Below are 53,649 nucleotides of genomic sequence, written 5' to 3'. Positions count from 1 at the left end.
ATAGTGAAAGTCTTAAAATGGCATTTTCTTTCTTGGTCAAAAGAAAAATGCCTGCTGTTTGTGTCAGTTGAGTAAAACCGAGAAGGTCCCAAGATCAGTCTCCAGTCAAAAGAATCAGGTAGCAGGCGGTGGTAGGAAAGAGCCCTATTAGAAATTCTGGAGGGCTGCTAACAAGTGGTATAGACCAGTGGTTCTCAAACTTAGGGAGAGTTTTCCTCCCTAAGTAATGACCCAATACTATCCAATTTTCCAGCACTGATGCAATTGTGGTAATGGGGCGTGCGCTGCATCCTGTGGTGTGGGGTCAGTCATGGAGGTGTTGTACCCCTGCCCAGAAGGGCAGAGCCAGTTGGTCTGACAGGGGTGGATTCTGTCCAGTGCCGTTGAGACCGAATAAGCAAGACACTATAAGGTGGAAGGCTAGGAAGGTGTTTATTGGTTAGCAAGGCATGCCTGCGGCCCCTGAGAGCTGCCCGCTCAAATTCAGAAAGGCGGCCTCTAGTGGGGTGTGACACCTTTTTATACATTTCAGTTGTCATTCAAACAAAGTGTCCCCCAAAAGGGGGAAGTTCCCTTTGTGTAACTTTCCCAAATGTCTTTCTTACGCTCCCGCCCTCTTCACTCTTTCTTTTGCACTTGCCCCCACCCTCTCAAAGGGAAGTCTTGTTTTTGACCATTTCGCGATGCTTGCTGTTCTATTTCCATCTAGTGTGTCTGATGATATGTCTGCGGTTAGTAAGGCACTTTATTAGCCTGACAGCAAAAAGGTTCTGTTAGTGATAAGATTTGGCCAAACTGTAAGTTTTCTTCCTCAAAATTCATGCCTTTTCCTGTCTCTGTTCCCCTCCCTCTCTGTGTTGCTCTGTGTTGATGGCTGTCACAAGTTTTTGCTCTGGTGGAGGGGGGGGGGGGGTTTGAGATAGATTTGCAGGTGACAGAGGCTTCCTCAAGGTAAGGGAAAATTTGTTCCCTTACCTCAGGGCTGCATTGCGGCTGCATAAGTGCTGGAAAGTTGGATAGGATTGGGCCCTAAGTCTTCGAGGGAGAGGGGCTAGGGCAGCAGCACAATCTTGGGGGTGAAAGAGATAACAGGGGCTATTTTTACTTATGAAGGCTGCTGGCAGCTTCAGGAGTTGCAGGGAGCCCTCCACAGGGCTCCTCACTGCTTACAATGTTGACTTAGAATGTTGAGAAAAACTGGTTGCCAAGCAAAGTGCTTAAAGGGACGGGGGAAGCTTTACACAAGCTGTTGGGCCGCGACCCACCAGTTTGAGAACCACTGGTATAGACAATTCTAGCCTTGGTTCTATGAGGTGGGATAAAACCCCTTCTTATGTTCATCAGGAGCATCCGTAGCTTGGTGACAGAGCATGTTTTTTGCACCGAAGTTCCTTACAGCTAAATAATGCAGTATGATTAATGGGAGTCTGAGTGACATCCCAGAAAGCAGAGAGAATGTATTATTCAGAAATATGTAAAATCTTCAAAGGCAGAATTGCAATAATTCAAAATAACAAGCAGAGAAACAAATATACACAAATGGAGAAATTTCCCCACCAAAACTACACCATGGCAGTAGCTGCCCCCCCCCCAAAACTGCACCAACAGCAGTAGGCTGTTTTTCCCCCGCCAAAACCGCACCACGGCAGTAGGTTTCTTTCCCGCCAAAAGTGTACCATGGCAGTAGGCTGCCCCCCCCCCACAAAACAGCACCATGGCAGTAGGCTTTTTTCCCCCGCCAAAACTGCACCACGGCAGTAGGCTGGTTTTTTCCTGCCTAAACCGCACCACGGCAGTAGGTTTCTTTCCTGCCATAACTATAACTGCACCACGGCAGTAGGCCGTTTCCCCCCCCCCCCCACACACACACACAAAACTGCACCACGGCAGTAGGCCGTTTCCCCCCCCCCCACAAAACTGCACCACGGCAATAGGCCGTTCCCCCCCCCCCCACAAAACTGCACCACTGCAGTAGGCTGGTTTTTTTCCTGCCTAAACCGCACCACAGCAGTAGGTTTTCTTTCCTGCCATAACTATAACTGCACCACGGCAGTAGGCCGTTTCCCCCCCCCACACACACACACACAAAACTGCACCACGGCAGTAGGCCGTTTCCCCCCCCCACAAAACTGCACCACGGCAATAGGCCGTTCCCCCCCCCCCACAAAACTGCACCACGGCAGTAGGCTGGTTTTTTTCCTGCCTAAACCGCACCACAGCAGTAGGTTTCTTTCCTGCCATAACTATAACTGCACCACGGCAGTAGGCCGTTTCCCCCCCCCCACACACACACACAAAACTGCATGCACCACGGCAGTAGGTTGTTCCCCCCCCCACACACACACAAAACTGCACCATGGCAGTAGGCTGTTTTTTTCCCGCCAAATCTGTACCACGGCAGTAGGCTGTTTCCCCCACCACCACCAAAACTGCACCATGGCAGTAGCTGTTCCCCCCCCCCCCCAAAAAAAAACTGCACCACAGCAGCAGGCTGGATTTTTCCTGCCTAAACCGCACCACGGCCGTAGGTTTCTTTCCGGCCAAAACTGCACCACAGCAACAGCTTCCCAGAAGCTGTGTAGAGAAGGCAGATCTACTCTCCTGATTCCCGCTCAAACAGCGGTGCTGACAAGACAAGCCTGTTTCCCGCCCGAAACACCACACAGCAGAGATCGCCTGCCCCAAGGTGGCCCAATCGCTGGCCCAAGGTGCAAAAGAGAGCGACTAAGATGATTACGGGGCTGGGGCACCTTCCTTATGAGGAAAGGCTACGGCGTTTGGCCTCTTCAGCCTAGAAAAGAGACGCTTGAGGGGGACATGATTGAGACATACAAAATTATGCAGGGAATGGACAGAGTGGATAGGGAGATGCTCTTTACACTCTCACATAATACCAGAACCAGGGGACATCCACTAAAATTGAGTGTTGGGCGGGTTAGGACAGACAAAAGAAAATATTTCTTTACTCAGCGTGTGGTCGGTCTGTGGAACTCCTTGCCACAGGATGTGGTGCTGGCGTCTAGCCTAGACGCCTTTAAAAGGGGATTGGACAAGTTTCTGGAGGAAAAATCCATTACGGGGTACAAGCCATGATGTGTATGTGCAACCTCCTGATTTTAGAAATGGGCTATGTCAGAAGGCAGATGCAAGGGAGGGCACCAGGATGAGGTCTCTTGTTATCTGGTGTGCTCCCTGGGCATTTGGTGGGCCGCTGTGAGATACAGGAAGCTGGACTAGATGGGCCTATGGCCTGATCCAGTGGGGCTGTTCTTATGTTCTTAACATGTTTTCAATCCCTTCTATCCACATCAGGGCCAGCCTGAGCTGTTGAGCTTTTGCCCCCCCCAAAGTACTAATTCCCTCCATGGTGGGGGGGGGGATTTTTTTACCTAAGAATTTTTACCTCAGAAGCTGCTAGTGCAGTTAGAGGTTTGTTAAACTCATGTTGTCCTCAGCATCTCAGCTGAGGGGGGTTCAGCCTGTTCCATCAGGCATAGAGGCTGCACTCCTACAAAATCACGAGGCTGCCAACTGCAGCATCGCTGATGAGGCACCACGTCCTGCTGGAACTGTGCTATCCTTCACATCTCAAGCAGCGAGGCGGTGGGTTCAGGAGCTCATGCTGACCCATGGTCTACGCTGTGGCACGCTGAGGGTCAGGCAGGCTTAAAAGAAATGTGGTGCCCATGCCCCGAGCCTCGCCTTTCCTCCACAGCGCTTGCTGAGGGTGCCTTGAGGTGGTGGCATAGCTGGAGGGGGGCAGAGCACTCAGGCTGGCAGGAAACCTCAGCAGGGCGGGCAAGTAGCCCCTCCTTTCAGAGCCATTCCCGGCAGGGGAAGCAAAATGGAGCCGTACAGGAGGACGGGACTTTTAAGTCCTATAGGTTCAAGCACCAGTGTTCACCTTCTGCCCCCATCTTCATTGGGTTCTACTTTCTATAACTCTGAGGGGACTTCCTTTGTTTGAAAAAGTGCATTGCAGCCGAATACTTTTGTAAGGCAAATGTCCTTTAGGGCTGTGCCAGCTTTTTCAAAATCCCAAAGAATGGCTGCTGTCAAAGTCACATCCTCTTGTGTGAACTCAGAAACAGCATTGAGATTTTTGGCCCTAAACAACAGTTCATCATTGACACAGCATAAAAAAATTTGGATCGATGGCTGAAAGTCGAGGGCCTGTTTTACCATAGAAGCCAGTCACTCAAAGATTATCTGTTTTGCTTTAAAAACATCTATGGCTACGCCACACAGGGTGCAATCCTAACCCCTTATGTCAGTGCTTTCCAGCACTGACTTAAGGGCAATGCAGCTCTGAGGTAAGGGAACAAACATTCCCTTGCTTTGAGGAGGCCTCCGTGAGTGCCACCCAGCTGATGCAGCACACGTTCCATTGGCACCGCTATGCCAGTGCTGGAATGCACTGACATAAGGGGTTAGGATTACACCCACAGTGTTACAAGATTTTTTGAAGCATCGTAGGTCATCTTTAGATAGGGAAATAACAAACAGGTATTCCAGCGTTCTTTAATAGAGTAAAAATTGTCTGGCAAGTGCAGAGATCTCGAGCTACATTTCTTTGTTCTACTGCAAAATCATACAAAATATTAGCTATCAAATTTTAAACAGTCTGCTACTTATTCAATTTTCAATTCAATGAACCTTTATTGGCATAGTACAGCAATCGTATGATAAACACATAAACATTTAAAAAAAAATCAAACCCAGGAGTCTACCATATTCATTCCTCTCCGCCTAGCCATCAATTTCAGGAAACTTGCAACCCTCCCAAGAGTCTTATCATCCACCACCATAAGGATACACCTAATCTTATCCTGATCAGACCGCCCACTTACCTTTGCCAAAATTGGATCCAAATATATTAAACGTAAATCATGATACAATGGACAATATAGGATCATATGCACTAATGTTTCAATCCCCCCCAGTTGACATTCAATCCCCCCCCCCAGTTGACGTTTTTCAGGTTAAGGAGTCCCATTAAATCTGCCAAAAATTGCTGACAGCATCACACCTGGCTAGTGAGAGTGCTCTACGGTTCTGAGGGCAAGTTAAAAGATGCAAGTATGGGGCCGTCTGTCCATATTTTAAGAAAATGGAGAAGTATAATGGAGAATATGTCTTATTTGCAGCACCCCACTGCTCCTGCTGCTCAATATCAAAAAACCTACACAATCACCTGATAAGCTACAGCTTGGGTTAATGATCCAATAAGATCTACTTCTATGCCCATTGACCTCATCTTCTTAACAAAGTCTGCCAGACCAATCAGAGGTTCTGCCTCTGTAGCAGTGCAAGATGCTGCTCTGGGGAGCACCCAAGGCTTTTGAGGGCCTTGGTGCTTGGTGGGAGACACACAAGACTATATCTTGTGGCCTGATGGAGAGTTTTAAAAGCAGAAGCACTCTGAGGGTTTGAAAGTTAGATCTTGAGGCAGCAAAGAGTTAGAGCAATGAATACAACTGACAAGTATAGTAGCTAGATGCAGAAGGAAGGCTTGATGCAGAAGAAGAAGTTCTGAGATTCAGCCTTTTCTGCCTTTCATTCCTTCTTCAAACATTACACAACAGGCTGGGGTTTTCCATTCTCTCATCTTGTTTACAATACTAACCCATGAGTCAATTGTCTGCGTAATAGGGACTTTTCTAAGAAGATGTTAAGACTCACACTGGCTGTAACCAGTAGTCCTTCTAGCTAAACCACAATCACATTCCTAGATATGATTCTTTATAACATCGCCTTGTTGACAGGCTACAAAGCTTCAGACTCAGTATGTCGCCAAGGCCGCGCAAGTTTGCTCTGTGCATGTGCAAAGTGGGCTTTGCTTCATTGCCAACATACAAGGCTAAGGCTAGCACCTGTGTAGATAACCACTACATGCCTCCTATAGAAGATAGGGAAGAAGGCACTCATCACCATTTTTATATCATATTCTCAGCCAAAATTTAGCCACTCTCAGCCATACTAAAGTTTCCAAATGAATGAAGACCAGTTTCTAAGCATAATAAAGCATATGGAACACATCGGGGTAGCCCTAAAATTTTGCGAAGAAAAGTGGCTTGATTCTGTTCAAGCAAACAATCCCAAGAACTTATCCATAAAGGAACACCATACAACATTTGTGCTATAATTTTTTTTAAAACAAATGCTTCAATCTTTCATCTCCCATCCGTCCTCCAGCACGATGCTTGTTTTACTTCCTGTGAATAAAAATTATGGTAGTAAATAATCATCAAAAAATACAGAGTGACCAAACTTGCTCTCAGTGCAGTTTGGTCCTGAGTTTCTCCAGGACGCCTGGTGCTCGGCAAACCTGTGCATCTCGGAATCATATGGGTGGCACATCCCATCCAGGACTGGCGTAGAATCAGTCTGGCAAGACGTCCAGAAGACCCACGCCGGTAAACTGATAGGCAAGGGATATGGAAACTAAGTCTTGGATCAACCATAAATGAGACCAGGCGGTGGACATCACTTTGGAAGTTTTTCCTCTGCACTATCCTCAAAAGCAATCTGCACCCTCTTGGCATGGTTATGGGCTGGCAAGACTGGCGAGGTGGCTGGCACAAGATGAGGTCAGGGCAAGGGAGACAGTAGAGTTGTAAGTGTGATCTGCTGGCTTCCCAGAGTGGAAATAAACAAATTCTCCTGCAAGCCAGCATTATTATTATAAGAGAATCAGAATCCAGCACGGGGGTTTATATTAGGGGAGGCAAGATTAGAAATTTTGGTTGCTGTCTCTGTCCACGATTCGAGGTCATCCAGGTGAAGTTGTTTAGATGCTTTATTTGGTGAGCCGCAGCCAAAAGGAGCCCTCAATCTCTTCTTCTTCCTTCCCATTGTTCAGATCAGAATTACCACCAGTAACCCAGTCAGTGAACTTCTCTTGTTTGTGGTCTATAAATGCAGTTATCTGTTCATCATCATCATCACCATCAACACTGAACTGGTGTGCCAGGAATGCCCCATTTTTGTGAATTGTGATGTCCAGTTTCCAGACCTCTTGTGGGACTGGTCAGCCTCAGAGCCTTATCCTGAGGAGACAAATTGTCAGGATCTGCTTTCAGGCAGGGGTGAAATCCCAGCTGAAGACAGGTCCTGCAAACCATTTGGGGGTGGGGGATGTAACTTGTGCATACTCATAGTATGTTTTTGTTGCCAACCTTCAGTCTCGAAAGACTATGGTATCGTGCTCTGAATGGTGGTTCTGGAACAGCGTCTAGTGTGGCTGAAAAGGCCAATTTGGGAGTGTGTGACTTTGGTTGACCAAAAGACTTTGGTTGTGTGTGGGGGGGAAACCACTCTAGCCTCAGCTCCACTTCTAACTTGTCCAATAACAGTGGCCTACTTTGCAGGGCTGCTCCCCCCAGCCACAGCCTCCATCCCTAGCAGTGCAATCCTTGGCATGCCTGGTCAGAAGTAACACTGACCCAACACTGAGCGCAGCCCTGACTTGGTAGACCAGTATCCTCCTCTTGTGCTGCTTTCTCCCTGTGCTGCTTTCTCCTGGGCACCCACACATTTACAGTGGCAGTGAGTTCTGCAGGATCTACATAGCCTTAGAGCTTAGTTCAGTGGGACTACTTACTCCCAAGAAAATGTGGATGGGATTGCTGTCTACGGTGTTGGGAAAATAGGCTGTGACACCTGCACCCCTTACCTGGGAGTAAGTCCAATATAACACAATGAGACTTACTGCTGAGGAGACCTGCATTTGCAGTGGTACTGAAAGAACATTTTCAAAAAGTGAAAACAAAACTCCAAAGCACCCCACGCACTTTCCACAGGAAATACAGTAATCCTCATAAAGATGTCAGTGTGACTCTAGTCTTTTCCTAGCTCTGTGGGCGAAAGGCATGAATGGAACCTCAACAGCTGAGAGCAATTCGCAAAAAATGCGTCTTTCCCGCCTCAAATGAAGCAGCCAATGGATGCTCAGGCCACGCCTACTCCATCTCTGCGATCAGCCAATCAGAGCTCCGCCTTCTCAACCTCAGGCCCATCCCATGCCCTGTGCTTACTCCCCCCTCATTCTCCTCATCGAACGCATCCCTCTCAGCCAATCAGCGAAAGACTAGAGGGGGAGAGCCCGCCTCCCGTCAGCTATTCCTCCGTTGTCAATCACGGCCCCAGTCAGCCAATCACCGAAGAGCTCCGCTCTCTTGCCGGGAGCTGCGCCTTTCCTCCTCTTGACAACCTCTCCCGGCCATGGGCGGAGCCAAGAGACGCCTCGCGCCCTCCTCTTGCTCCGCCCTCCCCAAACTTGGGTATAAAAAGGGAGGTGCGCGGGTGTGGTGGTGGCATTGAGGCGATGGGGTCTGAGGTTAGAGTGTCAGGCGGCCGGTGGCTGCTTCTCGGGTTGTACCTCGTCGGGGTTGTCAGCTGTGTCTCCGGCTTCTTGGGGCGTCCTCAGCTCCGGTTGGCCTCCCGCCCGGACCCTGCCCCCGTTCTGATCCCCCGCGCTTACAGCACCTACTACCTGCCTCAGAAGGTAAGACGGGGGGGGGGCTTTGCCTCAGGCCCCCAGTTGACCCTGCACTGAGCACACTGGCTGGCAGGCAGACCTCCTCCTCCTCCTGTATGAGCCTGGGTCTCCTTCTCCTGGCCACTCAGGCATCTAGTGGCAGTGAGTTCTGCAGGCTCATAGACTAAGGATGTGTCTGACCTGCAGAACTCACTGTCACTGTGAGGCTTAGGGCTTTGCTGCTGCCATTGGAGGTGCTGGTGGCTGTTCCCCTTTCCAAAGAAGGTTGTAAGTTAGGGTGGCTTCTGACTTGGCATTCATATTGTAGTAGCATTACAGTGGCAGTGAGTTCTGCAGGCTCATAGGCAAAGGATTTGTCTAGCCTGTGGAACTCACTGTAAGGCTTAGGTGCTGGTGTCTGCGACCCTTTTTAAATGAGGCTTCTAATCCTAATTCAGGTCAGGGTGGCTTCTGATTTGGTTTTGTATTGTAATGTTACAGTGGCAGTGAGTTCTGCAGGACTGACACATCCTTAAGGATATGCTGGTCCTGTGGAACTCACTGTCACTGTAAGGCTTAGAGCAGCCATTTTCAACCACTGTGCCGTGGCATATTGGTGTGCTACAAGAGGTCCACTGGTGTGCCATAGGGATTTGGGGAGAAAGCCCAATGGGCTAATGGGGGATATGAGCCCCCCACTGGCAGCATGGTGTGTCTTGTCAATGATCCAAAAACCCGATGGTGTGCCTTGACAATTTTAGTGCATTGTCAGTGTGCCATGAGATGAAAAAGGTTGAAAATGGTTGGCTTAGAGCCTCGCTGCTGCTGGAGTGGCTGGTTGCTACGACCCTTTCTATGGAGGTTTCTAATCTCAAAGCAAGTTAGCATGTCCTCCAGTGTAGCTTTTATATTGTAGTAATGTTCTGTCTTAAGGTATTGGTTGACCAGAGATCAAGACATTTGCCTCCTGTTGCAATATCTGGGGGCTAGATGTTGTGTGGTTCACTGGTCCCCAAACTTTGGATCAGGAACCACCAGTGGGGTCACAACATGATTTTTAAGGTGGATCACAAAACTGAAAGGCTGATAGTTGACAAGCAAAAAAGTATTGAACCCTGTGGAAAATGAAACTGGGTTACACAGGTGGATCTACTCATGAGTAGGCAAATGTGCCTCTGCTCTTACTGAAGGCCAGGCAAAGGGGAGCATAAAGCCACCATACTCATCCTGATCCAGATGAATGTGGAGCTCAACAAATACTCCAGAAGGCAATTCTTTTCCTCGCATAGTAAAAGATAAAAACAGAGGCTTCAGTTAGTAGTAAAGAGAAACTTTATTTAATCTCATAAAATGAGAGAGGTCCAAATGGCATGTCATTTTAAAAAGTGGGTCCTGGTATTGGAAAGTTTGGGAACCACTGCTGTGGATAATTCTTTTGGCTTAGCCAGTGAAATGTGTTTAGGAAAGTCCACGAACAGAGTGAGAGCAACAGTGGTTTTTTTACAAGTAGTTTCCAGAGAAATTAACTCAAGTATGGAGTTCGTTTAAAAAATATTTAATTGTTTTGCTCCTGATTGTCCCTATCATAGACTACTTTGGAAGGGTTTTCTTTATTCCCTAAAGAAGCCTAATGTCCCTTTGGTCACCTGCAGTTCTTGTTATCCTTGTTACACTCATCTCCATTAGCTGTTTGCTTGTACATTTCTTGACAGAGTTTCTGCTTGTCAATAAAGCAGAAAGCTAAAAAGCAGGTGACCTGTTGGCTAAAACTTCCTTTTGCTTATGACAGCACTAAGTAGAATTGTAATAGTGGATTGCTGTGAGAACGCCAGTGAACAGTTCCTCAGAGTGTAGACTGCTGCCTGCTACTGATTTTTAAACAGACCCTCTGTGTTTGGGGATGGTGTGCAATGGGTTGCAAACTTTATTGCTGATTGGACCTGATGGCACTGGCAAGTAGTTGTAGTTGACACTGGGATCCAACCCTGGTTCCAGGAGGTGCTAGCTTGTATTGTTCAAATGCTCACATGTTGAATCACTCCTGTGGACACAGTGAGTGTGTTTTGATGCCTGTGTAACAAGTTATAGAACTTGAAGTTTGCCTAGGAAAATCCCTATGAAATTAGGCGATCTAATCCAGCATTAAATTTCCACCAGAGGCAGCTGATGGGCCACTGAAGTCCCCAAGAAAGGCAAGGCTGTCCCCTGCAGCTTCAGTTCAGAGGCTTTCTGTCACTAAAGTTGGAGGTAGTGCATAACCATCATGGCTAGTAATCATCGAGTGCCCTGTCCTCTATGACTTTGTCCAATTCCATTTTGTGGCCATCTCCCCATCTTGTGGCAATGAGTTCTTCAGACTAATTATGCACTATGTCAAGAAATGTCTCCTTTTGGCTGTCCTAAATCTCCTGTTAACCACTTTTATTGGATGACTTGTGGATCATTTTAAGATATGTTAAATACGCTCTTGATCTTCATCTCTTACGCTTTTCTGTTTGATTTGTTACTTAAAACTCCCTTGCTGAGAAGGTTGCTTCAGGCACAGGTATCTGCCCTAGGTCTTCTGGAGTGAAGGCACGTGCAAAGAATTCATTCAGCTTCTCTGCAATCTCAATATCCTCTCAAAGCTTTCTTATTCCCTTTAACTCTTCAGCTGCCTCTCTTGTAATTCAGCTCTGAAATGTGCAACATTTTCTATCCCCCTTTTAAAAATGAAAATACTGCAAACTATTCTGTCTGGTAATAACTTGCCCTTTTGTTCTGGAGAAAAAGCCTGAGTTTTGCTTCCTGGAGCAGCAGTGAAACGGAAAATAAGCAACACTGAAAAATAAACCGAATCAAATTCCATTGTGTGAGAAGGGGTTTGGTGGCTTACCACACTCTAAAGAAGCATCAGTTTGATTAATCTGCCTTTCTCTGACTCAAGCTGGTGAACAACCATTGTTCACCATTGTTATAGTTTAGTATTGTAATGGTTTTAATGAGAAGCAGGTGTCCAATTATGGACCCTGGTAAAGAACTAACTTAATACTAGGAGTATACATTCTATAAAATGGGTGCATTTATGCATAAAAGTAAACCATAAGTTGGACTGCATCCTTGGTTCAGAATGTATGGCATACCAATGAGGCATTTGTGTTGAAATCAGTTGTTTGGACTTCTCTTGGTGGCTTTCAGTTGTCTTGATTTGAATTCATTCACTGTGCCTACCAGCAGAGGGGGTAGTTGGTATCATCCTAATTCCTTTTGCTTTGCAGTTTAAAATGGTTGTGAGTCTTTGTTCCCTACCCCTCAAATTGCAATCTATATTTAGTGTTTGGGTGGGTGACTGGCACATATTGGGACTGGTTGAACATGTGTATATACTTAATCATGTTTGGGATTTTTGCTGATGGTGTTCAGCTATGCTGTGTTTTGGTTTTTAAAAATTAGAGTGCTACTGGTGTGCATGGCACACTACAATAGCAGATGGGTTCCTAATCTGAGGGGCTCATGCTCTCTAAAAGACACAAGGAACAGGTATAGTGCCAAGGTAATAGGTCTTAATGAGATTTGATTTAATATACTTGCGCCAAGGGTTTCTCCACCTTGTTCTTAGATCCTATGCATACTTCCCTAGGATTAAGTCCTGCTGAACTCAGTGGTGCTTACATATAAGTAAACATGCTTAGGATTGCACTGCGGGGGAAGCAGAATGTTGAGAATTGGGCCTTCAATCAAGTTGGTAATTCTTAAGGTAGCGGATCTGTGAATATGGGATCAATGGGTATTTTAAAGGATTTCTATACTGCCTTTCTAAAACCCAATAAGACATAAGCACTTTGGTAAAAACATCAGGATAACAATAAAAAATCATTATAAAAGAGCAAAGTAGTGTATAAATGTAAAACAGCATAAAAATTCAGGAGCCCCTAGGGAGTATATCCCTCCCCAAAGGCCAGGTGAAACAGATAGGGCCATAATTGGTACTCTGTTCACAGCATATTGCCTTCTCACTTCCTGGCATCTCCAGGTAGGACTGGAAGAGAGCCAGTATCGGTTTACCCACCCAGACCACTACTGTCTGTTCTGACTATCTGGCTTGATATAAGGCTGACGCCTACATAAATGTATATTCAGTCTTCTGCATGTGGAAAGCTTTCATGTCCTTTGAAGTGCTCCAATGCATATGTGCAAGAGCATGGCTTGGGACTGTGCTAAGGACTTCTTGACAGTCAAGACTGGGTGTTTGATACAGTCCATCTGCCTTAGGGTGATATTCCAACTGCTGCATTAAAGGAATCAGGATAGCCTCCTCTTCCCACAGCTGCTAATTACAATATGTGTGCAGTATCTATTAGGAAGTGTTGAAATTGGAATGACAGTGATTGAGGATTGAAACAAACAAAGGATAAAGGCTACTTGGCAAACTCACTTTGTACTTCTTACATGTGTAATTATGGGATTGCCCTACCACAGTAATTTTAATTAAAAAGGAAGGGGGAGAATTCATTGCTAAGGCAAGACTATCCTCCATCAGCCATAATGCCTAATGGAGCCTCAGAGTCTGTATTCAGAGTCTGTATTCAGAGTTACTGAATATCAGTTGCTAGAGAGCAACAGTGGAGAAGCGATTATGTTTATTCACTACTTGTTGGCTTTCTAGAGGTGTCCAGTTGATCTGTGAAATATTGACCTACATGAACCTTTGCCCTGTCTGTGGAAGGCTCTTGGGGATAAGCTTGAGTTGGCTGTGTAAAGCAAATGCCTTTCAGGCTTGATTTGGCAAAGCTCTTAAGAACATAAGAACAGCCCCACTGGATCAGGCCATAGGCCCATCTAGTCCAAATTCCTGTATCTCACACCGGCCCACCAAATGCCCCAGGGAGCACACCAGATAACAAGAGACCTCATCCTGGTGCCCTCCCTTGCATCTGGCCTTCTGACATAGCCCATTTCTAAAATCAGGAGGTTGCGCATACACATCATGGCTTGTACCCCATAATGGATTTTTCCTCCAGAAACTTGTCCAATCCCCTTTTAAAGGCGTCTAGGCTAGACGCCAGCACCACATCCTGTGGCAAGGAGTTCCACAGACCAACCACATGCTGAGTAAAGAAATATTTTCTTTTGTCTGTCCTAACCCGCCCAACACTCAATTTTAGTGGATGTCCCCTGGTTCTGGTATTATGTGAGAGTGTAAAGAGCATCTCCCTATCCACTCTGTCCATTCCCTGCATAATTTTGTATGTCTCAATCATGTCCCCCCTCAAGCGTCTCTTTTCTAGGCTGAAGAGGCCCAAACGCTGTAGCCTTTCCTCATAAGGAAGGTGCCCCAGCCCCGTAATCATCTTAGCCGCTCTCTTTTGCACCTTTTCCATTTCCACTATGTCTTTTTTGAGATGCGGCGACCAGAACTGGACACAATACTCCAGGTGTGGCCTTACCATAGATTTGTACAATGGCATTATAATACTAACCGTTTTGTTCTCAATACCCTTCCTAATGATCCCAAGCATAGAATTGGCCTTCTTCACTGCTACCGCACATTGGGTCGACACTTTCATCGACCTGTCCACCACCACCCCAAGATCTCTCTCCTGATCTGTCACAGACAGCTCAGAACCCATCAGCCTATATCTAAAGTTTTGATTTTTTGCCCCAATGTGCATGACTTTACACTTACTGACATTGAAGCGCATCTGCCATTTTGCTGCCCATTCTGCCAGTCTGGAGAGATCCTTCTGGAGCTCCTCACAATCACTTCTGGTCTTTACCACTTGGAAAAGTTTGGTGTCATCTGCAAACTTAGCCACTTCACTGCTCAACCCTGTCTCCAGGTCATTTATGAAGAGGTTGAAAAGCACTGGTCCCAGGACAGATCCTTGGGGCACACCGCTTTTCACCTCTCTCCATTGTGAAAATTGCCCATTGACACCCACTCTCTGCCTCCTGGCCTCCAACCAGTTCTCAATCCATGAGAGGACCTGTCCTCTAATTCCCTTTCTCTTGGCTCAGTCTTCCCCAGCTGCAATATGGGGTTAATAATATTTACTTGTAATAACCGCTTCTCTGGTGGGTTTCCTGCTTCTAACATATTTGAAGAAGCTTTTATTATTCCCCTTAATGTTGCTGGCCATGCGTTACTCATAGTCTCGCTTGGCCTCCAGTATCACCTTCTTACATTTCTTTTGTCACAGTTTATGTTCCTCTTTGTTCTCCTCATTAGGGCAAGACTTCCATTTACAGAAGGAAGCTTCCTTGTCCTTCACAGCCTCTCTAACTTGGCTGGTTAGCCATGCGGGCACCCTCCTGGATTTAGTGGAACCCTTCTTTCTTTGCGGTATACACCTCTGCTGGGCCTCTATTACTGTTTTAAGCAGCCTCCATGCACTCTGGAGAGATTGGACTCTTTTTACCCTCCCTTTCAACCTCCTTCTAACCAGCCTCCTCATTTGAGGGAAGTCTGCCCGTCGGAAGTCAAGGGTTTTTGTTAGAGATTTGCCTGGTATTCTTCCCCCAACGTGCACGTCAAAACGGATGGCAGCATGATCACTGTTCCCCAATGGCTCAGTAACGTTTACATCTCTAACCAGGTCCTGCGTACCGCACAATACTAAATCCAGAGTCACCTGTCCTCTGGTGGGCTCCGTGACTAGCTGCTCTAAGCCACAGTCATTTAGTATGTCAAGAAATCCTGTTTCCTTATCGTGACCAGAACACAAATTGACCCAGTCAATATGAGGATAATTGAAGTCCCCCATGATTACAACCCTGTCCCTCCTTGTCACCTCCCTGATCTGTTTCCTCATTTCAAGGTCCCCATCAGATTTCTGGTCTGGAGGACGATAGCACGCCCCAGTATTACATCGCTGCACAAGCCTGGTAATTTAACCCACAGAGATTCTACAGTGGAGTCGGACCCACCTTCAATCTCTACTTTGCTGGATTCTATCCCTTCCTTAACATAAAGGGCCACCCCACCTCCAACACGCCCCTGCCTGTCCCTCCTATAGAGTTTATAGCCCGGGATTGCGGTATCCCACTGATTCTCCGCATTCCACCAGGTTTCCGTTATGCCCACTATGTCAATATTTTCCGTGTCACCAGACATTCCAGTTCTCCCACCTTTGATCATAGACTTCAGGCATTCGCATAAAAGCATTTGTACACGAAATGCCCCAGGATGGGCTGCTTATTCACTCCTTTGTCCCCGCATCCTCTCATTGTGCCAAACCGTCTATCACATCCCATCACCCTACCTTTCCCAATTTCTTCTCCTACCCTGCCTTTGTCTTGTTCTAACCTCCCCATCCTCATCCCATAGGGATGAGGAGTCCCGAACCGGATGCCCCTCGGCTCCTGTCGGCCTTCCCCCAGGGATCAGTTTAAAAGCTGCTCTGCCACCTTTTTAATGTTATGCGCCAGCAGTCTGGTTCCATTCTGGTTCAAGTGGAGCCCATCCCTCTTGTACAGGCCCCGCTTGTCCCAAAAAGTTTCCCAGTGCCTAACTAATCTAAACCCCTCCTCCCTACACCACCGTCTCATCCACGCATTGAGACCCCGATCTCCGCCTGCCTAGCTGGCCCTGCGCGTGGAACAGGTAGCACTTCAGAGAACGCTACCTTTGAGGTCCTGGCTTTCAGCTTCCTGCCTAAAAGCCTAAATTTGGCCTCCAGGACCTCCCAGCTATACTTGCCTACGTCGTTGGTGCCGACATGCACCACAGTCGCTACCTCTCCCCCAGCACTGTCTACTAGCCTGTCTAGACGAGAAGTGATGTCTGCAACCTTCGCACCACGCAGGCAAGTCACCATGCGGTCCTCACATCCGTCGCAAACCCCCCTCTCTATGTTTCTAATAATCGAATCACCCACTACAAGAAGCCCCCGACCCCCCTCCCGCCGAGGAGTATCCCGAGTGCGCTCGGATACGGGCCCATCCCCTGGAGAAGGGGTCCCCCCTAGGGAATTGTTTCCCTCCTCTCCAGGATGACGTCCTCCAGTCCCGAGACTTCCCACCCGGGCAGCCGAGGAGCTGCACGCCTGAGGTTGGGACGAAGCCTGATCGTCCCCGGAAGTCTCCCCACGGTCCTCCTCTGCCTGCCTGCGCTTCTCCAGGTCGGCCACCAAGGCTTCAAGGGAGCGGACGCGTTCCCTGAGAGCCTGGAGCTCCTTGCACCGAGGACACACCCATGACTTATGCCCCAGAGGCATATAGTCATACATGTGGCACTCGATGCAGAACACTGGATAGCCCCCACCCTGCTGCTGGCTGTCTGACTGCATAGCTTTTTTGTTGTTGTTGTTGTTGTTGTTGTTTTGTTTAGGGGTCCTTTTATAAACCCTACACTGGATAGCAGCCCTCTTCTCAAGGGAAGAGGAAGGGCAGTGTATGGGGCCCTGGACTCCTCGCCCAGATGCTAAACTCTCGTGCCTTACCTGGCACTTAGTTCCCGAGGCACTGGGTTCCCAGAGGCCACACGCGTCTGGAGAGGGCCACACGCGATGGCCGGCCTAGCTTTATACTCCTGGCTGGCTCCTCCGCCCTCCTTCCTTCCTGATTGAAAGGGGGCTGGCCTTTCCAGGTGAGTTTACAAAAGCTCAGGAAAGAGTTTACAAAAGCTCTTGTGACTGCACTATCTATTCCAGCATCCTGTTTTGTGCAGTGGCCAGCCACTGCTGTCAGGCATTCTTCCCAGCAGGACAGCAAAACCAATAGACCTCCATTTCTCTGACCCATCTGCCACCACTTGTGCCATACTGCCTCTATACCTTGAGGTTCCAGTGTCTAGCAGCTGTTGATGGTCGTATACTGAATCTATCTAATCCTGCTTTCTTAGGCCCTCTAAGCTTGTGCCATTACCAAACCCTGTGGCAGCAAATTACATAATTCAATTACATATATTAATGTACATTTGTTTTGAATCATTGTCCATAAGTTTTGCTGAGTTCTCTTAGAGGGAAAGGGATAAATTTTTCTCCACAATTGATAGCTTTGTTTGTTCATTTCCCCCCTCTTTGCCCCAAACCTGGCTGCTTTCCCATTTCCTTGTAGGGCAGCTACTCCAATTTCTTGATTATCTTTGCCACCTCTGCAATATCCTGGGTGGGGTGACCTAATAATTATATAGTAGTTGCATGGTTGCCTATTTAGAGGGGGTGGCTGAAAATCATTCTCTTATAATGATGCAGGAAGGGAGATGCTTAGCTTCCCACCATAATCAGTTTTCCATGATGAGGCATCTCAATGACATTTGCATTTGTGTGGAGTCAATTTGCATAGGCATCTTCTTGTGTGCCTTGGTAATGCTTTGAGACTGGTTTTAGTTGTTCTTTACCTTGGCTACATCATTTTGCTTGCTTCTGTCTGAAAAGAATAAAAATACCTGGAACAGGATGTCAGACTAAATCCTAGGTCTTTCTGGGACCTAGAAGAAATCCATGCCTATGCAACAGGCAAGCTTCCCTGGGAAGAACATTCTACTGATAAGGTACCACAGCTGAAAAGCTCTATCACTAGTTACTGCCTTCCTTGCCTTTTCTGGCAGCATTACCTGCAGAAGGACATTGGAGGACGATAGTCTGGGAAGGATTCTAGGAGAGCAGGTGATTCTTGAGGTATTCTGATCCCAAGCGCACAGGGCTTTGATTTTACCTTTAAACACAGGTTGGTACAAAACCGGTTTGGAGCCAGTTAAAACTGGCAAGCTGTTCCATAGGTGCCATGCCAGTTTGTAGACTCGCTGCTTATTTTGTAGTATTTAAAGCACTTGAACTGCCTGAATACTATAATGTATTCCACTAGTCCAAGCAGTGCACTATCAGAGCGTGGATGACTACAATGGCCAGTTGTCAACTTCTAACAAGTCCCTTACTGGCCTTAAGCAATTGCTATGCCAAATAAGACCAATGTTTGTAAGTAAATATTAAAGGTCTTGTATATCCATGGACAAATAATTGAATCTTCAAGTTACAATTACTGGGGCTAATAAAGTAGAGCAGCTGAATTTCCTGACCTTCATTCATAGATAAGTGGTTCCAAGGTATAAGGCTGTGGCTTGCCTTAGAAAGGGGTTTCCGAACCCTGACCTGGAGGCCAAACCCAGCTCTCGGGAAGATTTTATCTGCCCCCGAGGTTCTTTGACCCCTCAGAGCTAAAAATAACTGGAAAGATGCACGTTCAGCCAATAGAGGCGTTGAATATAGTGCAATGTAATGGAAAGAAATTATTCTATTACATTGCATTTAGCCACTAGAGGTGCTGCATGCAGATTTGTACTGATGCTTGGAGACCTGGAATATAAATATAATAACAGAGCAGAAATGGAGACAAAGTTCAAGATTTGCATTGTATGTTGCCAGGTACTTTTTCAAAATCCTTCCCTTCCCTTTTCCTTTGCAAATCATTTTTGCCCTCTGCTCCCCTCATCCTTCCATCCTCATCCACTTAATTGTATTCAATCAAATTCTCAGCACATTGGTCGTCCATGTATTAATTTTCTGGTCTTCCATGTATGTATTAATTTTCTGGCCCTCAACACTGTGTCAGATAAATGATGCAGCCCTCATGCAGAAAAGTTTGGAGACCCCTGTTCTAGAAGAGCACAGCTAATGTGATCACATAGATGAGGGTAGACTTAATAGACAAATGTAATGAAACCTATTAAATGAATTACAGTGATTAGATTGTAATAGCAATTCAGCTGTAAGATATTAAAAATGCCTGAAGCAGCCTTATCAATTACGCAGTCAAGAATAGAATCTAGCTTAAAACTAAAGCAATTGGGAGATAATTTGTTTTTCTTTCCTGCTTAACTTTAAAAAGTTTTTACCTGATGCCAAAAATCACCAAGTCAGTGCTAGAGCATTCCATAACCAGGACACCACCATGAGGGACGCCCTGTCTAGTTTGTGCAAATAAGGATTAAGGCAGATCTTTTTATGCTGTGTGAATAGCTGCACTCAACAACCTTCATCTCTTGTACAGTGCTTCCAGAAGCCCTGATCTTATCCTCTGACCACCTGCGAGAAAAATAGAAGCATATAACATTTAAAACCAGTCCCATGTTTTGACTTGGGCTAGCAAAGGAGCATTCTGCACCTGGAAAGCTGAATGTTATTGGGCTGAAAGGAAGTGTCTGCTTGAAGTTCATGGCCTTCATCTTCTCCTAGGCTGTCCATGACAGTGAGCTTCACCTGCTTCTCCTTTTGTTGTAACATCTGTCCTTGTGCAGTGTGATAAAAATAACTCTGGGGTGCATGGTCTGATACTACAAGCAGGATTACGTCCTAATAGATGCTGCTTGATGGGGAAGGGTGGAGAAGCGTGTGCAGTATCGCTTGCTGGGAGTTTTGAATGATTTGTAATAGGTCCTTTTCTGGCTTTATATGCAAAAGTAATTATGTGGAGTTGCAAAAGCAATCTTGGCTAGCAGCTGGTGGAACCTCTGGCTCAAACACTGGAGAGCTCAACAATGGAGTATGACAGCCTCCACACTATTCTTGGCAGTGACACAGTCTTCATCATTCCTCAAGTGTATCAGTTGTGGCACACAAACATCCCTCAAGCAACATTACCAGCTCCTTCTAAGATAGGTTGCTGCAGGAGAACTAGATCTGGCCTATGCAAATGCCTTGACTCAAAAGGACAATTTTAGCAGTTCCTGGGCATCTAGTAGGCCTTGGGGGGGGGGGGGCTCCTCACAACCTATTTGAAAACATACATGGGTAACCTGCCTCCTAATACTTGAGGTAGCTTTTGATAAACTTAAACAATACAAAAATAAAACCAGTTTGACTGTAAAACAATAAGAACCCCAAAACAGAAAGCAAAATCTTAGTCCCTGATAAACATTCTAGATTGTTTCTCCAAAGTGTGGCCTGCAAACACATGGCCTGGACCACCCTGCCTGCAGCAACGCTTTGGCCTGCAAGAGGCTGTAGCCCAAACATGCAAGTGCAAGCCACGGAGCCCAACCTAGCCAAGGCTTCCAGAGCTCTCGCGTGACATGCAGAGTGAGATTGCAGCCCCTACCTTGCTGGCACAGGTGCCCGCCAGGAAGCCCAACCTTGTAAGAGCCAAGGCTTCCAGAGCTCACATGTGACTGCAGAACTCTTGTGTGACTGGAGAGCTCCAGGGAGCACCACATGGCTTTAAAAGAGGCTTGCTGGGAAGGAGAAGGGGTGGGCTGCAGCGAGGTGGCTGTATTGACCCTATTATTGCTGCTATGGAGCTTTCTACCAAAAGGTATTGCACTTGGTTTTTCTTCCGCACATCTCTATTCTTGCTATATGTGAGGGAGCTGCAGTTCCCTTGTGAAGAGAGCTACAGTATCTTTGCTGCCCCTCAAAGACTTATTTTTATTTATGCTTCCTCATGGGTGTGGGCAGTCATGGACTGTGAGTATAATTCATTTTGCTTGCCATGTTCTGAGTGTGAAAGCTGTTCTTGCCCAGGTTGCTCTGAAGTCTATATAAAGATCTTTTGCAATATGCCTTAAGGACGCCAAGGACATTTCCACTGTCCTGCAGAGCAATTGGACATGATGAGGACTGTCCACAATCCAGAAGGCCCTGTTTTTGCATTGCTATCCAGCGTGCCCCATATTGCAAGGATGCTGAGAGCAAGGCCTTTGAAGAAGGTTTTAACGAGAAAAGTTGATACGAGAGCTGGTGATCCTGGGTACCCTCTTGGTGATGGGATGCCCATTTTTCTTTCAGAAATCTAATACTGATCTATTCATCCTAGACCTAGATAGAGGTCTCCAAACTTTTCAGTATAAGGGTCACATTGTATATTACACATTTTCATGGGCCAAAAATCAGTTTTGTAAATGAAACTTAAATGAATGATTAAATTGTACTTGATTTTTTGTAATCATATAACATGATTCAGAACAAAAGAGAAATGTGATAATTACTAAGAAATAGTGCTGTACTTAAACTAAAAAGTATGAGTGAAAATGTCAAACATGAGCAAGTGCTCTGACAGACAAGTTGCTCTGGGTCCAATAAAATATTGTGGTTGGCCAGATCTGGCCCCCGGGCTGCAGTTTGGAGACCTAGATCAAAGCGAGTCAATGGAGTACTGCTCTTGTTATCTGGTGTGCTCCCTGGGGCATTTGGTGGGCCGCTGTGAGATACAGGAAGCTAGACTAGATGGGCCTATGGCCTGATCCAGCGGGGCTGTTCTTATGTTCTTAAGCTTTATTATATATGATAAAGAAAAATGTACCATAGCTTTGTGTTTGAGTTACTAGGGTTGGAAATGGCAGCAGGAAGCTTAGCTTCTTGTTGGGAGGGAATTGTGTTCCTTTCTCTGGTGCCACTTACGCTTCTATGATGAACTTTGAGGAGTACAGTAGAACCTCTTTAAGTTGACCACCCAAGGGACTGGAGGAAATTGGTCAACATAGGGAGGTGGTCAACATACAGGAAAAAGGCATTTAAATATTATCATGTTTAGCTCCCAGGACAACAAATGCAAGGCCAAGTTATTTAGATTGGATTTAAAAAAAGTTTTATTACAAATATCAATGAGAATTGATCCTTTTGTGATGCTTACTATTTATATCATCTATATCTATATCAAGAGATGGAGACTAAACAGCCCACAATCAGTGTTTTTGCAAACCCCTGAAAATTCATAAGCTTACAATGTTTAAGTTAAAAAAAAAACAACAACTTGGTTTCATAGTAGACAGGCAGACCAATGCTATCCCTTACCAGCCGGTAGCATGTAGCATGTTACATAGCCCCAACAGCTTAAAAAAAAAACACACTTTTTTACTTAGGCTGCTGGCCTCCACTGGGTCTCCTCAGATTCACTAAATGCCAGAATGTGTTTGATACGGTCTCTCACTAAAGGCTGTTGAGAATTCCGCAGTCAGGGAATAAGAGGACAGGTCCTCTCATGGTTTGGAAACTGGTTGAGGACCAGGAAACAGAGTGAGTGTCAGTGGGCAATTGATAAAAAAAGTAGAGAGGTGGAAAGTGGAGTGCCTCAAGGATCTGTCCTGGGACTGGTGCTTTTCAACATCTTCATAAATGACCTGGAAACAGGGATAAGCAGGGAGGTGGACAAGTTTGTCGATGACACTAAACTTTTCTGAGTGGTGAAGACCAGAAGGGATTGTGAAGTGCTCCAGAAGGATCTCTCCAAACCAGGAGAATAGACAGCAAAATAGCAGTTGTTTCAATATAAGTGTAAAGTAATGCACTGGTGAAGGGAACCAAAGTGAAAGGACAGTGGCTTCACTATGCACAAGCAGTATCACGTTCAGTGGGCAACTTTGGAAGGTAAATTAATACTCTGTGCAATGGTTGAAGTAGTCAAGATACAACTTACGGAGGTGGTCAATATAGAGAGGTTGGCCACTTGGTGTCTAAACTAGAACTTCCCTTCCCTTGCAGTTGCTTGCTCTCCTAGAGGGGTCTGGGTGAAGTTATCTCCAGGGTATTATAGTGGTGTCTGGCACAGGCTGCTAACCTGAGTTATTCATTCAAGCCCTGTCTTGACTGCTTCTGTGACATCCTAATCTCACTGAGGATGCAGTGAATGGCAAGAGAAGCTGGAAGTGAAAACAATGGCCTTTGAACAGCTAGGAAAGTGTGGAAGTGCTTGTTTTCTCAGTGAAACTTTATTTTTATGCACTGAACTGCAGGTCACAGTGCAGACTCCACTCTGAAGGATGTGTGGAGATGAAGAGCTTCCTGCCTAATTTGCTGCTGTTTGCTCTCCAAAGCAGTCCTTAATTCAGTGATAAGAGTCCTTGGCTCAAACACTCTTGCCACAGGGATTTTTCATGTCCTTCTCCTCCTTCCCCTGTTAGGACTAAATATGGATTTATTTCTAATTGGCACAATCCTATTAAGAATTACCTCTCCCTCAGATATAGGGTGGGGCAGATGGCGTTACCCTATTTCATTTCTTTGCTAAATTACATTGGTACTGACTTGCCTAAGGCTACCCACTAACATTGGATTGGACACCAGAGCAGGGTCTGTTTAAAATTTGTTTGCACTGTCCAGAATCTAAATGGTGACTAACACTATGAATAAAACCATACAAACACCCAAAATTATACTGCAGAAAGCAGTGCAGAGAAATGCAGCTGATATACCTGAGCAAAACATTGTTTTGGCTATATTGTCTAGAAACAATCCTTTTTCTAACTGTTAAGAGCACTATCAAATTGTTACCTTGGCTCTTTATCCTAGTAAGTGTGATGTTGACTATAGTTAAGTTCAATACACTAACTAATGTCCTGTAACTGGTATTGTCTTTCTGAAACATGATGGAAGATTGCAGCAGACACTCTTGTGTCCTAACCCTTGTAGTTTCAAGAGAAGGTTGTTGAAATACTGACCAAATGAGAGCTTGTAAACAATTAAGTATCATGGTTGCATAACTGTAGCTGTCCAAACCTGTCCTTAAAATGAGAAGGTGTGGCCAAGGCTGTGTAGTCTTGCATATCATCCAGGCTCACCACCACATCCAGGTGTCAAACTCCAGGGACACCATGGATTTGCAACATGGTTAGCAGTGCCCCATGAATAAGGAAACTTCATGGAAAGTGAGGAAAATGCTGTTTCTTCTCCCATCCCCAATATGGCTACTGCTGAAAATAGCAGAAAATAGCTCAAAAAGATTGAGATTGGCTTTTATGCTAAAATGTGCATCCAGTTATCCATATTAAGGTGTACATTGCAGGTTATCAACTTTGTGGTAGCATGCAGAAACTTGCCCAAAGCTTTGGGCATCCATGGTTGATTCCGAAGATCCCCACTGTAGACTTCTATCTGAGGTGTTCTTCCACCTCAGACTATACCTTTTCCCCACCACAGAGTGCTTACTAAGCATGGCCAATCATCACAGTGTTCACAAATGGCTAAATTGTCCTTCAGTCAACAGTACTCTTCAACTTTAAATTTATGCTCTGTATCCATGCTGTTGCTTCAAGGGACAAATGCTAGCTTTTCAAGGGTGCATTACCTGATGGGTGCAGCAAGAAGCATCACCAGAATATGCAGACAAACAACATTTGGGGGTAATGATTAACAGTCCTGAATAAAGGCTTTTCTGTTTCTCTTACATATTATTTAAATGGATGTGGAGCAGCCAGGCTGTTTTCAGAAATGCTGATGAAGGCAACACTTTTGGTTCACCAGAGCCTTTTCCTGCTGCACAGGGCAGAGATTCAGCAACATATAAATTGGACTACTGCTGTGGGTTCCTCCCATAGAGGGAACCCTCTTCTGAATTACTGATTGGGAGGTGCTGGCCACATTGTTACTTATGTTCATATGATTGGGTCATTTTTAAACACAACTGGAGCTGCACAAAGGGCTCGTGGGTATATACACTTGTATGGTCACCAACTTCAACCAGCACTATGCAGCTGGCAGGTAGGTTTTTATGCATTGCATTGAAATGGGTTTTTAAAATGTGCTCATGTCCCACTTCTCCCTGCAGTGGATAGTTCCAAAGCTGTGTCACCCTTGGATTTTGGCTTACCATACAGGAGAGATGCTAGAGGTGTGTGATCTCTTGGTGCAAATGGATTTATTTACAAATATGCAGGTTAATCATTGAATAGAGGTATGTAATAGTCCATGCCAGTAAGCAACAGTAGGCTATATTCCCAGTTGGTAGCTCTGCACTCTAGAACTGGTGCTCTCCCTTCAGTTCAGAAATTAGTGATCTCAAGGACATCTTCCAAGTAACTGTGTGTGGGGCCATTAACAATCAGCCATCTTTTCTCCATTTCAGACCTTGCTACCTCCTTCATGCCTCAGATTCCAACTTAATACTGAACCAGATCTTTAGTGCACTTAACTCAATATTGCCTCAGTGATTGGCTGTGGCGGTTCAAGATTTCAGATGGATTTTTCCAGGCCAACCTGAAGATGTCAGCAGTGAACCCAGGCCCTTCAGCATGCTGCAGGAGTGCTGTAACACTGAGCTGTGGATTCTCCCTGGTGATAGCACTAAGTGCTGTGGAGTACAGGCACAGATTGTGGCAAGCTGCTCAGTGGATTACATGACTAGTATAATGGAAAACAAACACCAACCCTTGTGCAAATTGGACTGTTGTAGCTGAGTAGTTCAGAGATGAATCTTTCAGCTGGAACACTATGTCACAATGAACATGTAAACATTTCAGTTAGTCATCTGTTGTGCACTGTATAATGGAAGGGCTCCAGGATGGGTATTTAGCACTTCAAAGGCATATTTACTGGATAGATGCCCCTGATTTAGATGAACTTCTGTCTGATACACAGAAGCTGTATGGCTAACCAAGTTGCAGTCCACTTGTGATTATGAACAGCCTAGAATGGTAACTTTTCTCCCTCCTCCATGGGAATTTATTTCTGATGACATTTGTTGCATAGAATATCTGCTTCAACTATCAGCTTCATGGGGTTGGTGGAGTGGGTGGTTTCTTAACACTGGATGGAAGACGGGCAGTAAAGCTCTCTAGATCAGTGGTTCCCATACTATAGGTCAGGACCCACTGGTGGGTTGTGACCTGATTTTTGGTGGGCTGCCAATGGAAAGATCAAGCCCTGAGGCTATTAAAAAAAAAATCAAATGCTGTTGCTGCTAATTGCTCTGCAAAGAGCTCAGCTCCTGAAGTTTGCAAGATAGCTGCTGACTATTCTGCAAGGAGCTGAGCTCTTGTGGTTTGCAAGCCGGTGAAAATATAGGGAGAAATCTTTGAGGTCTTTTTGTGGTATTTTATAAATAAAACCATTTCTTTTTAGTTCTCCTTTTTAAAGGCTGCTAAAACTGAGTGGGCCCTGATAGTGTCATTTAAAAAGTGGGTCCTAGTGCTAAAAAGTTTGGGAACCACTGCTCTAGATTCAGATGTGGGTGGGGAACCTGCAACCTTAAACCTGCATGCAGCCTTTTGGGGTACCAGCTGTAGTCTTCTGCATATTTGCCCTTAAATACTAAATCTCTCGTTTATTTTGTGACACAGTGCCAAACTTTGTATTTTTTTGGTAACTTTTACTCATTGTCAGTGGCAACTCCATAATTGGTGAACTGGCAACCGCTTAGTGCAGTGGTTCCCAAACTTTTTTGGCCCGTGGCTCCCTTGATCTATGATCATTGACTGTAGTTCCCCAGTAGGGTTGCAATCCTACAGATTATATAGGGTGGTGGGTTTTTGTGAGGCTTCCACTGCTTCATAACTACGTATATTCACTTCAGCTTGGCTCATTGAACTACTCCACTATCCTGGCTCTCAAACAAATTATGTTTATGCATATGTTTCTTGTATAAAAGATGATCAAACAGGTGGGGAACAGGATGCTTCCTAGACCTACTATTGTCATGTAGGACTGAAGATGCCATCAAAAAACTCCTTTGACTATGACCCCCACTATAGTTATTTTTAAACTGGCACACCACCTCTTTCCATTCTAAAGCTTTAGTTAACTAAGCATGCTGTTCAGTAATCATTTGACACAGGCTTCCTTTGTTTGCAGACATGGCTATATCCATTCCCAGATGGTGCCTGATTTGTCCCATGTGGCTTAGTCATACAAGGAGCACATCTCTTCCTACTTCTAGCTTGATTATATTGATTGTATAGCCCCTGCACATGTTGGCTCTTAAGCATCAGGTTTCCCCCAGGGCCAACCTTGCCATAAAGCCACCTGAAAGTAATGCAAAGTACCCCCCTTGGGGGGCTGGCAAACAGACAAGCTCTCACCAGCCTGCTACTCAACTGGGTGCTCCAGTTCTCTTGCAGACTTCCACCTTGTCTCTAACCCTCCGGTACTTATACTCTAAGGGCAGGATCTGAAGAGCAACAGTAGACCTGATCAGTAAACCTGAGCTAGATCTGATTTGTCTGGATCAGGGGTGAAGTACCTTTTTATATTGGACGTCCACATTTTTAATGCTGAGAACTTTATATTCAACAAAATGCTATATACATCAATGTATTTACTAATTAAAGCCTGCTATTATGAGAAATTTAAACAAATATCAAAGGCAGCTGCTTAGCAAAGTTGACAATATAGTTAAATGGTTTATCACTTATTTTTAATGACTTTGACTGTGTATTGCATGATAGGTATCGAATATTTAGTTCCAACATGGTTGACCATAGCTTTAATTGGTCCTCCAGGCAACTGGACAAGTTTCTGGAGGAAAAATTCATTATGGGTTACAAGCCATGATGTCTATGTGCAACCTCCTGATTTTAGAAATGGGCTAGATCAAAATTTCAGATGCAAGGAAGGGCACTAGGATGCAGGTCTCTGTTGTCTTGTGTGCTCCCTGAGGCATTTGGTGGGCTACTGTGAGATACAGGAAGCTGGACTAGATGGGCCTATGGCCTGATCCAGCGGGGCTGTTATGTTCTTATGTGCCTACCCAACAGTTAGCAACTACACTTTCACATCAGACACAAATTAAAACAAACAGTGGATAATTACTTTAAAGCAGGGGGTGGGCAAACACTTTGACAGGAAGGCCACATCTCTCTGACACTATGGAGGGGGGCTGGGGAAAAAGAATTTATAAGCAAACTATAATAAAATAATAATGCCCAGGGAAAAGCAGAAAACATATGGAGACTATAAAAGGCCTTGCTCTAACTTGGCCTGCAGCTCACAGTTGCAGCTGGCAGTTGTGGGCAAGCATGGGCTCCAGCAGTCTCTGATGCAATAGAAGCTCACTGGAGACTAGGGGCTCCCTGCAGGTGGATTAGGGGATCCCTGAGGGCTGCAAATGGCCCAGGGTTTGCCCACCCCTGCTTTAAGCCTAGTAAATCATGTTTAGCAAGTGTGGAGCATTGGTAGGAATTCCCCACTCCACAGGATTTTCCTGTTTCCCCACCAGTAGTCATGACTTCATCTGTCACAACAGGCTTGCAGAAGAAGCCTGGCTTATTCTGTTTTTGCATCAAGAGTCCTGTGACACCTGAAAAACACCAATGTATTTAGCATATGTTTTTGGAGACTTCTGTTCATCATAAACAAAATGTTATCCTCACCTGGCAAGCTTCTCAGCTCATATTTACCTGTCTGATCACAGTTCTGTGTTAGAAATGACCTGGAGGGGGGGAGGAGGAGGAGTGCCTGCTCAATGTGTAATTCTAGGCACCTCTAGTAAAGGTGGAAAAGAGTTGGACAGACATAATCTTCTGCCTAGTAGCAAATGTCCAGACTGCTTCACTATGTGACGAGTGTCATCCCTGCGTGTGAGTTTGCCCTTATTCTATAGCAGTGATTTTCAACCACTGTACTGTACCACATCAGTGTGCCACAAATGGTTGGAAGGTGTGCTGTGGGCATGTGGAGCACTGCAGTTGACAACTGCTAAAAAAGCTCTTCCAGGTTCTGTAGCTCTGGGTCTAGGGAAACTCTGTAGTGATGAATTGTCTGCATTCTTCCTCTGCTAGCATGCCAGCAGAGGAAGAGGGACAATTTGTCACTACAGACAGTTGCTCTAGAGCTGCAGAAACCAGAAGATTCTCCCAGGAGTAACACCAGAGGCGGAAACCATAGAGAAGTTGGTGTGCCATGAGATGAAAACATTAAAATGCTGTTCTATGGAGATGGCTGCTTGTGGGAAGCACAGGGGCAGTCAACCTCCTCTTGAAGAGCTTTGTATTGCCCCTCGTTGTGATGGCCATTTCACTGCTGTAAAATAAACTGGACCTTCCTTCTGGCCCAAACATTTCTCCGTAAGATAAGATTTCTGGATAAATGCCTCAGGTGGCAGACTAGCACGGAGGTGTCAAACTCCTTTTGTACAGTGGGCTGAATAGCATTCATGGTGCCTGTTGAGGGCCAGAAGTGATACCATTAAGCCAGAAGTGAAGTCATTAAGCTGATGATGAGAAATAGGCACTTTTTTCTCATATAGATTCTCATTAGCTGCAGATGACAGAGAAAATGTGCAGAGGCTATCGTGCTCGAGAAGCCAATTATCAAATGGGCTGCCCTTTCAGCAGTGCTGCTTCTGTTGCAGTGACAGTCAGCAGCTGACAGGTAGTCTGTGAAGTGACTCCTTAGCTGAAGCAGTGCTACTGAAAGGGCAGCTCTGGGAGAGCTCAATTAAAAAGGGGGCCAAATAAAGAGCTTCCATGGGCCACATCAGGCTTGCAAGCCTTGTGTTTGACACCTCTGGACTAGCACTTTTGAGATTTGTGCTGCATTATTCAGTTGACTGAGCGTTGTTGTAGCTTGCAGTAGTACAAAGGTAAAAACATACTTGCACTCCAGCATCCTTTTGGCTGATGTTGGAGGCCTTAATTTGCTTCCCCTTTCACAGTTCCCTGGAAACGGGAAGCTTGAACAGAGTGTTCTTTCTGGCAGGTTGGGGGAAGCAAGCTCCTGGCATCTGCCTTGGCCAGCTGATAGTTTGGCCAGGTTCATCCTCTTACTGTGATGTCCTTCTTGGAGGCAAGGGTGCAACCTCCCATCAGGGATGTGTACTCAGGGAGGGCAGAGCCTCTCCTGCCTCACTCCAATGAAAATAAATGTTATGAAAAGTAATGATAAAACAAATACTAAGAATTTTCTACTGATCTGTATTATAAACATCATTTCTGTATAATTTTTATAATCAAAATTGCCAAATTTGTGGAGCTCAGCTGTATATACCAACAGACCAACCACAGGTGCAGCAGCAACAAGCTCAGTCCTCCCTCTAATTGCAAGCAGGTAGTGTCCCAGAATGCCTTGTGGCACTACAGTGTCTCCTCAGCTATTGACCTTACCACATGTCACTGCCTCCCAGTGGCCCTCTGGCTGGCAGTAGAGACCAGTGGGTGCTTCAGTTCTGCAGGCCCTGGGCACATATTTGAAGATGAACATCTGTTGGAGTGGAATAAGCTTTTTTTCTTTCTCAGTCACTCATCTCTATTGCCCCCTTCTTTCTCTTGATGCTGCTTGTCATTGGTTTGTTCTTTGCATTAGCAGTTACTGCATTGACAGCATGTGAATAACTGCACCAGAAATGAAAAACACAGGCTAACTTTCTTTTTAGTGTGTTCTTGCAATGATTTAATTTCCTTTCAAAAACTGAAGTCTTCTTCAATGCCACTGATCCACTTCTAAAGGAGTATGTGTTAGCATGGTATATGCAAGAACAATCAGATTTCGTGCTTTTGTACCATTCTCCACCGACATGCACTTAAGGCAGCTTATGTTCAAAATAAACTGATACATCCGCACCTGTGTTCTGTTGTAAATTGGTGACCTGACCAAAACAGTCCATGGCACCTTAAAGACCAACCCAAATGGTGCAACAATTTTTGTGGACCAGGGCCAAGAAGGCTATGGCCACAAAAAAGTCTTAAAAGTTTATATGTACCACAGTATATTTGTTTGTCTTGAAGGTGTTGATCATTTAAGCTAATTTTTGTTGGTGTGATGTAGGCCAATAAAAGGACATGGCAAGTCTTGCACATGCCCCTAGTCCACAAAAAATCACTACCTTGGCAGCCCACAATATTGATCCAAACTGGTCCCGTCCCCCCAGACTGTCATGTTACAAAAACCCATTTCAATCCAATTTACAAAACAACTTCCCTTATTTGTTCATAACAGTGCAATTATTTGCTGACTGGGCTTTAAACCAGCCTCGTTTAATCCATTTCTGCCCAACCCACAGGTGTACACATTTTATCCTTGTTGCACATATGCAGCATTGGGCAGAAATGGCTTAAAAGTGTGGTAAAATGAGATGGCATATATAGAAATCTTTCTTTCTTTCTTTTTAAACTGGAAGCAGAACAAATGGTACGGAGAGAAAAAAGGGATGTTAAGGGGGCTCATCTGTGAACATGGGTGTCAACTCTAACTTCATAAGTAGGACTAGATCCTTCAAATAATGGAATCCTATGGCCCCTTGTTTAAGCACTGCTCAGGTTTCTGCCACTTCCAGTAACAGCTGGCCTTTTCTTTTTGCCCATTTTTGTCATGATTTCCAGTATTTGCAAATAAAATCTGCAGATGATGAAAATCATGGGGAAACATCACCTGTTGAATTTCTTTCTGGTCACATTACTCCCCAGTTGAATGTCAGACTTGTTCTCATGTATTTCCTGTTGGGCTAAACCGGTGGCAAGGGAATTGTAATATGGCTACAGGGCTGTATAAGCTCTTAGGGCCAAATCCTATCCAACTTTCCAGCCCTGGGGTAGCTGTGCCAATGGGGCACTACATTTTTGGTGGGAGGGTAGTTATGGAGGCCTCCACAAGGTAATGGAACATTTGTTCCCTTTGTTCAGGGCTGCACTGCAGCTGCACCAGCACTGGAAAGTTGGCTAGGATTGGGCCCTTAGTCTCCCTATGTACTGCCCACTCTTGCCTGTCTTAAGTGGCCACAGGTTGATTTTTCTTTTCTTTTTTTTAATTGTGATTCTTATAAAAATGACACTTGAAAATACTTGGCTTGTTGGCATGAAGTTGAAAACTGCAGAAGGATATCCTGTGGCATCCCTCAACCTTTTCACAGGGAGAAATTAGTGCAGACAGGATATGCCCTTTCCTCCTTCTCTGTGTGTCATTGCAGGATGGCGTGAACCCTTGGAGCCCTTCCTGGGGATCAGAAAATGATGTGTCAGCCATATTTTTCTCCCTAGTATGGTATTCCCACAAGTTCCAATCCAGCATCAGTAGTTAGACTGCAGAATGTCTTTCTGTGTCTACAGTCTTCTCTCCCCCCCCCCCTTTTTAAAAGAACTAGATGAGTGCTGCAACCATGGCTTTGCACAACAGGGGGATAATGCAACTGTTAAGGAAGTGAAACCCCTGGGGGCTGGGATAAGAATAGGCCCTCAGTTTGGCTGTACTTGTCCTAAGAGTTGACTAAACAGCCACTGGATAAGTGGGACTCGTCAGCCTGGGAAGGCAGCTCATCTAAGAGAAGGAAAACTCTGATCCCAAACCTCCACTGCCTTGTGGCTACATCCAGTTATGGAAAAGGCTTCAGGAGTCATCCTTGAGGCAAAATCTGGAGCCGGAGTCCCTGAGGCAGTTTATGGCTGAACACAGTCACGTTCTGGCAACTCCTGCGACACCGCTGGAACCAACCGTATTGGTCTCTGCCTTTCCATTGGACCATTTCAGCAACGTGGAGAGGGGGGATTTGCTGCATGGGAAACAGTCTATCCTCCATATCTACTTTACCCAGGCTTCATGCACTGGAGAAGACACTCTGTCCCAGAACCACTATTCAGAGCGTGATACAATAGTCTTCCAAGACTGAAGGATGCCAACTGAAGGAAGTGAAGTTGATGAACAAAATAGGGGAAATATTTTGAAATAAATTGATGAAATAAATAGGGGAAACAAAATAGTAGCTTGTTTGCAAGTTCTCTTTAGTGCTTGGCATAGATTAGCACTTGTGTCCTGAGGACTGCACAACCATCAAAGGAGCAGTGAATTTTCTAAAATCAAGTTTGTTAAAGCTAGGCAAGCAGGGGCAAGGGCGAACTATTGCCCTACCCCAGCAATCTCCAAACCGTGGCCCACTGTGTAACGATTACTTGCCCGGGCGTGGCAGTGGTGTAGGCTTTCTGTTCTGTGCCTCAGACTTCCCTTTTTGCAGCCAATCTTCACAGCAACTTGCACCAAGCAGTCACTTCTGCTTCCTGTTTCTCCAGCATGCTCTGAGCCCTGATTTCCCAGGGAACATGACTGCCCAACCCAACTTGCTGTGAAGGGTATTTCCCTGCAAGAGGAAAGAGGTTGGGAGAAGTGTATGATTAAAGAATCAGGGCAATATGTTTGTAGTGGGCCAGAGGTGCTCTTAATCCTCTTGGGGAGAGGCTGTAACTGAGTGGCCAAAACTGTTTTGCAAGAAGAAGAGTCAAGGTTCAGTCCCCAGTATCTCCCGTCAAAGGTAAAAGGTGCTGGGAAAGACCCTGCATGAGACTCTTAAGGATCACTGCAAATCAGAACAGACAATACTGGGTTAGACCAAAGGCAATACTTGGCATGAGACAGTTTTGTATATATTTATGTATTTTCTGTCTCCTACAGAAGTCTTGGATGCTCACATTATTTTTATGAATATTTATATACCACTTTTCAACAAGAGCAGTTCATACCAGGGTTTATATAGTAAAATAAAGCAATCAGCAGTTCCCTATCACAAAAGGGCTCACAATCTTTTAAAAAACCCAGAAAAGACACCAGCAAAAGCCACTGGAAAAGACACTGCTGTGATGAAAAAGGGCAGTTACTCTCCCCCTCCTATTTATAATGAGGGCACCACTTCAGCAGGTGTCTCTTTGCCCACGTAGCAGGGACTTTGCATGGCTTTGTGTGACCTGCTTGTAGATAATGCATTTATTGATGCAGGTTTGTAATAGCTTATCTGGCTATAAGAATCAATTCCATATGACCTTAGAAGAATTTGGTGAATCAGAAAAAGTTGGTTTGGTAATTTCTTCCATGTTTGGTGGAATCTTTGTTTAAGAGATGCCAGTGGAAAATAAAGAACTTTACTAGAGAAAAAAATCCCAGGATGCTCAATTCAAACAGACCCGATATTGTTTTTATTTATGGATACCAATAAATCAATCCCTGAGCAGGCTAGAGAACAGGTATTATATATGGCCAGTGCTGCTAGAATTGGTTTGTGTGAAATACTGACAGCCCTAGATATGAAGGAATGGCTCCAGAAATGGGAGGACTTTGATTTTGTGCCTTTGATCTTTACTTGCAAAGGTAAAGAAGAAGGTTGAGATAGGACAAGTTTATTAATAACACTGCCCCCAAAGTTTTTTTTGTTCTCATGCTTTGGAAGTTGGGCCTATTCTTGGATATATTTGGGGCGTTGATTCAAAAAATGGCATCGGTTTGGCCACATTGGCTCTAGTTTTGGAAATATGGCCTAGCAACCTTAGATGTTGGTGTGCAGACGACCGGTTGAATCAGCAGCTAAGGTGGCTGGGCCTTGGCTCCAAAACTAGAGCTGATACGGCCAAACCTATGTCATTTTTTGAATCAGTGCCTCGAATATATCCAAGAATAGGTCCAACTTTAAGGCACCAAAATGTATGTTGAACGATGTCATTGGAATTCTTTTTACAAATGTAGGAATAAAAACCATTTACTTCCAAATGCACATGCTTGCTTTGTGATGCTATGTTTTTTTATATTCGTTTAAGTTGTAGCTGTTTGCTTCTGTTTCTTGCTAGATACGTTCCTCTTGAATTTTTTTTAAAAAATTTTCTTTCCAAATTATTTTGCAGCAAATGACTGTCAAGTATGTAGAGGAGAATGGACTAGTGCATGAATTTTGTGGGATAGTAATTTTTGGGTTTCTTTGCAAAGTTGCCTTGATCTATATAAAACCTGGGAGGCTCTCTGTGAGTTCTGAATGACTTCTGCTAAAGCACCTAGTACAGTTTGCTCTTCCTCATCCAGCCTGAGATGCCTGGATCTGACAAATGGGCAAATCCTTAATGTCAAACCTGTTCTTCCACCCAACAGTTATTTTGTGCTCCTTTTGAGAATTGTTGTATTTTTTGACTGCCCAGGTGGACATCTTGCTCTTAACCGAAGGGTTGCCAATGATTGCCTTTGGCTTAATGAGAAGTGTTTGGACTGTGCAATAGCTCCATCTACTGTCTCCCTGCCTTGCCTTTGAGCTTCTTTGCTCAGTGTATTCATCACCATCCCTACAGGTTGCAAAAGGTTCTCTGCACCTGTGAATTTCACTAGTGAAAATGTTTCGAGGAGGGGAACGGCCCCTCCTGACCGAGGAGTTAAGTCAGATAGAGGTTAAAAGAGAAGATGTTTCAGACCTCATTGATAAATTAAAGATCAATAAGGCACCGGGCCCTGATGGCATCCACCCAAGAGTTATTAAGGAATTGAAGAATGAAGTTGCTCATCTCTTGACTAAAATATGCAACTTGTCCCTCAAAACGGCTACGGTGCCAGAAGATTGGAGGATAGCAAATGTCACGCCTATCTTTAAAAAGGGAAAGAGGGGGGACCCGGGAAACTATAGGCTGGTCAGCCTAACATCTATATTGGGTAAGATGGTGGAATGCCTCATCAAAGATAGAATCTCAAAACACATAGATGAAAAGGCCTTGCTGAGGGAGAATCAGCATGGCTTCTGTAAGGGTAAGTCTTGCCTCATGAACCTTATAGAATTCTTTGAAAAGGTCAACAGGCATGTGAACGCGGGAGAACCCATGGACATTATATATCTGGACTTTCAGAAGGCATTTGACACGGTCCCTCAGCAAAGGCTACTGAAAAAACTCCACAGTCAGGGAATTAGAGGACAGTTCCTCTCATGGATTGAGAACTGGTTGGACGCCAGGAAATAGAGAGTGGGTGTCAATGGGCAATTTTCACAATGGAGAGAGGTGAAAAGCGGTATGCCCCAAGGATCTGTCGTGGGGTAGGTGCTTTTCAATCTCTTCATAAATGACCTGGAGACAGGGTTGAGCAGTGAGGTTGCAAAGTTTGCAGATGACACCAAACTTTTCTGGGTGGTGAAGACCAGAAGTGATTGTGAGGAGCTCCAGAAGGATCTCTCCAGACTGGCAGAATGGGCAGCAAAATGGCAGATGCGCAGTGTCAGTAAGTGTAAAGTCATGCACATTGGGGCAAAAAATCAAAACTTCCTATACAGGTTGATGGGTTCTGAGCTGTCTGTGACAGATCAGGAGAGAGATCTTGGGGTGGTGGTGGTGGACAGGTCGATGAATGTTTCGACCCAATGTGCGGTGGCAGTGAAGAAGGCCAATTCTATGCTTGGGATCATTAGGAAAGGTATTGAGAACAAAACAGCTAATATTATAATGCCATTGTACAAATCGATGGTAAGGCCACACCTGGAGTATTGTGTCCAGTTCTGGTCGCCGCATCTCAAAAAAGACATAGTGGAAATGGAAAAGGTGCAAAAGAGAGCGACTAAGATGATTACGGGGCTGGAGCACCTTCCTTATGAGGAAAGGCTACGGTGTTTGGGCCTCTTCAGCCTAGAAAAGAGGCGCCTGAGGGGAGACATGATTGAGACATACAAAATTATGCAGGGGATGGACAGAGTGGATAGGGAGATGCTCTTTACACTCTCACATAACACCAGAACCAGGGGACATCCACTAAAATTTAGTGTTGGGAGGGTTAGAACAGGCTAAAGAAAATATTTTGTTACTCAGCGTGTGTTCGGTCTGTGGAACTCCTTGCCGCAGGATGTCGTGATGGTGACTGGCCTGGATGCCTTTAAGAGGGGATTGGACAAGTTTCTGGAGGAAAAATCCATTACGGGGTACAAGCCATGATGCATATGCGCAACCTCCTGATTTTTGAAATGGGCTATGTCAGAATGCCAGATGCAAGGGAGGGCACCAGAATGAGGTCTCTTGTTATCTGGTGTGCTCCCTGGGGCATTTGGTGGGCCGCTGTGAGATACAGGAAGCTGGACTAGATGGGGCTATGGCCTGATCCAGTGGGGATGTTCTTATGTTCTTATGTTTGCATTATAGACCTAGCCATCTTGTGGACAGCATGGGGTTTTCCATTTTACCTGCTGTCTGAATCATGGACTTTCTGCTCTTTGTTTCTACAGATTGACCACTTTGGCTTTTTGGAAAACCGTACATTCAAGCAGCGCTATCTCATCGCAGACCAGCACTGGAAGAGAGATGTTGGGTGCATGCTCTTCTACACTGGCAATGAAGGAGACATCACCTGGTTTGCTAATAATACAGTATGTAGAACTCTGGCTTTAATATACAGTTCAGTACAGCACCCTCCTTTTCATGTCTTCACTGTCTTTGAATGATCTTTATTCCCTGCCAGGGTTTCATGTGGAATGTGGCTGAAGAGCTTGATGCCATCTTGGTATTTGCCGAACACAGATACTACGGGGAGTCCCTGCCCTTTGGAAACAAATCATTCACTGTAAGTGTTTTCTCCCATTCAGAGGTCCACAGATTCTGTAGCGATTGTAGTTGTACAGAGTTGTTCTGTTCCACTGGTTCTGCAGAGATTAAATTATAGAGGACAACTAGGAACTTGAAGGATGTTGTTGGGGCAATCTCATCTCATGCTGAGTAATAAAAGCATTTGGATTGTTGCATAAGAGAAACTGGGGAATAGAAGATCACTGCATGTGGCACAGCCAGTTAAATACAGCCATATTTCATCATAGTGGCCCAGCAACTTCTCTCATAGCTCTGCTGTGCTGAGTATGACACAGTTTTTCACCATGTGAGCTTTCAAGGCGTTCCTTTAGTGTAAGTGAGCATAGTCCTGCCCACTGATGGTAGAGCTTCTTCCTGTGGCATTGTGCTGCATCATGCCTGGTATTCAGGTAGATGGATACCAAAAGTGGATATGATATTGTCAGAGAGAGTCCTCCTCCTTTTCATCAGTAATCATGTCAGTGGCATTGTGATATGCTGTACTGCAGGTATGGACAGACTTCAAGCTTGTGGGATCCACTTTTTTCCTCCCTCTAGCACCCCAAGATCCATCAGCCAATACCAGGTGCAAAATAGTGGCAGTGAGAGAGGCTGTGTCAAGTGGAGGCTCAGGGCAGAGCTAATTACCTATTACATTCCATGACCATACAGTGAATATAGGAAGTGCTGAACTACTCCCCACATTGCTGTTTCCATTACTTATTATTATTATTTATTAACAGTATTTATATACCACTTTTCAACAAAAAGTTCACAAAGCAGTTTACAGAAAAAATTCAAATAACTAATGGCTTCTCCCTCTTGAGTTCTGGGGGAACAGAGAGATGCTTTCCCTACCTGCAGAATGGTGGGAGAGACCACAAGTCTCCTTGTTTCATGCAGATACTCTACAATCTAATTTCAGGATGCGAAGCATCTGAACTACCTGACATCAGAGCAAGCTCTGGCAGACTTTGCAGTACTCATTCAGCACCTGAAGGCAACAATCCCTGGAGCCAAAAACACTCCTGTTATTGCCATAGGAGGATCTTATGGAGGGATGCTTGCTGCCTGGTTTCGGATGAAATATCCCCATGTAGTAGTTGGGTAAGTGCAGAGCAAGATGGGTGCTGAAAAGCAGTGCTGTCCAATACGGTGCACTGGAGATTTATTGGAAAGCACTGGCTGCTCTGGTGGGTAGTTGCTAAAGAAACTGGCATGGTTCTACTTTCCCATTAAGCTAACATTAATGCATGTACTTCTGATCCAAGGACAAATAACTTTGGGCTTTAGAGAATCAACAAATGCTTGAAGATTCCAGTGGGTTCGGAACCAATCCAAGAGTCAAATTAGACCAGCGTTTCTCAATGTTTGTCCCTTCCATACCACTTTGCATGGTCCATCTACTGGAAGTGCCACTAGAAGTAAATGTGATGATTTCACCAGTTACAACACAGTGAACACTGCTAAGAGGCTCAGGGCAGACAGGAGGGCTGTTTCAAGCATGCAAAAAGTGCACTCTGGAGTTCCACCTACCAAGTCAAGCCTCCTACCACTGCTTGTTGCATTGTGTTGCTGGTCTCACTGCCAGGCAGCAGGGGTCTGGGGGTCTTGCAAGTACCAATGGTAGTAATACCACTAGTTTTGAAACATTGAGTTATACAATACACAGATTGAGTGACTGAGGCCTGAATTCTTTTTTTTTTTTTTGCCTTTTCATGTGAACAGTTGTGCAGGGCCCTGATTCACATCAGAACTGCAGGGAAAAAAGGATTTTAACCTTTTGCCGTCCCATAGTTCTACCCTGTTTGGCAGCAATTTTCAACCCTTTTCATCCCATGGCACACTGACAAGGTACTAGAATTGTCAAGGCATACCATCAGTCTTTTGACAATTGATAAGGCACATCATGCTGCTGATGGGGGGCTCGCATCCCTCAATGGGATGTGATTATCCCCTACTAAAACCCTACTAATAAATGATCCACCGCAAACTCCTGCAGCACACCTGCGGACCATTCACAGCTCACGGATGTGCCATGGCACGCTGGTTGAAAATTGTTACTTTATGGGATTCTGTACATCTGCTGTACATTCTGTACCCTTCTTAGAAGAAATGCAATCATGCAGGTCCCAGTGATGCAATCTGCATGTCATTGGGGTCCTTTAAGATCGGGGGGGGGGGGAATCTGGGCAGGGCATCATTAGTGGGTCCCCCCAAACCTGGAAGAGCCAGAGCATAAAAAGTGGGCATTCTCTTGTCCTGTATATGGTCAAGTTTATGGTGTATATGGCACCAGGATGCAGGTCTCTTGTTGTCTGGTGTGCTCCCTAGGGCATTTGGTGGGCCGCTGTGAGATACAGGAAGCTGGACTAGATGGGCTGATCCAGTGGGGCTGTTCTTATGTATTTAAGTTTTCACTGGGTATATAAAGAAGGGTTTGAAGGTGCTTTTTTCTTTTTGATTACCAGCCCTGGTCCTCTGGCTTAGGGTCTCCTAGCAACCCACACAGTTCAGCAGCACCAGATATTGTCATGTTTCATTTTCAGATACGATGCAAGCGCCAAATTTATCACTGAAGAAGTAAACTTATGCCTGTGCCTTGAGCCCCCCTCTCCTGAGAAAACTCTCCCTCCCCGTAAAAGACAACTCTCTGTAGATACTGAGGCTGCATTGGGAAGCAGCCTGTTACACTTCCCATGCTGACCAGAGCTCTAGCTTCTAGTACTATTATTAAGAAGAATATTTATATACCACTTTTCAGCAAGAGTAGATCACAAAGCTGGTTATGGAGTAAAAGAAATCAGGAAACAGTTCACACATGGCTGCCGCACATAGCTTTTCCTTTCAGATGTCACCTGGAGTCCCATGCCTGCCTGGGATCACCAGAGAACAATTGTCTTTACCAAAACTAATCCATCTCTGGTCATTAGTCCAGTTTTACTCACCTGATTTGGGAATGGCAAATGTGAACATCCCCCTACCCCACTCTTCCTTTTTCTTGCACTCTTACTCCTGGTCAGAGGGCAAAGCAAATCCCATGCTTTCTGAGAAGTCAGAATAGAAATTGAAGAAACCTAGCCTTTAAGAGTTCTTAGATCTGGAACCCACCTTTTTTCCAATCCCAACTTGCAATATGGAATTTGAATATTACTGTACATGTGTCCTTCTTTTCTAGTCTACTCACTTTCTCTTTTATTCCCCTTTCCTAAAAAGCAATATCCCCCTCCTGAAAAACTGTGTTGGTGCCGCTGGTTTGACCCATGTTTATTAGGCTGGGCACAACTTGGTCACAAATTTCTGGATAAAGACCAACAAATGAACAGTTTGGGGAAGGTTGTTTTTCTGCAGCATTTGCACTCGTGATCTGTTGCAGGTTGATTGAAAATCCAGCCTTCCATTTGCAATCAGACAAGCACATAACTACAATTGGACTTGGTTGTGTTCTAGTGCCATTTGGCTCCTCTGCTCCTTTGGGAGGTTGTGGGCAACTCATGGCTGAGGTGAGATTTGAATCCAGGTCAAAAGCTTAGGCATCTCTTCTCTACAAGTATTTGACTAGACCACACCTTAACTAACTGATTTTTGTCTTTTCTGCCTTTGTTCACAGAGCTCTTGCGGCTTCAGCCCCAATCTGGCAGTTTGATAGCCTGGCTCCCTGTGGCATATTTTACCAGATTGTGACACAAGACTTCAAGATGAGTGGGGCGCACTGCTCAGAAAGCATCATGAATTCCTGGGCGGCAATTGACCGTCTTGCTTCCACAAGTAGGCAGCTTTAAGCAGACTAGATACTAAACCTACCTATGTTTTGTCTCTTGGTCTGTACTGCATCTTTGTTGTGCTCTAGTTTAATGATAAACGCTTGGTAACACAATGGTTTGACTCTGTATAGACCAGCTTCATGTGATCACCATGCTCCAATGCACTAATGTTCATGGGCTTCCACCCTGAACACAGCTGGGAAGAACTAACTCAGTACTCTTTGTGGTATTATTCTCTCTCTCTCTCTCCTTCAGAGGATGGTTTGCGCTGGCTCTCATGTTCATTTCGTCTGTGCAAACCTCTGAAAACTCAGGCGGATGCTGGTCCCTTCAAAGCGTGGCTAAGGGAGACGTGGATTAACTTGGCCATGGTTGATTACCCGTATAAGGCAAACTTCTTGCAGCCTCTCCCTGCCTGGCCTATTCAGGTAACTGAACTGAAGTGTTTCTCTCTATACTAGTTGCTGTGTTTTTTTAGGCCTCTCTAGCAGACAAAAAATGGAGACGCATTAAAACCAGAAAATGGCCAAGGATTCCATCATGGTTGACTTGGAAACTCCACAGTGTTCTTCCTTTACTGAGATTGTGCTATGCTTTTTCATGTCTTGGTGATGACGTTTCCCAATGGAGCCCTCATAGTAGCCAAACATTTCAGTGACGATGTTCACAAGCAAACGTAAAAAATGACAAGAATACCAGTAACAAGCCTTTTAAAAACAGCAGCAAACCTTATAGCCACTGATGCAGATTGTAACTTTCTTTGCTGGAAGGCATGTTTAAACACAGCTTTTAATTAACAAATGAAGACAAATGGAGAGGGGCTAGCCAGTTAATAACTGCAAGTTACTAACGGCAAAACCTGGGTGCCATTACTGAGAAGGCTCAGTCTCTTGTGCCTTGGATGGAGGCAAGACCAAAGTGTACAGGTCTTGGTGATAATGGTCAGAGGTGATCCTTCAGTTATCTGGGTCCCAAACCATTTGAGAGCTGTTAAGAGAATTATTTGTAAGACAGCCAGAAAATACTGTTTTGTTAAGACTGGGGTCAGACTACATTAAATGTTGTTAGCTCTGGCAGCCTTCATTTTTCTTTAGCCATTAGCGGTTGGATTGTGGGCACCCGTGGATTGAGACCACACGGTGGGGTGGGGGCTTTAACATTGGCTCCTGCCATAGTATTGATCTTCAGGAAGCCATGATCTATTTACCCTGGGGAGGACCATGATAAAGGGTGAGGGCTGTGCCATGGTTCTGATTGAAGATGCCCCAATTCAGTGGCTATTAACTATAAAAATCACTCAGCCTGTCAAGGGAAACATTCTTAAATACTATGTGCAGTTTGGCCCTCAAAGGCCATCTTGCCCTCTCTTTTTGTGTGTGTGTCTCTATACCATCCTTCTTACTGCTTGCTTTTAAGACTTGTTACAGTCCCATGTGGTTTTGTGGCTGGAAACAGTCGGGGGTTCCTTGAGGGCTTTTGACAAGACACTTCAGTCTAGCAATGCCTAAAACTGAGATGGTTTCCTCCTCTTTTGTCTCGACTTTCTTTTTTTTAAAACGTATGCAACCTCTCTGGGTGGCATAAGCCGTTTCAGTTGCCTCTTTCCCCCCTCCCCCTTTTGAAATGGAGAGGTTTCACTGACCCAACTAATGTGATTAGTCTCTGACTGAGAGGGAGAGATGTATGAAGAGCTTAGGGAGAAGAATCCCTTCAAATGGTTGAATGTATCTGCTTAATCCTTTTGGTAATGGGGGCAGATGGTCCCCTCTGGGAAGAGGAGGCGTTCCTCTGCTCCCAAACCCACCTCTCCCCACTGCTTGCCATAGAGGTTGCCGCCTCTTAAAGCCACTTTTAAACTCCCGTATGGCACATCTGTGCTGAGCAGAGGAGCTTTTTGGAATCCTTTATCTTCCAGTCGAAGCTGCTTACTATGCTGGAAAAGGCTAGAAGGCATCTTAATAAGTGACTTTTTTCCTTTCTGTTGGCCATGCAGTGCTGAGGATTGTCTTCAGAAGCAGGAGCAACTATTCCTGCCCTTACATTCCTGAAGCAAAGGAGCACATGATCATGTCACATAAAACAGACGCTTATCCCAGCTTTCTGAGGAGTTCATATATCTGGTGAAGTGGACTGCAATCCACAGAGCCTTATCATAGAATAAATCTGTTTGCCTTTAAGATATTACAAGAGTCTTTGATGTATTTTGCTGCAGCAGACTAAGGTGCAGTAGCTTAGCTCTGGGGGGGCGCAATGTGGTACGGGTCAGTACAGTAAGTAATGCAGGGGCTGCTTATGCGACATGTAGCGGCCCCTCCCACTCGCTGTCGGAGCCATTCTGAGCAGTGACAGCATTGCCCAGAATGGCGCCAATAGCGAATGGGAAGGGCTGCTTACATGGTGCATTGCAGCACCTGCAGTATTTACCACACCACATCGCTCCCTCCATAGCTATGCTACTACTAAGGTGACTCCCCTTCTGGATGCTCTTACATCATTGTCAGTTTTCTTGTAGTATCTGGGGCCAAGCCTCACTCACGATGGGGCAAAGGAGTCGTCTTGCGAAGCAGAACTTCTCTGTCAATCTTACAGCGGGACCAGCACCTAGCTGTCTGGAAGCAGTGAACTACTGGGCCAGAGCCCTGTTGCTGCAGAACCAACAATGTGTGAGAGGACTCCATGCTTTCTGCCCCCAACTTTCTCATGTTCCGCTGAAGGTCTGAAAAGGGGACCTGCACACACATAGCCAAATGCCATTGTGAACCTTGCCCAATAGGCATTCCCAGTTGTCTGGAACTTGTACAGTTGCATCTTTGTAGACCCCCTTCTCAGATCTTCAACAAAATTGTTACTTTTATTTATTTATTCTTAAATGGTTTATATACCACCCTTCTCCCCTCGGCACCAACAACATGTACACGCTGTGCTTCCCCTCCAGACATAGAAATAAGGGTTAAGGTCTCCATAGCCTGGTTCCAGGATGAAAGCCATAAAATGTGCAGGTGGTCCCCTTATCATAACCTCCCTCATGTTTTGTAACAGCCCAACTGAAACCAACCCCTCGCTCTGGTGTTGTGTGAGAGGAAAAGGAACATCCTCCTATCCATTTTATCCACCCCCTGCATAATTTTGTATGTCTTATTTTATTTATTTATTTTATTAATTTATACCCTGCCTTTTTGCCCAGCAGGCACACAAGGCGGCTTACAAACACCTTAAAAATACATTAAAAAACAATTTACAATAATTAAAAAATCTAAAAACAAACAAACCCCGTGGATTTTCATATAAAAAGCAAGAACGCCAGCCAGCCTGTCAACAATTAAAAGCTTTTTGAAATAAAAGGGTCTTCAGTCCACGCCGAAACGTTAGCAACGAGGGAGCAGTTCTCAGTTCTAAAGAGAGGGTATTCCACAGTTCGGGGGCCACCACCAAGAAGGCCCTCTTCCTGGCCACCGCCCCTCTCACATCTCTTAGTGGCGGCACAGTCAAAAGGGCCCCCCCAGATGATCTAAGAGCACGGGCAGGATTGTAGGGAAGGAGGCGGTCCCTCAAATACCCCGGACCCGAGCCATAAAGGGTAGGGTCTTAGGCTTAGGCTGTCTTAGGCTGCAATCCTGACCACACTGAGAATAAGCCCCATTGAACAAAATAGGACTTACTTCTGAGTAGACCTGATTAGGATTGTGCCCATTATCATGTCTCCCTCCCCCATGCACCTTTTTTCTAGATTGAGCTCACTATGGTTGATAAGTCTTCAACATGTACCGTTGGCGTTCCCGTTCAGGAATACTCTCCAGCCATAAGACAGAAACATGCTGGTGTTTTTGTTTTAAAATCAAAGCAAAGGTTTCAGGATTCTTAATTAGAACCCAATACCAGTGCCTTGATTTTGAGCTGAATGGAATCAAGTGGCTCAATCTCAATTCTGCATTTTTTCCTCATTCTGTGAGGAAAGGGACCAGTCACTTAAGGCCTTTTCAACCATTTTGGGAGGAAAAAACTGCTGAGGAAGATGATTAGGATTGCAGCCCTATATGCATTTACCTGGGGACAAGTTCCACATGCTTACAGTAGGGCTTAATTTTGAATAGACATCATAGGATTTGGGCTGCAGGCTGCCTAGGGCAGTCAGTTGCTGAACTGCAATTACAAACAGGGAATTAAGAAAATCAAAACTACTCCAATAAAGCCAAAGGTCAATCTATGAAGACCATCATGACCCCACCCTCTGATTCTTAAATGGTATGTAGAGGCATCCATTCTACACCTGATACATGGAAAAATTCTTTTGGGAAGGATGATGCAAATAGCTAAACCACCCTCAGGCAATTAGGCCATTCCTGTGGGTTCAGTGTTTAATCTGCACTCACAACCCCAATACCCAATGTCTTTTGTCTGCAAGCCCAGTCTGCTGCTGACTTCTCATCTCCCTTTGGACATCTCCTTTCTGTCTTTACTGCAGGAATTGTGCAAATATTTGAAAGATCCCAAACTGTCAGACAAATCATTGCTAAAGAATATCTTCCAGGCAGCCAATGTCTACTACAACTACACAGGACATACATCATGCTTTAACTTAACTCAAATTGCCACAAAAAGCCTTGGGGTTCAAGGCTGGGATTATCAGGTATGTGTGCCACTCCTATCCACCTCCCCCACAATGCCATGGCAGAACCTGGAACATGAGTGATTTTTTTTTGGGGGGGGGGCATATCTGGGCATTATGTGTATCTAGGCCTAACCAGCTGCTAGATCCCAAGTTGCAACATCAGCATGGAGTTCTCTAATGCCAATGTTTTCTTAAAAGAACATTGGTATTAAAAGCTCAGGAAAACAAGATGGACCTTCTTGGCGTCTGAAAGACAGCAGTGATGATGACAAGGAAATCTGTTCAGGGGAAAAATGGAAGTGAAGCTAGTTGGTGAAAAAATTCAAAACTTAAGTTAATGAACAGCAATTCCAGGTAGAAACGGGAAGAATAGCAGTCCTGGGTTTCTCAAGGCTTTGGGACTCTGGAACAATGGAGCAATAAGAGCCGAAAGGGTCACTTTGTTCTTCTTGATGTTATGATGATCTTATAATGAGAAGCACATGACTGGAGTAGAAAATGCTGATTCATTGAACAAAAGACTCAGTGAACCAAGTAACTGGCTGCCTTGTTAATATAGCAGCATTGGAATCCATGGTATGTGACAAAGTATAAGATGGGCACCTACTCTGAGGAGCATACAATCTATATTGCAGCCACAGGAGAGATTATGGGGAGGGGATGACGCACCTTGTTCAGCAGCTATGCTGAATGAATACCTGTGAATGTTTATCTTAATCTGTAGCCTACATGAAAGTCAGAACACTGGACAACCTATGGGGAGAATTCACTAAGGCTCTCCCTTTTCTGTAATCTATGGGGTGGGAGGCAATGATGTGATAAAATGTGGCACTGGCCTTGATGGAACAAAGCAAAGATTTGCAAAGTTTTTGATGAAAGCTTGAATTGCTGAGGGGAATTGTGTGTGGGGTGTGTATGCGAAAAGTTCTACATGTGTGAGCTTGGAGAACTGAACTTGCTGTTTTCCCTTCTCCAAAGGCTTGCACTGAAATGGTGATGCCCATGTGTTCAGACGGCATCAATGACATGTTTGAGCCTCAGAAGTGGGACTTCCATACCTACTCAGAGGAGTGCTTCAAGGCCTGGAAAGTGAGACCTCGTCTTTCTTGGATTCCCACTTGCTATGGAGGGAAAAATATTAGTTCTCACAGCAACATAATTTTCAGGTGAGCTCCTGACATTTCTTCTGTTGTACCAGATACAACAGGAGTGTATATTTTGTTCCCAAATGAGTGAGATTTGGAGTTCTCTTCTGGAGCAGTGATTTTCAAAGTTTTTCTTATGACACACTGACCTCTATAGTCTTTGCCTCTTATGATGGGAGAATCAGCAGAGGAAGAGGGACAGATAGTGCATTACTACAGGCAGCTTTCCTAGAAACAGCCACTTGGAACTCGGAAGAGTTTTTCAGCGATTCACTGACCTCTTTGGTCTCTACCTTTTGTGATGTCACTTCCAGGAGACTCCTATGGGTTCTGCAGCTCTTTTTCAAGGGCAACTGTCTGTACAACCCAGAAGTGTTGAACTAATAGCACCTATAGATCTCTGTTTGAGTTGCAAACCTTCCTTAAGGGGGTAGCTTTCAAATTAAAGGTTGGGAATGCCTGCCCTGGGGGGTCACGACCCCCAGGTTGGGAAACACTGCCTTAGAATAAAGGAGATTTATGATTCATATGCGTCTGATAACTCTTCCTTGGTTTAAACTCTGTGAGGTCGGGACAAACTAAAAAGGGAACCACGTAGTGATGAACCTTGAAGGAATGGACCCTTACACAAGAAAGCAGCGTCTCTGGGCTGTCCTAGTTTATTCTGACAAAAGGAAGTCAAAGAGGAGTGCCTTGTCCTGTCCTGTCCTATCTTGACCATAGTGGTGATGTTGTAACTTGGGTTGTTCCTAATTTGAAGGTGTGACACTCATTCTTTTTCTTCCTTTTCCCTTCCAGTAATGGCGGACTTGACCCCTGGTCTGGGGGTGGAGTCACCCATAACATCACAGACTCTCTCGTTGCCATTGTGATCCCAGAAGGGGCCCATCACTTGGACTTGCGCTCCAACAGCCCTTATGATCCAGCCTCCGTGCTGCAAGCCCGACTCCTGGAAGTTCACTACATGAAAACGTGGCTGGCCAATTTCCGCCTTAACAAGCGCTAAAAATAACTGGAATGATTGGGATTTTTGCAGTGGCTCTTTTTCCCATTGCTTTTTTTGGGAAGTGCATTAGACATCTTCTTGACTTCCTTGACAAGCTTTCCCCCACTTGTCTTTTTCTTTCCCAGTTCAAGTACCCTAATCTGTCCATTCAGCTGTACTAATGGAAGACAATCGGCAGGAGTAGGATGATGTACAGAAACACAGGCAATGCTGTTTTCCATGCTGTGCAGCCACTGCCTGTTCCTAGAGCTTTTTGCCTTCTAATAGGCTGCAAACAGCAGTGACAGGATTTAGGAGGACCTCCCCCACTCATGCTACTTTAGAGTCGCATCAGCCTGCACCTTCATGGCAGTCCCAGCTCCTGTCCGTGGCACTTGCCTGACTCCAGAGCCTACAACTGCAAATGGCATCTATGTTAAAAATGGCATACTGGAAAAGAGGAATCTTTGGTCTGATCCATCAGGACACCAAGTTAAGCCAGCTATATAGCTGGTCACATATCTGCCAGTTTATGCAGAGGCAGCTGGGACTAAACAGTCTCCTGGAAATTTGCATTTTGAAACCTAGAGGCACAAGCTGTGAAACCTCTTTGCTAAAATCAGGGGCACCTACGTTTGCTCATCCAGTCTGCACAGGGCCCTTGCAGTTATTTTTACCTCCAGCAGACCATTTTTATGCCTCTTAAGCTTACCTTGGGCTTGGTCTTGGTTTAGCCAGCAGCAGACCTGGATATTACGCGTCAAACCTGGGGTTCCCCACTTCATGTTAGCCACTTTTCTGTCAAAGTTTATAGGAGCAGAAAGTTGGATGTCGATGAACAGCCAAGCAAACTTTGTATTTGCCTATCATGCCTGTCTTAGGCTCACCAAATTTTAGTACCTCCTTATTCTCTTCTGCCTGTGTGTCACAGAAGCTGATTATCTGTTGGGTAAACTCATTTCCCACTGAGGCTGTGGGCTTCAAGCATTTGCCATACAGATGTACCATTTTTTTCCTCAATGTGAGGAAACTCTGCATTTGCCTGAGCCCTGGCTTGCATTTGCCTGAACACCACAAGGAAAACTCCTAATAATTGGGGGAGGAAAGCCATGCACAATTTGAGAACTGCTTTCTCAGAAAATCACAATTCAGCAATAGAGAAAAGTAGACAATTGAATATCAAGCAGCTGCAAGTGCTAATAATCAGTATGGCTCATATTTGCACTAGAGAGTAATCTGATGGTGCAGACCTGTTGGAAGGATACCACTTTGAGGCCAAAGTAGATGAGAAGTTGGGAGATGCCTAGCCCGTCTCCTGATAGTTCTCTTTCTTTGTTGAGCTGTAGCTGCAAATCCTAGGGATGGGAAAGAAACTGGGAGAAGGATTTTTGACTGTGGAGAAGGAGCAAGCTCTCCCTTGCATGTTGCTACAGATTCTCAATCCCCACAGCTGTATTTCAGATCTGTGGGACGGAAAAGCTTCCAACATTCAGAAGGAAACTAGAAACAGCTATTCCAGGGCTTCTCAAACTGGGGCGTCGAGACGCCCCAGCCTGTGGGACCTGGCCTCTGCCCCCTTAAGGGGTGGGGGCAGCCTGGAGGCAGGGAGGAGGCGGCTGCGCCATCCCCAGGATCAAGCCACTCTGGGCTGCAGGGGCTTGGATGCACTTACTCAAGCCTCCTGCAGCCTCCCCAGGGTGCCCGGAGCCTGGTGTGAACCTTTGGCAGAGCGATTGCATTCCATTTCCGCTTTAGCAGAGGTGGGGTGCAATCACTTTTACGTTCACTGCTGCAGGGAGCCCTGCCAAAGGTTCGCACTGGGCTCCCTGCACCCTGGGGAGGCTGAAGGAGGCTTGAGTAAGTGCACCCAAGCCCCTGCAGCCCTGTGAGCGGCACGATCCTGGGGATTGTGCCGCTGCCTTCCACCCACCCCTGCTGCCTCCCCCTGCCCCCGCAAGCACTTACAGTGGCTCAAACTCTCCATGAGAGTTTGAAAACCACTGAGCTATTCTGTTGGGAATGCAGTACTGTGGGAAGTTTGCAGAATATTACAGGCACTACTGTTCTACCTCTGATGAAGGCCAGTGACGCTGTAACTCGTTTGGGCTACAGTCCTATGCACAGTTACCTGGGAGTAAGTCCCATTAAATTCACTGGGACTTTCTTCTTAGACACATATAGAATTATAGTTTTTCAGCCTTGCACAACCAGTGACTCCTTTAGTTGCAACTTGGATCACATACAGCAAGTCCTCGAAGTTGTAGATGGTTTTTTTTTTGGAAACTGCAACTTTAAGCAAAATAACTTATAACAAGGTCAATTTACTGTAGACTAATTGATGTAGGTAAACAAGAATTACATTTCTACTGGTCACAAAAATATTACCAAACTTCTAAATGAAGACCCAAAACCAGTGGTGTAGCTAGAGCGGTGCAAAGCGCTGTGTTTTTCAGGAAGCTTCAGCAGGGCGTGCAAATGGCTCCTCCCCTTCAGAGCCCCACCCAGAATGGCTCCAAAGGGGGGGGGGACGCTTGCATGCTGTGCTGACGCTTCCTGCAAAACACAGTGCTTTGCACCGCTTCTAGCTATGCCATTGCCCAAAATATTTCTGCTATTATATATTGAAATAAATTTGAGCTTTCTGAGCTGTAGAAACACAGACATGGGGAGAACATGCAAACTCATCAGACAGTGGCTCCTCATATTTTTTTTTTCTCATCAATTTTATAATGAAATGACTTAAAATGAGGACTTGCTGCACTATCTTTTGCAAGGTTATTTTTATGTACAGCTTTAGTATTCTTTTAGCTTGTTCTATGTTGAGCGATTTAGCGATTTTATTGGAAACACAGGATCCCCTCTACCATTTTTTTCTTTTTTTCCAGGCCCATTTTTTGAGTCCTTAGAAGGTTTTTTTAAGGGCTGGAGAGGCTGCCCATGGCCTCCCCAGCTCCTGGAAAGCCTTCTGAGACCTTTAAAATGCTAAAAAAAACAGCACTTGTGGCTACAGAGGCTACCGAGTAAAGACCAGATGCCTGGTCTCCTCCTCACTTACCTCATAGGGTTGTTGATGGATAAAAGAGGGAGCCCTCTGTGCTGCCCTGAGCATCTTTGGGGAATCAGAATACAGACCAGGTGAAAAGAATTCTTTGATGTTCACACTCCCTCTCTCCTGAAGGGGAAAACAGCTCTTTTTTTGAACTGAGAAAAGGCTGAGCACTACTATGACACTTTCACACTTCAAAATCAAATATTCAGAACATGTGTTGCCTTGTTCATGGTAACCATGAACAACCCACTATTCATTCATTCATTCATTCATTGTCTGTCTGTCTGTCTGTCTGTCTGTCTGTCTTTTCTGAGTAAGAGTTGCTGAAAGTGTGAACTGAATTACTGTGAAGTGGTGCTCTTTTCCAGAAAGCAGGCTCCCCCCCCCATTCTTACAATTCCAGTCTCTTCCATTGGCCAGTGGTGGCCTTTAGAAGTAGTACCTGTCTCCATGCATCTTCCTTAAGGTTCATTCATGTCTCTGTCAGCACAATACTAAACACTACTCAGAAGAATGTTTCAATAAGTTTACTGAGCTTAGCCCTACCCTATCCCCCCCTATCCTGTGGAGCTGGGGAAGCAGCCAGAGGTCTCTTCAAGTTTTGTATGAGACATATAAAATTATGCAGGGGCTGGATAAAGTGGATAGAGAGACGCTCTTTTCCCTATCACGTAACACCAGAGCCAGAGGACATCTACTAAAGTAGAGTGTTGGGAGAGTTAGGACAGACAAAAGAAAATATTTCTTTACGCAGTGTGTAATTAGTCTGTGGAACTCCTTAGTGTGATGTCATCTTAGTGATGACGTAGTGATGGCATCTTGCCTAGATGCCTTTAAAGGGGGTTGGACAAATTTCTGGAGGAAAAGTTCATTATGGGTTACTAGTCATAGTAGGTATGTGCAAGTTAGAGGTAGGCTGCCTCTGATTGCCAGATGCAGGGGAGGACACTAGGATGCAGGTTATGCCTGTTGTCTAGTGTGTTCCCTGGAGCATTTGGTGGGCACTGTAAGATACAGGAAGCTGGACTAGATGGGCCTTATCCAGCAGGGTGGTTCTTATGTTCGTAAGTTAAGAACTTTGGTTTCCTTACCCCATGTAGGGCCCCAGCAGCCCTGATGGGTCTACTTGTAAGACCGAGAAGAACTGTAGTGGGCTCTGAGACCTGGGGGGGGAGGCTGCTTTGGAATCCTCTGCTGCCTTCCCCATCCCTCCTGGAACTGAAGTGCCCCCAGGCTACCTTTCCCCCACCCAGTTACAACCTTTCCCCCTGCCCAAAAATGCCTTCCCATTGCTTGGCTGGAAAGTTACTGCCACACACTCTTGTGGCTCATCCCAGTGGCACAGAGGCCCAGCGCCAACTCCTCTGCGCCAGCCCCTCTCCCCCCCCCCCAGTTCCTAAAATGAGCCTTAGGCACATTTGTGACAGCCATTGGCAGGGTAGGCCATCAGCACTGCCCTGGCATAGGATCAGGCTTTTATTTTCAGGTAAGTGCATACATGACTACAGCCTGAGCTGCGAATCAGTTCTGAGCCATGAATGCCTTTTGACATGCCACTTTCTCTTGGCTCAGTCTTCCCCAGCTGCAATATGGGGTTAATAATACTTTACAGGATTGTTGTAGAGACACAACATGTCAAGTGCTTTACACACTTGGAAAGTGTCATTCAAATGTTAAGAAGAATTATTATTACAAAAGAGAAAAAACTAATCATCTGAAAACAGCCAAACTCAAAAGTGGATCAAAGTGGAGTTTTTTTTCCCCCAGTGAACTGAGTCTGAACCTAAAAATCTCTTGGTTGCTTTTCCTGTGAATCCAAATCAGACCTCTAAACACAAAAAGTAGTGAACAGTTCAAAAGAAATGACCCAATAATCAGACGTGAAGCCTGCTATTGTACAATTTGTGGTCTTATTTTCCTGTTTTGTTTATTTTGTTCTATGCATTTTGCTAGTAAAATCTGCCACAAAAATTCAAAAATAAAATTTTATGATATAGTCCTATGCATGGCTTACTCAGAAGTAAGTCCCATTGAGTTCCCTGGTAAGTGTGTATAGGTTTGCAGCCTGAAATAATATTTTTATTGTCCCTTGCTTGCTGGAATATGTTGTAACCTGTGGAGATGAAAGGGAAAATATAAAATGAAGAATCTTGCACATGGGACATTGAAGGTGAATTGTGTACAGTAAAAATGTGTGGTGATCTTGGAAAGGAAAAAAAAGTATTTTAATAAAAACCAAGAACTAGTATTCTTTTCTACAATAACCTATAGCACTTCAAGAACGTTCACCTCACTTCGTATACTATGGAAGCACACACATACACACTAAGATAAACAATAGTTAAGCACTATGTGTAGAAAGATCACCAAGACTTGAGCTTGCATGGGCTTCCCTCCCTTTGTCTCTTTCACACATGACAGGAGGTGATTTCAAGCATCCAGTATTGCTTTAGAAACAGTGGCTCCTAACTTGGGGAATCGTGAGCTGATTTTCAGGGGTCACAGAGACCCCAGTTACTACCAGAGATGTGTTTGCACAATATTTAAAAAGTTGCATTTTTGCAAAATTTCTATGGAACCTCCAAGCAGAGAAATATGTTTTTGAAAGTGTTTCAAGGTGTTTCCGCGTACCTGAAAACAACTATTGCATTTGGTAACCTATGATAGTCTGCATTCCTGTTTTTTACAGGCACTATCCTGGGTGCTGAGTATTAATTCCTATGGAAATCA

The 53,649-nt window shown here is 45.1% G+C and overlaps 1 protein-coding gene across 1 annotated transcript; it reads left to right on the top strand.

Moving 5' to 3' along the window:
• The first annotated feature begins 8,455 nt into the window (after positions 1-8,455).
• On the top strand, positions 8,456-48,524 carry PRCP (prolylcarboxypeptidase). Its single transcript, XM_066621602.1, has 9 exons — positions 8,456-8,506; positions 37,031-37,171; positions 37,264-37,365; positions 38,293-38,474; positions 40,978-41,135; positions 41,387-41,559; positions 45,594-45,758; positions 46,719-46,906; positions 47,684-48,524. Exons 2-9 carry the CDS (start codon positions 37,118-37,120, stop codon positions 47,889-47,891), a joined length of 1,230 nt encoding a protein of 409 aa, XP_066477699.1. The 5' UTR covers positions 8,456-8,506; positions 37,031-37,117; the 3' UTR covers positions 47,892-48,524.
• The last annotated feature ends 5,125 nt before the right edge of the window (positions 48,525-53,649 follow it).

The sequence above is a fragment of the Tiliqua scincoides genome, chromosome 3, assembly GCF_035046505.1.
Source record: "Tiliqua scincoides isolate rTilSci1 chromosome 3, rTilSci1.hap2, whole genome shotgun sequence".
Lineage (NCBI taxonomy): Eukaryota > Metazoa > Chordata > Lepidosauria > Squamata > Scincidae > Tiliqua > Tiliqua scincoides.
This window is presented reverse-complemented; position numbering and strand designations above follow the sequence as displayed.

Excerpts from the sequence above, each read along its gene's own strand:
- PRCP (XM_066621602.1), top strand. The coding sequence starts at position 37,118 with ATGCTCTTCTACACTGGCAATGAAGGAGACATCACCTGGTTTGCTAAT. Across the intron at positions 41,560-45,593 it reads TCCCTGCCTGGCCTATTCAG|GAATTGTGCAAATATTTGAA; the intron begins GTAACTGAACTG and ends TCTTTACTGCAG. Across the intron at positions 45,759-46,718 it reads TTCAAGGCTGGGATTATCAG|GCTTGCACTGAAATGGTGAT; the intron begins GTATGTGTGCCA and ends CCTTCTCCAAAG.